The sequence below is a fragment of the Pygocentrus nattereri genome, chromosome 3, assembly GCF_015220715.1.
Source record: "Pygocentrus nattereri isolate fPygNat1 chromosome 3, fPygNat1.pri, whole genome shotgun sequence".
Classification (NCBI taxonomy): Eukaryota; Metazoa; Chordata; class Actinopteri; order Characiformes; family Serrasalmidae; genus Pygocentrus; species Pygocentrus nattereri.
In genome coordinates, this window is record NC_051213.1 from 20803809 (window position 1) to 20857447 (window position 53639).

Sequence of the window (53639 nt, forward strand, 5' to 3'; positions counted from 1 at the left end):
ATCACTACTCCAGAAATTCTCTTGGACCCCATCTGGTCTCTGTAATTGCTATGTCCACTATAGTTGACTTTTCAGCTGCATGAAAATATGCTAGCTGGAGCCACACTCTGAATTTATATTGCCTTTAATCTAATTAGAGACATAGCCACTAAGGCAAATTACATTACAAATTGCAAACGGTTATGCAACATCAACTGGCCATATACTGTCATATGCAAATGTTTGGGCATGCCTGGCTGAAAATAAGTTAACACATTCTCTAACAATTTTAATATAGAATTACTGTTTTTTTTATGTGCTGAATTCAACACACACACACACACACACACACACATTTTCTAAGCCACCTCTCCCTCAGGGTCCGGGGGGGGTTCTGGAGCCTATCCCAGCGGTCATTGGGCAGAAGGCAGGATACACCCTGGACAGGTCAACAGTCCATCACAGGGCATGAATTCAACAAATTAAGGAAAAAAATATAAAAAAAACCTTCAAAACGAGAAAATATAAAAACATTAAATTCTATACAAAATTCATGTTTTTTCCTTCATGGTTAACTGCTAGTGAACTACTTTGATATTACAGTCACACTTCAGTTTCTCATCAGTCAGGCTCACTTGTGAAGGATCCATATATCCTGCAGGCCTACTGAACACAATTTGAGGTGATGACTTTGTGGAAAAGCAAGAGCACCATCTGCTGGATATTTTCAATAACAACACTGCTCTAATGATGACTGATGCAATCATCCATTTTCTAAGCCACTTCTCCCTCAGGGTCAGGGGGGTGCTGGAGCCTATCTCAGCGGTCATCAGGCAGAAGGCAGGACACAGCCTGGACAGGTCGCCAGTCCTTCGCAGGGCACACTCAATTTAGCATGTCTAATTGGCCTGACTGTCTTTGGACTGTGGGAGGAAACCCACAGAGACACAGGGAGAACATGCAAACTCCACTCAGAGAGGACCCCGGTCACCCAGCCAGGGAATCGAACCCAGGCCCTCCTCACTGTGAGGCAACAGTGCTACCCACCACGCCACCATGACACCAACTGATGTAATCAATGCACACTTATTACTTATAGCTTATGGCAAAAGTTAAAGAGACAAGCTACAATATATGAGTCTCTATCACTGAATAAACTACATAAAAAGTACTTTAAAAACAGAATATTTTATGTTTCGTTCTTTTATTTTGTGCTTTGGCACAGCTGACAAAAAATGCCACAGCTACAGCAAACAGGTTATAGTGTCTCAACTGGGAGATATCACAAAGTTACATTAGATTAGTATCAAACTGAATTTCAATGTATCAGATTACCTGATCAGTACACATTAGTGTGTCACAAATGGACCCCAAAGTTAGCTTCACTACCCCACCATGTTACACCACTATTATCAATAGCATCAAGTTAATAAAGTTAAGAGATTATTATGATTTTTTTGTTTGTCCCATGTTCATGTGGGACAGCAGAGCATTATGAGTTTATTTCCCTTCATCTTTGTGATTTCCAGACACTAAATGGGACAGATTTTATACTGAACACTTGTGGCAACAGTACATTAGGGGCACATGGAAATGTGCAATACAAGTTTACATTTAGTTACACAAAAAGAAACAAAATATCTTATTATCAGTTCTGTAGTCTGATGATCCTTTATAGAAGAGTGCTGAGGCTGTACAGTGGCTTCAGGTCTTGTTAGCCGATATTGCTTTGTGGGATCAGCTGCAAATCCTTTGACAAATACATTCTACCTGCCCAGCAACTTAGCCACAAATTAACCTACAACAACATGTATCACAAAAATCACTAGCATATAACAACATTGTGAAAATCAAGGAGCATTTAACATATTATACTAGTTTTGATTGCTATGGTATTATATGAAGGTAGAATGACTGTCTATGAGTGTGCATGGCCATATTTGCATGGATAGAATGTAGATTACAGTTTTATTTATAGGCTCCAGGATACTGAGTAAGAAATTCTACCACATGCCTACTGAGTTTGACACTGTCACTTTGTCCTGTAGATGACCATTATAATGCCTGTGGACAGAAGTCAAAAGGTACGCAAACACCAGCCTGAAAGACAATTCACTTAAAACTTTAAAGCCACATGAAAACAAAGCGTGGGCTCCCTTGTGACAACCATGATGTTAAAAAAAACAGACAGTGGCTTCTACTGGCTGGTCAAAGCAGGGGTCACAGAGAGGACAGGGCACTGCAGAATAGGCTGATTTTGGTTGTGCTGCTGAGCCATGTGTAACAGAGATACAGTTACATGATGGTCACCCTTTCTGGGGACACATGAGCAGCAGGCCTCTCATGGTCAGCATGGCGCTGACTGCTCTCACAGCCACGGCGGATTCTCTTCAGCCTCCAGGCCACGCAGGGCAGCAGCAACACACCTTTCCCCACGATCACTGTCACAGGCAGCACCAGAGCCACCACAAAGCTAGGTGGCAAGTAGAAACGATAGGCCTCCTCTTCAAACGCCCGTTTCCAGCCAAACAACAGGGCATGGAATGTAGCAATAAGCAGGGAAATATAGCCAAGAGTAGACTACAATAGAGAAAAGAGAAATCCTCAGTAAAATCTGATTCAACAACAAATATGCTTACAGTTACATTTCACTTAGCGATATAGGATAAGATGACAAAGAGAAAAATTTAGAACATATTAATCACCGAAGAAAGGTCATACCACCACATAATATACTATGAGTTTGAGCATGGCTGGTTAGAAAATAAAACAGGTCAAAAAAATGAATCGCAGCACATTTAAAATCATTCCAAGACAAGGCTTTGACATCTTTCTAATGGACACTTTCTTGGAATTACATGGACAATGTTGTCTGTTTTGCACTGTTGTGCGCAATCTCATCCATCCATCCAACCATCCATTTTCTAAGCCACTTCTCCGTCAGGGTTGCAGGGGGGGTGCTGGAGCCTATCCCAGCAGTCTTCGGGCAAAAGGCAGGATACACTCTGGACAGGTCGCCAGTCCATCGCAGGGCAGACAGACAGACACAGACAGTCACTCACACACTCACACCTAGGGGCAATTTAGCCTGACTGCATGTCTTTGGACTGTGGGAGGAAACCGGAGAACCCAGAGGAAACCCACACAGACACGGGGAGAACATGCAAACTCCACACAGAGAGGACCCCGGTCACCCGGCAGGGGAATCAAAGCTAGGCCCTCCTTGGCTGTGAGGTGACACCGCTACCCACCATACCACTGTGCCGCCCTAGTGCGCAATCCCACATAACATAAATAATGTAAACAATCTCTGTCAAAGAACTGTGTGGGCAGTGGTAAATTTTGTAACTTTCATAAGATTGTTTCAATATACTTTTTTTGTCAGAGCACCGCACAGTTAACACATGAAATAAATCTGTAATAATGAGCAAAACACATAGACTTTAGAAAATACTGTGGGTCTAGTTCGTTTATGTATATCTAGGTAAGTGTTTATTTTAAAGAATCAAAAACAGTCAGCTCTTCAGAACAGCAAACACTATATATAAATTAATAAAATACATATAACAGGCAGCAGACAGTATGCGTTTGGTAGCACAAGCATGGTGCAAATTCTCTAACCTGGATAAAGCTGAACTCTCGCCAGTTGAGGGCGCTGTTTACTGATGGAATGGACGTGACCGCCAAGAGAGAGAGCAGGCCAAGACTCATAATACCAAAAGACACGTACATCTCCACTCTCCACACCTCCTCCTCGTTCCATGAGTTTTCAATGTTAGCATGGACCTGGACAGAGGGAGCAGATAGAGACATAAGGGGGTTTGGGGGGAGGGGGGGTGACACAGAGAGAGATAGTGTCATAACCAATGCTTTTTGTCTAGTCCTCAGTAGAACCCAAATGATGGCTTATTTGGCAGAGCATGGAGCTTCATCTGAATTAACTCTCAAAAATGCTAAACGTTACTGCAGAAGTCACTATATCTTAAGAAGGCAAAACGGGTCAGATCTTATATCACAATTACAGAAAAACTGAGTGCATGCAGAGATTAATGTGACCATCAGCCATAAGTGAGGTCAGTCTGATCTCATGTTCTGAGGATAGCTGATAGCAAAGACAGAGGGAGGCTGTCACATGAGGCATACTGTTAGATTTCAGTGAAAACAAAGCATGCCTTCTTTAGTGTCGAAGACAGAAAGTCTTATTAAGCATATCTTAACATCTTGAATACAATATATTACATCAATACAATTATGGTCATGTGTAAACTGAATGACAAAATTGTGCTGATGTGCTATGTGGGAATTATTTATGAATTCAAATCAAGTAAAACCACTTCTATTAAAAATGTATCATTTTTGAATGTACATACAGGCACAGATATAACAGTTTATGTACAAGACTAGTCAGATCTATCTAGTAGGCATTTAAATGAACCCATATTAACTACTGTACACCTACCAGTAGTAGTGTGATTCATGCTACATACAGAAAAATATATAAAAATACAGAAAACAGAAATTTTAAATCATCTGAAGAATATTTTTTTCAGGTGTTTTGATACTGTGGCATTAAAGCAATGGCTTTGTGAATTTACATAATTTTCCATTTATCCCAGGTGTAAGCTGGAGACCAATTTTTGTTTCTTTAGTTCAGAACTAGAGGCTAGGATTTCTAATAATCAACAACTTCAGACAATAGGGTTGTTTCTGTTTTATTGTTAACATGATACATTTTGTTTTATGATGTTATGTTTCATTATAGAGAATATAGTTAGTCCTAGTAAATGGATATAAGACAGTAGTAGCACAGCTTATTAAACATGTTTTTGTTTTTTAAATGTGGCAGTACTGGTGCATTGTGTGTGTACATGTCTCAAAATGTAATACACAATATTGTGTATTGCAGAAATGTCTTTAAGTATGGTGACCCCTATGGTCTGTATTCACAAACCACCTCAGGAGTAGTAGTGCTGATCTAGAATCAATGTTTTGCTGCTGTTGGAAAAAAACCTTGTATCTCCATTTTTGTTGTTTTTCAGGTTTTGTCATAATCTGAACATGTCTGTGGTCCTTTATATTGTGTGTAAATTTTATGATTAATGGACCAAAAGAAATGGCCCAAAAATGTGTGTTCTATTGACTTACATTAAAAGTAAAGTATGTTTTTCCTTCTCCTTAAAGTTACCATTTTGGACATACAAGGTTTTGCTCTGGCAGCAGCGATTTGTGACAATTACCAGGAGGAATCTGATCTAAGATTAGGCCCGCTTTGCGTATACTAGCCTTGGTGTTGTCTAAAACGGCTGTCCATAAGCTCACAGTAATGCCCTAAACCATGCTGGCAAGTCTATGCAACCTTAAGGGAGATTTGGATGCTGTTTGAGTGGGTTTATAGAAATCGTGGGGATGTATTTTTACAGAAATGCTAGTGTTTGTTAGCAGTATCAGCTCATTAACTAAAGTACTAAACCAGGGGTGTCAAACTAAAAAAAAATAAAAAAAATAGTTAGGCCAGCTGTGTTTTTATTTAATTTTTACCTAACATTTTCCCATGACCCAAAAGGGCCATTGTTCATTCAAAATGTGACAAAAGTATGACAGTAAAATACATATTAAAAAATAATTCTAATTAAAAATCCATTTTTTATTTTTATTATTATCTTTAAACTGCCTAATTTTTTTTAACTAAACATCAGGCATCTTTTTTTGTGTAACCCTAACCACTGGCCCATAGATTGCTGTTAGTTGTCAGAACACACACTATATTGCAGTGCATGTTGGGGACTGTAGTGCATCTCAGTGTCACGATTGGCTCCTCCCACTCCTCCACATGCTTTTTGTTTACTTTTGATCTTCCATGTGCGTTTGTTTTGGTTCAGTCCAGCACCCTTGTTGTCTGACACCCCTGATTGTTACCACCTGTTTCCCACCTGTCCCTCATCATCCCTGTTGTATTTAAGCTCTGTGTTTGCCCCTTGTCCTTGCTGGTCTTTGTTGTTTGGGATGTTGTTTGATGTATTTTGTTTTACTTCTGGCCCTGTTGTTTGAGTAGCTGTTTATTTATATTCTGTCTGTCCCTCCTGCTCTTTGTATTGGCTTTTGGAACCTGGACCATTTTGACCATGACCCTGGATTTGCAATTAATAAAAGTTATCTCCACATATGCGTCCGCCTCCTTGCTCCGCGTTACACTCAGCATGAAATGGGCTAGTAATAAAAGAGAATTAAAATAATTTCGTAGGCTGAAAAAGGACTGTGTCACATGCCTGACTTGTATTTGACACACAGGTTCTAAAATAAATCAACTAAGCAAAATTTGGACAAATATGCCTACATCAGCTACACCAGCTATATCTGATGTCAATGGAATTTTTTTACTTATGACAATGACACAATCACAGACACACATCCACAGACCTGCTGGTAGGCCATGTTGAGTAGCAGATATCGTTCAGATCTCCTCATGGGTAGGCAGAGACTGTACAGCACATGAACACATGCAAAGAAGAAGCTCAGCAGGCCCAGCTGCTTCCTGCTCTGCAGCCAGCCCTCCAGCCAATGTGGGAAGCGTCTATACTTGGTCCCGTAAAAGAGCTGGTGTGCAGCAGCAAACTGCCCTGCTAAATACACAAGTGCCAGTAGAGTTATAGCCACCACAGGCAGTGTCCTATTGACCATTTCCAGAGGGATCTTATAAAAGAAGCTTTGCCTGCTCTTCATGTAAGGATGGATGATGTCCCGAACGAAAGAGTAGGCGAAGAAGAAAATGGACAGGGCCACAGAGGTCAGAACAGGACCTTTCCAGTCTGAGAACAGGTGTAACGGCATGTTCTCAATCTCCTTGGCTGAGGACAGGGTGCCCATATCCACTGGGATGAAGCCAAGCTGCCGGGCCAACTCAATGACCTGCTGCCGTGCCTCTACTGAGTTACTGCAGATGTAAACCTGCAACAGGACATTAAAATAGAGCTCACAATTATAGGTACAGATTCATTTTAAATACAGCACATTTCATACACAAATACAATTTAAAGTGCTATACATAACAGACACCCACACAAAAACAGATTAAGGAATCAGAAGAAGGAAAGACCTAAATTATAGGTGCAAAACGAATCCTGAATCATCTAAGAGGCCTATTAGGTTTGTATTCTTGGAATAGATCAGAGAGAGATTTTGTTAGTAATTCATTAATAATATGTTAATGCAATAAATTCTTAAGACAAATTATTTTTGTAATGCAGTTAACTCATTTTCCTAGCCTAACCAAACCAACCCTAGTTGCACCCTGAGGCAGAGCTGATAGTGCACTGCACTAACTGAAGAGTACTCACTAGAGACACTAACAAAAGCAACAGCAAAATGGAAACCTACAGTTTCCCTGTACAAGTTGTAATGTTGTGGTATAAGAATGAGAGGATGACAATCATAGAGGAGTTGAAACATGAAGACACTGTTGTTCTCATTAGTCGCTGGCGATGAATCCTGGTTCACATAATTTCTCTTTTCAGCAAACTTGCTGCTACGTTTTAAATAAGATGTAACTATCTAACGGTGCTTTTGGGGTGACCAAACCTTCTGGAGATGAAGGCAAAAATCAACATCTCTAGTTCCTGTTTAAGGATAAAATTTCTAAATTGATACTAAATTTATACTATGGATGAACTAATATGGGAATTATGTGCCAAAGCCAAAATTTCATACAAGTACATATCTGCCAATGCGGATAAATACACATTCATAAAATGCAAAGAAAAACGGGATTACATCTACTTGTATTAGCATTATGGAGAAATAACACTTATTCTCTTTTTTAAATGCAGTAAAACCAAGAAAGTGTAGATATTTTAGCACAGCAGCCCAGCATCCTGTACACATTCTACTCTTTCAGAGTACTTCTCTTCTAAACAACATATTTTTATGATTCCATATTGCATCCCTAATTTAAAAATATTTTTAGGCTGATGAAAAGCTAATTTTGTTAGTGCTTTAACACCGCTGCTTACATATCTGAATCCATTAGTACACCAAAATTTCTGACTTAGCCTTCAGTCTTTAGAGCTCTGGTGCCATATTACAGAAACTTCCTATCTTTTCTCTTAACTTAAGATCTGGCAGGTCAAGATAAGATTTTTCACAATTTCAAATAAAAAAAATCTAATTAGTTGGCCAGACAGGTAGCTACCGTTACTGACGTAAAGAAGTCAGACAAACCTAAAGTGTGATAACCTTGAAGTTAAGAATATTGTGACACCACTTCATGCTGTTCATCAGTGTCTCTGCTCCTCGGTTTCAGTTTCAATATTTTAAACGCTTTAGCCAATCATGCTAACATCATTCCTCCTAAAAAAACAGACACATGCTCAGCTCTCTGTCTCGTCATTATTCACCATGTGACATTAACACATGGAGGCAATATGAGCTGGAGGTGGAGAACATGTCTGCAGTGTCAGGGATTTTTAAAATGCTGTTAAAAAAAGTCAAAGCACCATTTTCAATGTAGATAAATATGACAAGCCATAACACACAAATCACAAATTAACCTACTTTTAAAATTATATGGTGCAGTACAACTAGACCTAAAATATATCTTAGATAACAAAATCACAAATTCAACTCAAACTTTACTGTCCAACTCACCATAAGAAATGCCATGGCCAGTAAGACTACTTGGCACATCAGTTAGATAGCTAAACTGTTCATAACTGTTGAAAGTTTAATCTTCTGGTTGCTGAAATATTGTTGATGTTCCTCCAGTCACTCCCTCACTAATGTGGCCACATTTAATGCTCTGTTTAATGGGTCAGATTCATCCTCTACACGTATTTCCTCTCCTTCTCAGCTGCATTGCATCTTATGCCCTGCACTGATTGCTGCACATATACCAGACTTTTCCTGCCTAATGTGGCTCTCATAAATATGCATGAAATACAAATCTCATAATTGTTTATGTATGCTTTAAACCATTGGAGAGATCTGAAATAGAATTCTTACTAGTAAGAATTAAAATTCTGCATTTAGAAACCAATAATATTATTCTTACTAATCAAAATAAATGTACACATCTAAATACATTAAAGGTATGTTAAATTAGCATTTCTAATAGTCAAAAGTCAATTATGGGTATGTGGACTTGAAATGTAACTGTAGATGTCTGTAACTGTATTTTTTACTGGTAAAAATTTAATTATGGATAAGACAGAATGAAATTACACATAAATCAGTGGTAACATATGACTAGTCAAAATAGCTTTAAAGATATGTATATATGATATTATGACTAGTAAAAAAATTGCATAGTAGACATGTAGAATAATAGTTTTTCTAATAGAAACTGTACTGCAGATATATTGAATTTTGGATTTTTATTGGTAAACATAGTTACAACGTTTTTTTTTATTTAAGGCTAAAACAGCTTGCCATACATAAATATAACACTGCTATGCTAGAAGTATGCTGCCTGTCACTGCATAAAACTATAAAAACAGATGGCTAAAAGAAAAGTTAACATACCTCTGGTTCCTAAGACACCTTAGGAAATTTTGTCTAGTTAGGATGTTTCTGTAATATTGTTTTCTTATTCTGGAGTTAGGATAAGATTACTAACTTAAGAACTGTTGCTCTGTAATAGCTCCTGTCCTAAATTCAGACCTTACTGAAGTTGTGACTAAACAGTTAAGATATCAGACTTAAGTAATTTTGTAATACGGCCCCAGGAGTCGAGATGAGCACTAAGCTTTTTCTCCTCTTTACTTTTGTTTTTCTTTATTTAGCTGGAGGAAATTTTGGCACATTCATCCATTTGTTTGTTTTATGTGCTGACACAAAGTATCTATGGAACCATGGTTACTTTTAGTGAGAGAGTTAAACTGGAAAGTAAATCTGGGTGTCGTAAGCATAATAAAAGCAGATAAATAATAACAGATAAAAGCCATGAACATTTTCTACTTGACAAGTATGAGGAATCTGCTGGGAGATGAAAAGCTCTTGTGGTATTCTCAAACAACAAAATTAAATTAATTAATGCATTACATATTTCAGAAATCAGACCCAGGAAAGAAGAACACTTGGAGACTGTTGCTTGTAATAGCCAAGCCTTTGTAATATAACCTCTGAAAAGTCATCTCATTTCCTTTTTCCTCTTCTTCTGGGGAATTATATCCCCAGAAACATATTATCCCCAGACGTCTCTGCCACTGACATCAGCATGTTGCTAGAGGATCTACTTTGAAACTAACATTCATCTCCTTTTATTTTAGATTATTCAATAGGCTGTCAGTAACATTAAAATAAAACTTTCTAGCATTGCACTTATTACCATAACAGAAAATGATGTTGCATTAAATGATCAAATAAATAAAAAGGTTTAATATGTTAGCATGTGTTTTGATGTTAAAATTTAAACCTATGCTGCTGACCTGTGCTGACTGTACTGCTGAGAGCATGTATGGTGCTGACTCCATTGAAGCAGCTGATTCTGGCATTTCACAGGGTGGCAGGCCAACAGCTTGGCAAGATTCTTATTATGCAATGCCAACAAAACTCTAACCATCATTACCCCCTGAGCTCCCAATTTAATGAGTAACTACTTGACTACAATTAATGGGCCCTTGAGGGAGTAACAATTTGGCCCTTACCAAGTAGTGAAGCCACAACAGTGATTTCAGGGCACTACTGTATCTGATCCAATTAACTGCATATAGTTTTCAATCACTTTAAGACCTGCCTTCATTTGATTCATCTGACTGTCACTCAATCCCATGGTCTTACCTGCCGACTGGCATCTTTGGGGCCTGACTGCATAGCCCAAGCTGAGATAACGTTAAACCCTTTGACCACAGTAGACTCGGGGAAAAGGGAAGCAAGGTACTCTGCATTGGATTCAGGGTATTGGTTCACACGCCTGTTGTTACTGACATCTATCAAGACCTTGCCAGCCAGGAGGTGCTTAATGTCCCAGAGAGAAGGGTAGTGCTCTCTGCGGATTGCCAGGAAAAGCATGGAGGCCTTCCCCACTGCATCTTCATGGTGGGTCACGTCCACCACATGAGGAAAGAACTCAGCTGCCCGCTTAGGTTGACGACTACCCACCACTACATGGATGCCACTGCGGAGCAAGCGAATAGCCAAACACTTGGAGAAGTCCCCAGAGCCAATGATGGCCACTGTGGGCTTGCTGGGCCCCTCCCTGGGCCCATTCTTCAATCCGTTGGGCAAGAAACAGGATTTGGTAGTAGCAGGGCTGCTGCCCATCAGAGAAATGGAGTCCATTTTCAGGCCTGGAGCTCCTGATCTTGCTTCCTATAAACTGAAAGGACACATCAAGTTAAAGCTGTAAACATGTTCTAACTTCTAGTCCATTCTGTTCTATTCTATTCGGTTCTATTCTGTTCCATTCTATTCTATTCTGTTCTATTCTATTCTATTCCATTCTATTCTATTGTATTCTGTTCTATTCTATTCTGTTCCATTCCATTCTATTCTATTCAAAGCAGTTTTTAAACTAATATTACACATTGTCATGATTTACTGCAGAAGAAAAAATGTCACCCACAGTCACGACAATGCAGAACAAGGTCAGTCCTGTTGAGCAAAATTTAGCAAGGAGGCATCATTTTACGAGCCTCAATAATCATCAAAACAGGGTTTAACTGGATTAGACAGAAGACCTGTTAACCCACACGACACAACTGAAACCATACGTTTGAGGTGTTTTGAGAATCCTTCATGCTCTCAGGTCCACATATAGCCCAGAACGGTATTTCTTAAGCATTATTCTGCTCTAGAATACCTTATGTCCTTTCAGAGAACAGCCTACGCCGCGTCCTCTTCGCAATGAAAGAGGTCAGCGATTCTAAAGAGCGGCATGATTTCCCGCACGTCTCAGTGAAAACGCCTTTTGTACGCTTCATCTCACAGACACAGACTGTTGTCTCTGTTCTCCTGAGAGAGCTGTGAGACCTGACAATGTCACTCAGTGAAGCGACACGAATAAACGGGGGTGAAGAAACGTCAAAAAAACGACTTTGTGCAGGAAAACGTACAGCACGACCTCACGTCCCGGTTTAGCATGACGAGGCTCTGCGCCGTTCAACAAAATTTGGTTAGTGATAAAAATGTCTGATGTGTATTTCTGTGTAACTACCTGTCATAGGCTCTCCGGGGCTGCCCGCAGACGGAGCTGCTGTCGTCCATGCGCTGCTCTCTCCGCCCTCCGGCCGCAGGCTGTGCCGCGCTCGCCCTGCTGCTACTGCTGCTGCTGGAACGCGGTGCGGAAGCGACGCTGGTCCACAGAGCGCCATCTGGCGTCCGGGGAGCAACGCAGAGGAGGAACAGCGGATTTGCTTCTGAGGCAGGACAGAGTTCAGGATTATATTCACAAAGAGCCACACTGACTCTTCGTGGACTTATTATATTTTTGTATACTTGCTGCCTTGTTATTTTTGTATTAGCAACTGTTTTTCTTACTAATCATTATTTTCCTTGCAAAAAAGATCAATAATACAATAAGAAATAAAATAATGCAGTGCTATATTATTATAGTTGCGCTTTGCCAACAGATTGTCTGGCCCGATTATGTGATGCGTGCTTGTATACAGCTTTTTGATCGGATGCACAGATTCCGAACTTCTTCTTCTTTTGGCTGCTCCCTTTAGGGGGATCATCTGCCTCCATCTTGCCCTATCTAATGCCTCCTCTACTTTTACACCAACCATCTCCATGTCCACCTTCACTACATCCATAAACCTTCTCTGAGGTCTACCTCTTCTCCTTCTACCCGGCAGCGCCATCATATTCCGAACAGCAGCCGAAAATCTGGGAATTTTTGTCCCATTGAAAATGAACGGGGAGAGTGTTGGCAGCTTCACAGACATGATGTCACAATGGCCCCCTCTCTTACACAACACCTACAAACTCACGCGACGAGCTGTCTCCCTGGCTCCCAGCCTAATATATACCAGCACACATAATGATTTTATTAAGGTGGAACTTCTTTTAAGGTAGCACTGAGTTTACATTGACAATGAATGGGGTGAACAATTGCATGATAATCTCTTGTATTTCTGCTTGCCAACGACACTGTTTCGCATACACTAACCCAGAGAAGGCCCCAAGCACGGAATCACTCTTTTATTCCATCCCTCGTTCCTCGCATAGACTTCCATAGTATCTGCTGCGCAACTATCCTGTGTTTCCTTCAGGAAAGGCACATTTCTAGTTATTATTATCATTGTTGTTATCCGATTTATATTATTCTCCTTCTTTTTATTCTTATTTTTCTGCCGTTTCTTTGCCGCGTAACTAGTCCTGCAGTTCCAACTCCAGATTGTCTGGCCTGATGGTGTGATGCGTGCTTTTATACAGCTTTTTGATCGGGTGCACAGATTCCGTGTAGCAATGGAATTTTGCGGAATTTTTTCCCATAGAGAATGAATGGACAAATTGCATGCCAATCTACGGTACTTCTGCTTACCCAAAACACTTTCTCAGGGCAGCCCCGCCAAGCATGAATTCACTGTCGTTTTGACCCGCAATCATCCATTTGTCGTTTTATTCCATCCTTCGTTCCTCCCATAGAGAATAAATGGACACAGGTGTGCAGCATGCCACACGTGATGTCACAATGGGCCCCTCTCACACACACATACAAACTCACCCTGGAGCTCTATGTCTCGCATGCTCCCAGCCTAATGCTCAGCAGTATCAGCATACAATGATTTTTTAAAGGTGGAACTGATTTTAAGGTGGAATTGAACTTACGTAGCACTGAATTTTAAATTCTTTTAAGGTAGCATTGAGGCAGGCCCCCTGTTACAGGATAGCTGAGTGGAGATTGAAAAACTGGAAAACGGCAAGTTCCGATGCAGGAAGGTTTATTAAGTCCACAGTGAAAAGTGCATGGTGTTCCAAAATCCAAAAATAATTAATTAGAAAAAGAAAAATGAAAATAAAGGGAAAACAAAACAAAATAATCTGATCAACTTGATACAAAGTCGTATCAAAAAATGCCTTCAACCATGGCCTAATAAACACATCTGCACGCCAAGCCAGCTTCCCCCTGACAAAAAAAACATGCCCGAGTTCTCCATGGAGATGGAACACTCCACTTGTAGTACAACCCCAAGACTACATAACCCATGAACCCCCTAGACTTGGATCCTTTGACCTGCAACAGGCTGCTGCCATGCTGGAACAAGCAGGTAAGTCAAACTCATTTCAAAACAAACAGTTATTTCAAATAAATAGGGTCATATATAAATTGGTCATTATCTACACCATCAGTTGGCCACCCTGAACAGTGCAAGATAATCACAATTGTTTTTATTTGTTTTGCAGAGTCTCAAAAAGTTCCGACTGGTGTTTGCCACTGCAGCCATGTGGGTAACAATAAAAGAGTCTTTAAAACTTTGAGGTTGTCTTGTGTTTTTGTCCCTTACACTAGCTCACAGCATGGAACGGACGAGAGCTCTGTTACACCCCCAAGCACAAATTCACTGTTGTTCTGACCCGCACTCATCCGTTTGTTGTTTTATTCCATTGATTGTTTCTCCTAAAGACTCCAATTCATTTTTGCCAACCCACAAAATCTGTTACTTCTTTGCCCAACAGTCATCAAAATGCATGTACTCATTCAGGGCAGGTCCCCAAGGTCTAAGCCACAGCCATACTGACCCACACTCCTCTGTTTCTCATTTTTTCATCCGTCCTTCCGCCCTTAGAGTACCATTAATTTTCACCACCCCACAAAATCTATTACTTCTTTGCCCAACAGTCACCAAAATGCATGTATGCAGATGGCAAACAAACTACATGTACTCACTCAGGGCAGGTCCCAAAGCTCCAATCCAAAGGTATTCTGTCCTGCACTCCTCTTTCTGTCGTTTTATCATCCCTCGTTCCTCTCACTGAGTCTCATTCATTTTCGCCACCACTCAAACTTTATTACGTCAAGTAAAGAGGCTTTTTACGTCTTTGCCCAAAAGTCACCAAAATGTATGTACTCATTCAGGGCAGGTCCCCACGCTCTAATCCACAGCCATCCTGACCTGCACTCCTTTGTCATTTTTTCATCCCTCGTTCCTCCCATATAGTCACATGTATTTTCACCACTCAACCTCTACTACTTTTTTGCCTGACAGTAACCAAATTACATGTAATCATTCAGGGCAGGTCCACAGCCACACTGACCCGCACTCCTCTATATGCTGTTTTTTTCATCCCTCGTTCCGCCCTTAGAGTCTCATTCATTTTTACCATCATTCAAACTCTATTGCTTCTTTACCCAATGGCAAACAAACTTACATATACTCACTCAGGGCAGGTCCCAAAGCTCCAATCCAAAGTCAATCTGACCTGCACTCCTCTTTCTGTCATTTTATCATCCCTCGTTCATCCTACTGAGTCTCATTCATTTTCGCCACCACTCTATTAACTCTATTAAGTCTTTGCCCTACAGTCACCAAAATGTATGTACTCATTCAGGGCAGGTCCCCAAGCTCTAATCCACAGCCATTCTGACCTGCACTCCTTTATTTGTCATTTATTCATCCCTCGTTCCTCCCATATAGTCACATTTATTTTCGCCACCACACAACCTCTATTACTTTTTTGCCTTACAGTAACCAAATTGCATGTAGTCATTCAGGGCAGGTCCCCAACCTCTAATCCACAGCTACAGTGAACTGCTCTCCTCTATATGCTGTTTTTTTCATCCCTCATTCCTCCCATAGAGTCCCATTTATTTTCTAACCTAACAAAGCCTCAATCTGTCTTTTTCCTAACAGCCACCAAAGTACATGTACTCATTCAGGGCAGATCCCCAAGATCTAATCCACCACCTTACCGACCCACACTCCTCTATGTGTAGTTTTTTTCATCCCTCTTTCCTTATATAGACTTCCATAAAATACGCTGCGCAACTATTCAGTGTGCCCTTCAGGAAAGGCGCTTTTCTAGTTATTATTATTATTTAGTGTTATTAAGTCAGTTCTGACTCCTGGAGTATATATGGATAGCATCTCCCCAGAATCTATTCTGTCTTCCGTTTGGGTTTTCAATCTTATTTGCTTATTCATTATTCATTATATTAATTGTATCTATATATATTTTTGTTGGTCTTGTTGCTCCTTTTCCTATTTTATCTTCAATTGTTCCAATCAGAATTGTCTTTTCCAAAGAATTGTTTCTTCTCAGTGCTATTTATAACAATTCTATAATAATATATAACCTCTATAATATCTTTGTAGTAGTGTCTATAGTAATACTGTCCTTCAGTACTATAAAAGTATCCTGAAGTAAACTATAGTAATTGTCTGAATGTACTATATAAGAATCTTATAGGAGTCCCGTAGAAATTCTTGTAGTAGATTAACTTTTTTCCATAAAGGTTTTTGGCAATATTGCATAATTTTTACTTAGTGAGTTGTTATTTCAGCAGAATGTCTTGTATTTTGACTTAGTGCCTCATTATTTTGATTTTTGATATTTTTTGCAGTGCTAATAAGCAGCTTATGCTTTTAGGGCTATAACTAAATATAGGCTTGCCTTTTCTGCCAAAATCTCCTGAGGTGTCATCATCATGGCAGAGCCCATCGTGGTCAGAGGACAACCATAAAAGAGACAAGTCTCTTTTTTTCAGAAATGTATTTAAGATGGATGAATTTTAGTGGTGAATTACAATGAACATGCAAATCATAAACCTTAGTTTTTATGGTTTGTAAATTGTTGTAAAACAACAAGAGAGGTCAATAATATTGACATCTAACCACATCAGCCTTTAAATATATCATATATATTTCATAAATATATCATATATGACACAATTTACTAGAAAACATTAAATATGAAAAAATGCACTTTTGCAAAACAGAAGTCACAGATTTTAAATCATACTCAATACAATTCGTAGAAAACAGACTCAGAATTCAACATATATTTTGGACTATATATTTGTCACTAATGTGACATATAAAAAGTCAGAGTGAGTCTTTGTCTGAACGTCCCTTTCGGCTTGGTCTTTCCCAGCCATGTCGAATGCGATCCAGTCTCTTGTCCAAACAGGGCATGACTAGCACAGCCTTGACCAGTAAGACCATAGCTGGGAGGAAACAGGCCAGAATGAATGATGGAGGAGTGTACCACACATACTGCTTCAGCTCCACCCACTTCTTCCAGCCATACACCAGAGCATGAGCTGTGCACAGGAGCAGGGCTGTGTATCCCAGAGTCCTCTGCAATACAGAAATACATAGAGAGGCTTTGTGAAGTAACACTGGGCAGGGTGTCTTCTACTTTGTCCACCATGGCTGTGAAATCAAATCCAAGTGTTCATAATCACTTTTCTGAGAGCAGACTGTCTGAAACATTTCTCAGGACCTAAAAGCTATACCACGACATTACACATATCATACCCGGTTCTTATGTTCTGTTTCTCTTACCTACCTGGACACATTGAAACTCTCTCCAGTTTAGCGTGTCGCTAACAGAGGGGAGGGAGGAGATGGCCAGCAAAGCCAGTATGCCCAATCCTAGAATTCCTAGAGAGATGTAAATCTCCATCCTCCAGACATCATCCTCGACCCATGCACTCTCCTTCTTGTGTTGCACCTATATAGATCACACTGGTGTTACAGTTGTTGTTATTATGTTGAATAAAGGAATAAAATGCAGTTAACAAAATAAAATGCAGCAAACAAAATTTGTAACAAAAGTATAACCCAGTTCAATCATGAATTCAGTTCGTTAATATGGGAGTAGATTTCAAAGATAAGTGCAAATTTCAAAAGAATAACACAACTGGACAAACACCATGTGTTGGTATAAGAGCTCCATGATGTAGTTAAACCTAGCAATCATTGCCCACTTACATGCACACATTGGCATGACTATATCAACAAAAACACGCCATTCATTTCAACCCTATGCCAACAAACATAATCACTCCTTTACATCTTATTATTAGGTCTTGAAATCCAATGAACTACTTCACCTTTAGGAAACAATAACCAACGCTGGAAAAGGACAAAGGACCATTTACTCATATCATAACTGTAAAGCCAGTCAAGCCAGTCAAGCCAGTCAATCAAATTAGTCTAGGCATATTTCAGGAAGAAAAAAAAACTTAAAGAAACCCTGTTGCATGTAGGGCTGTTATGTAAACCACAAGAGAGTAATACATTGTATCAAAGACACACTTATATTAACGTCAAGTGGCTTGTGGCATTTTGGTAGAAAAATGATTTCAATAGTCTATAAGAACATACCCTTCAACTAAGCCTAGAAACATCACAGCATGATATTTTCATTGACCACCACTAGTCTACTCCGCCTGACCCTCTACTTACTTGCTGATAGGCCCAGTTGAGAAGCTTGTACCTATAAGAGCGTCTCATTGGGTAGCTCAAACTGTAAATGGCATGCAGACAGGCCAAAAGGAAGGCCAGTAGTCCTAACTGTTTCCTTACACTCATCCAGTTTTCCAACCAGACAGGGAAACGACTGTATTTAGTGCCTGAAAGAGAAGGGGCACAGCTTGGCTTATTTCATTTCACCTTTAGCGAATACAAATTATGCAGAATTGAATATTATTGGTAGTACTTTTTCAGAACATGAAAAGAAATAATATTCTTACTAACTCTTGAGTATTACTCTGTAGTAGCTTTATCTAGGACGTTATTAAAGAAGCTATTCTGTGGGAGTGGTTGTGCACAGGCAGTTTAAGTGAGAATATCCAGTAAACTTTGCACCACACTGCCATATTTGGCCTGTCTAATTCAGCATGATGCTGGGGGGTGGGTTAGTGAGGGTGCAGCCTTTTCACTCAGATTAGAACACAGCAAAAACACAGGCACAAATTTCATACTGTGAAGTCTTGGTGTGGTCCACTTAGATACTTAGTGTATTTCAGTGAGAGCAGAGCTTATAAAAGGGGCAAGCAAAGCCACAATTTACACCTGAGTCATTCTGGTATGAGATGGGGAGGGGAGGTGAAGGGCCTGTGGAAATGCTTGATTTATATGTTTGTGTCGAAACTCATGACTAAGTATCTTAGGATTTCTCTGTAAGCCTGTATAATAGTAGGGTGCCTAAGAGAAAAACAGACTGAAGAGTCTAAACAAATTTTCCAAACATAGTAATCATCCTTTCTGTCCCCCTGTGCTTTCAATAAATGGCACTGGCACTGGTGTTAAACAGCCCATATCCTGAGTGGGTTTATGTACAAATAACATTTATACAGGATCATTTTTCATTCTTTATGACAATTTAACAGGCTTTTGTTGCTATGCCTTTAAAGGTGAACTCAACCAATGTTTAAAAATTTCAAAACAAAATTATTAGAGCAGTTTCATGTGAATGGTGAAATGTAGAGAAACTAGCTAACTCAGATTTTCCTTACAGTGGTCGTAATAGGAACCAGAGGTCTAATGTCTACAAACTGTAGACATCACTACACTTGGTTCTTATCAACAACACAAAAAAACACTTATCTAAAATGACCAGTTAAACTCTCCTATATGTATTCTACTTTTTTATATGTATTGTTGATGATGGGTCTCAACAGTTGAATTATGTTAAAATTGGTGTTTTTAAAATTCCCCTTTAAGCCCATTCTGATTGGCAGCCCATTTATTCAAAAAGCAGTTGAGACAAAAAAAAAACACATTCAAAATGGGTTGTTTAGCAGTATAGCTTACATATGTAGACTGTATGGACCAGAAAGTTAATGTCACATTTTTAAACTATGTTTAGATACCACATCAAACTCCTTTACTTTAAAAAGTAAGTAAAATGTGGTTTTCCAGGATATGGTCCCTTTAATGTGTTTTTAAAAAGTTTTGTGTTAGTATAAAGGCTCCATGCTGTAGTTAAACCTAGAAATCATTGCCAGCACACATTGGCAATGCCAACAAATGTGCCATGAAACACAACCACTCTCTAATGCATGAATAATGAATAACATCATGGATAACTGAGATTACTTCATGCCACTTGCTTTGCTCACCTCTGTGGAGTTGGAGCAGGGCAGCCAGTATACCAGGCAGATATACGAGGGCCAGCAGAGTGATAGAGGTCCAGGGCAGCACTTTATTCAGCACCAGGATGGGGATCTTGTAGAAGTCGTTTTTACCATTAGATACATATGGCTGTAGCACATCCCGCAGAAAAGTATAGACAAAAGCCACAGCCATGAGAACAGCCATGAGTTTAAGAGGGAGATGCCACTTAGGGAAGAGGGGCATCTTTTGCAGATGAATGCTGGCAGGGAACTCAAACTCTTCCATTGCGACTGCAGACAGCAGGCGCCGCTGACTTAAGCCTGACAATACCTCTCCCTCCTCCGGCTCCTGAGAAAGAGGAAAGGAAAGAGCTGTTTTCTTAAATCTAATTACAATCATGGAGGTGTCTGATCCAAAAATTACAATTGCCTTTACAATAAACAACACGTAGTGGCAGTTTTCAACAGAAGATGTAATTGTACAATGACAACACACACACATGAGAACACATTTTCTATGCAAGATTCAGATTTGTAACTTGTTGCCTTCTACTTTGCAGGTCTTTTCACCATAATACTCCCATCTTAAAGATTACCAACAACTAATGCTAAAGTAATTAAAAACTGAGTGAGAGCAGGAATGCATAATCCTCTTTTTATAAATGATAGATATTAGGCTTCTTCTGATTTTTATAGCAGTTGTTTCATTTGGATGACCATTTTTTCTTCATTTTAAAACACTGCTATATTTAAGGTAATATGTGTTTAGTTCATGGACTTAAATTTCCTTCCATTTACACCTCATTAATTATCACAGTATTACAGCAAGGGGTGCAAATTTCACGTATGTATGTGTGGGTGTGTGGAAGTGGGGGTGTATAGTCTACATACAATGCTAGCAATTGCAGATTTCATATATAAAACTAGGTAAAAAAGGATGCTGACTTACCATATTCTCATTAAATCTATTTCTTCATGTGGCAATATTAAAACACAAAAACAAACACTACTATTGCCAGGACTTATATTTGTGGATGTTTGGTAGTGTATTCATCAGGCAATACAAATAGGTACAATGACCATGCAGTATGATTAGAGTAATAATAATAATATAATCTATGCACCTTTCGCCTACTATTCTGTTACCCCACAAAAAATATATTATACTCCAATCCCCCTCTAAATTTGCATCAATGCCTATAGTGTACAGTGCCTTTTGGGTCAGCTGCAGCTGAGCCAGTTCCACTTCACACAGCTGAAATCTTTCTTCATGATGGTCATCTCCCAAATCCTGAGGATCTCTCTCCATTCTGGGGCATACAGCGACAAACAATCCTGCAAACACAAATCAACATGTTAAGCCTGGCCTACACAGGCCAAAGGAATGTACAACTGACTTAAAGAGAGAACTGTATAGCACATTCCCATGCCACGGATGAACTTTTCAGGCATGGGGTAACAAGAACAAAGCATGGAATTCACGTGACTGGCCTGAAGTACCCAAGACAGTAATCCTATGAGCAGGAGAGACTTTCACAGCTAGTGAGGTTAAGAACTTTTATACTCATCACAGTCATTTGTGTATCGTACAAGGAGTTGAAAGCAGTACACTTATTATACACTACAATTATTACGGCACATCTAGAAATCTATAGGTATAGGCAGTTATTACTGGTAATGCTACATACAGACCTGCACATTAATCTGTTTCCCTGCTATATTTTAACTATACTTTATCTCCATCTGCCCCTGGCCACCAAAGAAGGAAATAAATCTGTTAATAAATTAAAAGTCAGTGATTACTGAAATAGTAAATCTTCTCAGAATTATGCCCACAGGCTCTGCTTAGTCTCAGCAATGTGTAAAGTCCACTCAACGGTCTAACGACGTCTGCTTGGTGTGAAACGTTAACGCAGACGGATGACACTAGAGGAAGTTAAGTCATGCCAAAGGCGACATGATGTTATAAACGTAGCCACACAGACTTACCCACATTTGGGTCATACAGTCAAAACGAGAGCCATACATCGGCAGACACACTGCACACTTCGCAAAAAGTCGACAGCACAAACCCAAACACCGAGCTCCTACAGTCAGGACACGTTGACCTCGCAGGAGCGTGTCACCACGCACGCGGGACCTCAGACAGACGTGGTGAACGTAAGCTACTTTTTGGAAGAGACGGAGAGTGAGACACATTAGCCCCGCCCCGTCTAGATCTCCACCTATCACTGCTAGCCATAGTCCCGGACCACGCCCACTTTACAGCCGCGCTCAGATTCTGACTGAAACTAACGTCAAACTTTGATTAAACGAGTGGAAACAGGACCGTTTGACCACTCGAGGGCTCTAAGCGCCCCATCATATAGCGACCCCAATGTTCGTTAGTGTGCAAGAATAGAACAAGAATCAGTACTTCATTAATTTTGATAAAGAAACAAAGAATGTAAGAAAATCTTTCGACTCACTGCACTTTATGAGAAATAATACTACTAATAATAAAATGCTAGACACGGTCCTGAATGCAAATCTATGTCCCACACTGTAAATATGCTTGGGAAGTACATTGTACCATAAAGACCTCTTCAAAATGTCTGTAAAAACATTCCAGCTCTTCACCTGTTTAAGAAACCTCAGCTGATAGTAAAGCTGTTCAGCTACAGCATACATGCACCTAATTACTACACCCTATACTGATTTGCAAAAAACATGAATAGATTTTTGTTTCAGTAACGTTTCCTGCTTCTCCCACAGATAATATAATCAATTGAGAGTTTTTATTTTACTCAATGTGCTATTTTTTTATAGTAAACATAATTTACTATACATGATGAGTAAACATCATTTTGAGTCTACTGACTGCAGTGTGTGTAATATTTGGTTCTTCTTTGCCTTGGGCCTCTAACCAGAACTGAAGGCTTCTTCTAATTAAATTTTGACCAATTTCCTTTGGAGTTGTTCACATGACCATCCTGTGATTCTGCCTGTCTTTCCAGAGGCCACATCAGAACCATTCCCTGTAGCATATTTTGCAGAACGGTTGTAGAGAAAGACACAGATTTAAATCAACATGCGTTTCACCTCCTGGCTCCTGGCTGGTATGCTGACAATACAGGCATCCACACTGTGCTCTGCAGGCCCTTTCCATGCACAGTGCAAAGTGGAATGGTAAATATACTTTTTCTTTCTTTCTTTCTTTCTTTCTTTCTTTCTTTCTTTCTTTCTTTCTTTCTTTCTTTCTTTCTTTCTTTCTAAATTTGTTTCTAAGTGTCTCAGTGTCTTTACTGACTTCTGATAAAATCTCAAGGGGCAAATAAAATGGATGAAAATCACAGAAACTGCTTTGCAATTATCACTTCAAGACTCTTTGTCTAATTGTAATGGATATTGAAATCATCACTTCACCAATGTGACTACACACTGTAGAAAGCTGGTTTAGCACTAATGGTGTTGTAAATGCTTGCGATATGGCAATATTATATTTCAGGATCTTATGTTTGACAGCACCTTGTTGTCTTGTTCACCCAGTCTATACGGAAGTTATTTGCTGTTTCAGTCTTGTGAAGGATGAATGTTCTCATGGGCAGTTCAGACAAAACAAAAGCATGTCTGTTACATTTCAGAAACTTGAGGCACACAGTCATTTGATCTCTGTTGGATGCCAACATGTTTGTTATCCTTGCCAAGGCCTGCTAGCAAAAAGTGGCCTTTATTTGTACTTCATGCCCCATCAAGAGTCAAATGTAAGGAATCTGTGTGATAATGACTGAGAGGAAACTGGCACATGCATTAATTTATTTATGAATCACATTCAGAAATCTCAGATTTAAAAAAATGTTTCATGCTAAGATTGCAGATGTGGAAAATATATATAAAAATATGTTTGTCTGTATGGTCACTTGTTTTCAGGACAACAAATTAATTTAGCAATGACCTCTTTACACCACTAGATGTCAGCATCTGAATATAGATATTTCAACATGATGCAGTAGTTTTCAACACACTGAGCGTTTTTGGCATTTCCCTAGTCTAACATGTCTGACTCAGCTCTCTAAGGGCTCGGAAATTATCTTATGAGCTGACTCAGGTGTTACAGTGCAAGAAAACACAATAATGTAAGGATCTTGATCTTGACCTCAGGATTGTACATGGAAGCTGCTGAGAGGAGCATGAACTGACTTTAAAGCTGCATCCTCTGCATATCTTGGTTTCAGGTACTTTGGACTTCCCTGCAGAAATGTGTATGAGGCCTTGGTCACTCAGATTAAGAATTGGAGGACAATGTCAGGTTGCATCATGGGGGGAGAAAGGTGTCTATACAAGGTAAGTCTGCTGGTACTGATTTAGAGAGAAAAACAGTAAAGATGTATTTATTTTGAACATTTAAAGACAAGTTTTGGCCAAATGGTGCTCAATAGAACTTAGTAATCATAGTAATGCTGTACTAAATAGCAAATTCTCTTTTTATATTTATAGCTCCAATCAGCCTCCCTGCACTTCATTTCAGCAAAGCACACCACACCAGTAAAGAAATATGTGGATGATATCACCTTCCGATTGGTCTCTTATGGATTTTTCACTCATTGCCATGTATCAGTAAGAATCAGACAAAAAAATCTCTTGAATGCCTGTTTTGCATTTTCCTTTAGGGCTCGAGCTTATTATTGTATGTCAACAGCTCTCACTCTCTCCATAGGCAATGTCAGTCTCAGAAACATGGTATGCTGTTAGAGACCATGGCACCAATTACTGTAACCTCTACAACTTAATGGAAGGTAATGTATTACATGCTTCAGCTGCTTGAAGTTCTTCACTGGGATGCAACCATCAAGAATCTTTTAATAAGCTTCATAGGGCTCACAGGCTAATAGGCAAAGGTTAAATAGGGAAGATTTGTGGTTTCTGACTCTGTTCTGTTCCTCTGTGCAGGGAGTGGACTGACTGAGGCTCCAGAATATAAGGAAATCACCAGTGACTTTATGTGCACCCAGCGGTCCTCTGCCAACTGTACTGTGTACTGAGACAGATGTCAGCTTCATGTTATCCTCACAGCTATACTACAGACATTACCATCATGATCAATCTTTTTTGATTATAATAGGTAAAATTAGTTCATTTGGGTTTTTTTACTTCAGTATTACTTGCAGGAGATGATATTTACTGAATTTTATCCACTTAATATCTTCACCCTTTAAACATACTAGTTGAAACTGAAGGCAATTTGATCTACAATAGCACATGAAAACCTCCAGCCTGAGCAAGCTAGTATGACTGGCCTGGAATATAGATCAGAAACACATTTTCCTTTTAGGATGCAAAAATTAATATATGGAAGATTATTTAACAAAACTGTAGCTAACTGTTACATTGTCACATGTAGCATGTGCTATATACACATGTATGTTGCTATTGTTGGAAGAAAACCGAAACGATAACTTTACAGGAGAAGTATGTCAATGCAACCACATGTTTTTCCAAGTCATTTTGGGCCATTTTTTTGGTACATTCATCATGAAATTTACATACAATATAAAACACAACAGGCATTTTTAAATTATGGCAAAAAGTGAAAAATGAAAACGGAGATGCACGACAGCAGCGATATATGTTTTCTGTTTTTAAAGAAAATTCTCCAGTGGTCTGTAATACATTTTGCAGTGAAGCACTTTATGTGTTTAGAAGAAAATGGAAACAGAAATATTTCTATAGAGGTTCTATACTGTATATTTCAAGCATTTTCAAATCTACCTTTTTATCTTTTCCTCCATCATTTCTATTCTTTTTTGGTGAGTCCAAAATTTAATACAAGGGCAAACATTATATTGTATCTGCTGTTCTTAGCACAAAGAAAACTTCTGTAGGGCAAAAATAGCTCTTAGTGCTGGTGAGGTGGGGCGTTGTCTTCAGAGAGACATTGTTCTTTTTTGACACATGGAGCAGTTTTTCTCTTAAAGACAGTGGTGTTGTGCAGATCTACTCCCAGCCATGTGGATTGGAGGGCAGCTTTTATTAGGACAGCAATATGCTCAGCCTGGCTTGGCCATCCATCACAGAGAATCCAACGCTCATCACGGTGACACTGCTGGCCAGGGGCGTCACTGTCTATTCTGAGCATTCTCCCTGTAATGCCTCACACTCAACTGTAGAGGGCAATGTCTGCAAGCACCTCCTGCACCAATTTAACAGTAATCAGTTTGTATAACTGCTTTTTTCCCATTTAGTCTAAAGTTATCTCCATCTTATTACCAGCTTGCAGTAATTCTGTTTTTTTTCCATTATAAAAGTTCTTTTGAATGTGATTTCTGCATTGAACTATTTTACTTTCTTTTCTTTCAGCCCCTTTCAGTAGTAGGAAGTGTTTGACTAATTTCTTAGTAACAATACAAATATGTTGATATGTTGGTCATATTGATTAAAGATATATTATATATCCAGCAAAATGTCTTTTATGTATAGTAGTGTTATGTATTTTGTGTATATTTTTTCATTGAGTGTACAGGACTAAGCTATTATGTCATTAGTGACAATGTGGATAAGACAGCAAAACATGGTGAGGTTTTCCATCAGCATACTGCTCAAGTCTTCTCATTTTTACACCATGCTTAATATCTGAACTCCTGGTCTAAGTGATCTCTGAGTTGAAGAGTTAAAATTAAACTACTTGTGGGGTAAATACTTAAAGAGTGAATCTGGAGCAATTATCAATATCAAATGTTAGGAGGGAGATATACACATATGCACATATACACTGTTAAAAATCAAAGTGGCAAAATGATACCAAAGAAGAATGATTTTCAGTACTCCATATGTTTTTTAATAAACATTTTTGTAAATGAAATGCAAAAGTGAGAACCTACAAATAATGAAGCATTAAGTATGATTTTCCTAAAACTGTTTGACCAATACAGGAACCAGTTAGGAAGCTTTTTTTTATTTTTAAGATTAACATGAATGCAATTTATGTATCTCTAATTTAATCTTAATTCAATAAAAATGCAACAATTATTAGCAAAAACTCCCAGCTGCTCCCCATGCACCACACATTCCCTCACCACTTTCTCTCATCACTGAGGCTGCTCTTGATGGGTGGCTCTGTGGTCGGGGGGGGGGGAGTGTAGAATTTGTGACACCTCTTTTTCCTGCTGGCCGACCCAGCTCTCAAAGTGATGAAATTTGTCATTGATGAAAGGGTGCAAAATCCTCTCAAAACCAATTAAAGAGGCCCTGGCCCTCAGGGGCAGCAACCAGCAGCCTGACAAGGGCCCACAGTGGGAGTGCAGAGAGGTAATCAGCGCCTGGCTATTGAACAATATTGAAAAGCACAACAATAACGCACAATAAATCATTGTGCAAGCTACAGTGGATATGTGCTCTCAAGGACAAACAGGTTGTCCTCTTAGGCACGGAACTCACCTTGCAACATGCTTTCACTCTTTCTTCTCTCATGCTGTTATTCAACTCTCAAAAGTCTTTTCATGCTCCAGAGTTTGCAGACTACAGGTGGCATAGATATGAAATTAGCATGTGTTGTGGACTGGACAATTAGGCACATATTAATTATTTTTTTTACTATCTAGGGGCAAACATTAGCAACTAAATACTGTCACATCAAAACATCAACTGTTATATTTTTATACCATTTGAAGATGGCAGCTGCGAAGATACAAAATTACATAGACTACAATCTCTTCACCTTAACATGCATTGATAGTTCTGTTTCTTTCTTCTATTTCATGACAGTAGTGATATATACCACAACAAAACCTTTTATCTCCAAAATGGTAAATTTATAGGAGAAGTAAAAAATAGTTCTCAACTTAAAATGGAAGTTAATGGAACAATATTGTTTTTCAAGTAATTTTAGAACAATTGTATTTCTTAATTCATCATGAAATTATAACACATTGCAAAGGGCAGTTAGCATTTCAAATTTTGTAAAAATAATAATGATAATTAAAAATAAATGAATAAATAAAAATGACAAAAATGGAGACATTACTTCCATTTTCAAAGTCTTTATTTGCATGTGCATTTCAGGCCGGCAGAGCACAGACATAGCATGTGTATGAAGAAAATGTAAAACATAAATGCATTTGAATGACGCACTTGAGATTAGTGAATTCTGATGATAGGGAAGATAGGGAAGTTGCGATTTGCCTTCAGTCAGACCCTATCAGTCAGTCTTGTGATGCAGCTCTCATTTGGCATGACATGGCATCAGATCAAGGGATGAAAGGAATATAACTGGAGGGCTTTCTCCATGTGCCCTAGTCAATAACACTGAGCATCACCCCTATACCAATCAGAACCCCACCAGCCAAGCACCTGTGAGACTGGGAGCGCAGCTTGGCCCTCGACTGAGTCACACACACTCGCATACTATGTAATATTATCATCCAATGTCACTTCATCGCGAATAAATTTCCAGATGCTGTTACACTTTCAGTGTAGATTAAATCTCACCAGCGTCTGGCCATAGCCTGCGTCTCCCCAGGGCAGAGGCAGAGTGTGCACTACCTGACAGCATTACGCTTGTCGCCAACATACGCCCGGCTTTTCTTCCCCCTCACTGGGTCTGTCACTATCGCTCACGTCCTGTCCTCACATAAAGAAATCGGAGAGAATACCCCGTCTCTATCTCTCTCTGAAATGTGTGAATCTTCATTGCACTCTATTACAACAACAACCCTAAGATAAGGAAACTTGGAAGGATGCATTAAGCAAACTGATGCATGTGGAAAAAATGCACTTGAGACCTTGTTCTACTGCATGTGATCTCCCCCTGAGGGCATGGCCCTTTTTAAAGAAATGTGTTATTCTATTCTGTTTCATTACCGCCAGTTCACTCTGCTTCAAATGAAATCCTTGGGGAAGTCTATATTAAGAGCCCTTTGAAAACATTTGTAAGGATCTGCTTGCCGTCATTGATTCATTTATCATTAAATGAGAGATGAGAAATAAGAAAACGTTCTCTTCTTTCCTGTCTGCTGTTTTATGACTTCCTGTGATGAGCATATCACCCTCAATTAGAATGCAGAGCAGAATACCCATTTAAGGTGTCCAGTTGCTCATTTACTGAGGGGTTGCTGTGATTTTTTTTCTTTTAGACTCTCTATGTATTAATGAAATCCCCCACTCACATGATTTCATTTGGCCTACACATTAATGGTGGGCGAAGTAATAATTACATTGAAATATTAATTCAGCTCTTGAGACAGAGCCATGAATCACTATCGTGACCATGTCGAACATAAGCTCTCGTCCTTTTTTTTTCCTCTGTCTGACTAGACAAATTAAAATGACAAATAATTGCAATTCACCCTCTGAGGCCTGAATCTGTATTGTGTTTAGAAAAAAAGTGCTGGGGGGAGTGGTTGAGGGAGGAGGGAGAGTGATGAGGTCCATTTGTTATGCTGTGTTCTGGACACTCAGGGCTTAATGACAGAGGGAGCAAGAGATCAAGGGCAATGCTCTGACTGGTCGCGTGTGAAAGAGTGCTATACGTGTGATAATAGTGTTGGCTGTGTAAGCTGATGTATTTAAAATTCTGTTGTATATTACAGATTAGAGCTGTCTTCAATTACCTTGTATTTCTGAAGAAGTGCTCAAATACTCATTCTCTAAATCACCCATAAGAAAAATTCATTATCACATAATTTATTGTATTTTCGTCACTGGAGTTTAAAATATGTCCAGCAATAATGTATAAAGTCAGACTAAAGACCAGCTGCTCTAGCTCCATATATCACTATGGAAGCCGCTGTTATAACCCTCTCGTTCAAATGCAGCTTTTATAAGTCATATATATGGTAAAGGTATAGTGAATTAGAAGTCCACTCCTTAACATAAGTACTGTTTTATGTAAGATAATCAAATATGTGTAATTCATTTGTTCATGGTGATTTCAGAACCTCTCTTTATCTTTTTGAATTAAACAGGCTGTTTTAGTTTCTTTAGGACATGTTTAGTTTCTTTGACACATGATAACTGATAAATGACCTCTATTCTGATTGGCCACCCCGTAGATTAAAATGTGCAGTAAAAACACTTTTTATCACTTCAGCATGAATGCACAAGTTAAACTCATATAGGTCAAATGGGTGCTCATATTTAAATGTGACATCACAACCATAATTAGTTCAAAATTTAATAAATGCAAGTTTTTGCAGCCTAGTGATAAGGGCCCTTTAATCCTTGTTGCTTGAATAGGCAAAATATGGAGGCATCAACATTTTTACATCTTATATGCATAGGCATATCTTTTCACACCTTTTTTGATTTGCGCATTTGAAAGTGCATGTTAGAAACAGCTTGAGGTTTGCTTTAAGCTCTGCTGCCACTCTGGGTTTTGTGAAGAGCGATAGCCCTTACTTGTGTTTAGATGCGTGCTCACCCTCTGCTGCTCCTCCTGAGTCTGCAGGCCATCCCTCAGCCTCTCCTCCTCGCTCTACTGCTATCAGTCACCAGAGCTCTTGGAGCTGAACGGCCTGACGCAGCCTGGGCGATGGGATTAGCGGTAGGGAGCTGGAGGGTGATTGCATTTCCGTGCTGTCTCTGTGGTGGAGGGGGTGGTGACAGGGCCAAGGTGGGTACAGGTGAAGGCTAGTGCTGCAAGCTCAAGGAGGGAAAGCTTGGGCGGGCCAGACAAAGAAATGGATGTACGGCCGATGTCATTCGGATGTGTTCATGTTGTTCATCATTCAGTGCTTCAAAGAAAGAGAGGCCATCTCTTGGGCCTCAATTTTAGTTCTGTGGGTTTGAGGAGAAAATTCTCAGTGCCATCCTTGTTCTAGGCAAGACATAGAATGGGCTGATGAGATGAGCTCAACAAAACTGTGATTCTGCAGACTCTGGGCCTTATGTGCTAAGCCTTTTGCACCAGGTTCAGGTGCAAATTGGAAGCATTATGCCTATGTGTTATGTACAAAACTCCTGCATAAGCCTAAGTTTGCCTGATTACAATCTGGTGAAGCAGTGTAAAGAAGCAAAGGTGTGGAAGCTAAAAGAATTAACGTATAAGTACTTATTCAGTCAGTTAGTGCTGGTGAGAAAATAAACATGGTGACTTCCTGACAGAGACTGACACGTTAACACAGGCATGTAACTTGAACTAACAGACAACAACATAAAACAACACAACATGTTCCTTTTGTCAGTAACAGGATACTACAATATTGCCTGCATAATTCCTAGTCTTTTAACTTCCAAAGCCTTATTATTATTATAATAATTACATGGGCTACAATGCAAACTAGTTGAATCATAAATCTACAGAAGTATGTAACAAATGCTTGGACAGATCCTGCGCATTTTAAGTGGTTTTTCATTATTTTGCACTTGAAGCTCACTGAAATAAATTTATGTCAAAAGTGTAGATTCTGAACTGAAACTGAACTGAAATTGGCCCCTCCCAGTCCTGTCCATGTGTTCGTGCTGTGTTTTGGTTTAGTTCTTTGTTTTAGTTTTGTAGTCCAGCCCCCTTGTTTAGTGACTCCGCCCCTGTGTTCCCTCCTGTGTTCCCACCTGTCTTGTGATCCTTTGTTGGCCCTGTTGTATTTAAGCCCCATGTTTGCCATTTGTCTTGACTGTTCTTTATCTGGACTGTCTGAATTGTTGGAAGTATTGTATTCTTGTAGTGTTTGGTGTTTGATTCAGTGTTCGTTTAGTCATGTCTGTCCCTCCTGCTCTGTGTGTTGGAAGTTTTACCCTATCGTCTTTGCCCTTAATAAACATCGCTTACCTCAGCACATGCATCCGCCTCCTCGCTTGCAACTGTTACAAAGTGAAGAAGATTAATTTTTATGATTTGAACTGGTTAAAAAGGTACTCTGTCTTGTATTTTTTCTCCTTTTTTGGCCTTGAAAAAGGCTAAGAGTTTGAGGTGCAACCTGTCAGTGTGAAATGTAAATCAAATGTAAATGTGTATCCTTGCATAATTTAATTACTTACAAAATTAGGCATGAATGTAAAAGGACAGTAATAACTCCATACTTCTAAAGATTAAAGCTATAGTTTTAAGTGAAGTAAGCAGACACAGTCATTGAAACCTGACCTTGCCACTCATTTGTGCCATTGTGACTAATATCAGTTGGTGGCTAATTGCTGTAATTTGGGACAGTGTGAAATATTGAGCTAATCTCTCACAGGTGTGCTGCCTGGTCTATAAATCCTAGCTGAGCAGCAGGTAACATCTGAGACAGGAATCATTCAACATGCATCTGACAAGCATCAGTTTGATAGAAATCACTGAGCACCTAAATAGACCACAGACATGGGGTCAAAGGTTAAAATAGCATAAGACTTGCCCATCTGTTGTGACCTGTAAGTGACTGGCAAACTTAACCGTTGAACCTTTGATTAGGAGACACATCCACATAAGCAGATCATCTTAGAACGCTTTGTAAATGCACCCATATGAATGACTGCAGGTTGAGGTGATGCAGAGTCTAATAAGTGGATGGAGCCTAGATCATGAAGAGACCACCTTGCCATGCCCCACAAATGACCTTATAACCCACCTAAAATGCTCTCTCTCTCTCTCTCTCTCTCTCTCTCTGTCTCTCTCTCTCTCTTTCTCTCGTTCAATCTGAGATGAGTTATGAAGTCCTTCGCACTGCAAATATTATATCCTCTCCAGTCCCTTTAAGCCCTATAGACAAAAGGCAGCTTAGACGTGACATCACAGCTTTAAATGCAGGTCATAAAGAAAGACAGGATGAAGGGAGGGGAAGGGGAGGAGAGCCATATCAAATAAAAAATAAAAATGAATACAGTGCCAGTACCAATTGTTGGGCTCCGCTCAGACCTGGGTGAAGTAGGGCCGCTTAGATTTATGGGACCCCTGTTAAGTCAGGAATGGAGATGGGAGCGGGAGAAAGAGAGAGAGAGATGAGTGCTTGACATTTATTGGAGCTTGGGGAGATGGTCTAGCTGTCAGCGATTGGGTGGTGCCACAGCCTGGTTTGAAGGTTATGTGAAGTCCCAGTCATTAAGAAGACAGACCCACTGTCAAGAAGCATATCCTCCTTGGGTTTCCCCTCCTCTCTGAGAGGAAAAAAGCGATATCTATCAGGCTTCTGTGGAGAGAAAGCCGTTTATTAAGAAATAAAGGAGAGAACTTCTTAGTCTTGCCTTCAGCTATTCACTGTTCTGGTCTAGCCAGCTAAATCTTGCATGCAGCAAAGACATTTGGTCCCACAAAACACATTCATGTACTGCAATGATGGCGCTTCAGCACTTCAATGATTCTATCAATGCCTAGTTACCATTTGCCACATTGTTTACACAGTAATGGACATAATTGCAAGATTAAACGCTGTCATCAAAGTTGAAACGGCATGACCGTAGGATATAGCTGGAACACGAGCCAACTTTCCAAAAAAAGCAAATGCTGATGCAATCACAGAGTACTCAAACCTCACCTTTCCCTTTCACCACGACAGGTCCGTGTGAATTTACAGCACATCAGGGACATTAGCACATTAATTATTCAATCTCAATAAGCCAATATCCCAGCAGACGTGACCTTTCGATGGTGGACCGTCACAGCTTGTGTGTGTGTACCCTTTTCATAATGTTCCTCATCCTTTACTCCCACACACCCACTTGCTGTGTTTATAAAAAGACAATCTGTAAATGATCAAATACCACCTGGAAATGCCCATCAGATTAAATATCACCGCAAAAAATGTAAATGCAGAGGTCAGTGCCAAAGCAGTATACTTTGTTATGTATTTGAAGGAGCAGCAATATATGGGCAGAGCACAGAGCCAACAGTGATTTCCAAACCTGTAAATGTACAGAAAAAGTTCAAGGTTTGACACAACACACTGGAGGATATAGCATATCTCTGTACCATTTAGAATCCACTCTGACAGTATAGCATTTTTATATTGATTTTAAAGAGAGGGGTGAGTATGTGCAGAGAGAGAGAGAGAGAGAGAGAGAGAGAGTCATGTGACATGAAGGGTACATGATGGAAAAACAACACAGAATTGCTCTCAGTGCATCCAGTTGTAGAGTGATTTAAAAATCTGTGACCTTCAGCAAAAAGTCTGCAAGCAAAAAAAAGTGCTGTGGTTGGAGCTGAAATGGGGTTCATGATGTTTAAATTAAATGCATGAAAACTTCAAAATAAACTCTATGTCAGTCCTGCTAGCAATGTCAGAACAATGAGGGAATAAGTCATTTCGTTTCATATAATACAATTTCACATTCCTAGATTTCTAAACTGTACTGAAATAAAATAACAAAAGCCAGAAATTAAATTTAAATGCACCTTTTCATGTTTATTTAAAAAATATATTCATTTAAAACAAAATATGCAGTATATCCCTATTAAACTGTATATCAGACCTTAACCAGCACCTTCCAGCAAACCTAGGCTTTAAGTCCTGAATAACTGAAAGCGTTTGCATAGATTTACAGGTAATTACTGAATAATAAAGGATGCAATAATTCTGGGAATTTAAAGTGTTAAAATTTTCAAGAATCCAAACATTGCAAAACCTGCATCCCCCTTACAGATCTGGGTGGCGTTGTCCCTATTAAACTGCTCTAGAGAGCTGCAGAAAACGAGAGAGAGCTAGAGTGAGGGAGAGAAAGAGAGAAAGAGAACAATGGAGCATCGATTTAGGGGAGGCCAGCCCAGTGCTCCTCTATTCCAATGCTGTGTTACTGTGGCGATTTGTCACCTTAAAGGTCATTAATCACAAAGTGCTGGGAGTTTGGGCAGTTAAGTTGAGGTTCAGCCACCCAGAGGAACGCATAGCACATGGGAAGGTAGTGAGGAGTCCGCAAGTGTTTGTTGGTCCTCTAGAACAAGCTAAAATCCAGTTTTATGAGTGGGCTCTCTAATCCAGAGGGCATTCGAAGTTACTAGCCTATTGTTTCACTATGAAAAGTTTTATGGTCCAGTGGCAGGATGTTACAGTCTATAACACCACAACATTAAAACGCAGGATGTTACAGTCTATAACACCACAACATTAAAACGCAGGATGTTACAGTCTATAACACCACAACATTAAAACGTTACAACCCACACCCTTACTATGGGAACACACAGCATGTCTGATATACAGGTATAGAACCGACATTAGATTGATTTTAACCTTTTGAATAGAATTTCTTGGAAGTGTACTAACTTGCTCTTTGTCTCTACAGTACCAGATGTTGTCCAACACCTCTATCATTCTTTACAACAGTTGAGAAACAGGGCAACATAGTTTACTGCTCCCGCTGGTGTGCTCCGTAAGATAGAGCACTTCAGCCTGGCTTTATTGGGCTAATATTGAATGTCTCAGAAGGAATATGGATGGTGGACCTTCTAACAAAACCCTCTTTCTAACTCACTTTTGATACCTGAAACAAGCCATTAATGTTTCAAACTTAAGCAAAAATATCAGTGAGACTAAATAACTGTTGAGTTTGTAGATGATGACTTCAAAATATCTATTCCTATAGATACAAACTTCCCACAGATTTTAAATTTAGTCATACAGATAGATCAACATATCAAGAAAAATCTATTAATTTGATACAGACACATTATATTTCTTTAAAGAAGTTTTAGCAAGATAGCTCTTTATCAGCATGCAAGCACATTCGTATGCTTATTATATGTAGAGAGCATCTAACATAATATTTACTTTGCCTATTTTGCCTATTTATTATGTGCTGTAAATTCTACGTGGATTCCATTGTCTATGTAGAGTCATGTGCACAATCTTAGCCACCTAAGCAAACTTAGTGTTTGTGCTTGTAAAAAATATTAGAATAAATACAAACAAATGTTAATGTAATGTAAAAAGTCACAAGAATTACTTTCTGAGCTAGTCAGAAGAACAGAGTTTTGGTTCCTGATTCCTCCTTGGCTGCAGTGCAGTGTTTCATATGTATATATATATATATATACTTTCAGCCTCAAACTTTTCATTAATTTGTTCCATCATAGATGATTCATTGTATGCTTTATCTTTTTATATGCACTCTATAGCTCTATAGCCAGACAGGCCTATTCAGATCACATAGCACAGGATACTCACAGTAAGATCACTTAACAATTTCTCTGATGTTAGGGACAGCTTTCTGTGAAATGACGTATACAAAAGCACTCCAGTCTGTTCTGTGTAGCTCTTTGTGTGGAATAGCTGAACCTGAAAGGGTATGAGAATAAGAATAGCATGAAAAAATTCACCTATCTCTGAATCTGGCCTCTCTACTGAGGCTCTGCTCCAGCTAAAGGCCACATGAAGAGAAGGTACAACGGTATCACAAGGTCATATCTGTGCTTCTTTAGAAGCTCTGGTGTCACTCAGCTTTAAGAGAGATATCAGCCCATTCTGAGACCGCATGCATGGCAGGGTGAGGCAGAAAGGGAATAACCTTAGGCCACAAAGAGGCTGTGGGTTATCATGAAGTCTGATCTGTGGCTGCTTTGATTTGGCTCTATGAGGGGAGCGCAGTACGGGCCCAGATGCCCCGGGTGTCTGACAGGTCTCTGTGGCTGATGAAAAGAGTGAGGCCATGAACAGAAGCAAAGGAGACCTGCCTCATAGATGAATGGCGAGGCATGGAAAGGTTTGTGTTGGTGGCTTTATGAAAGCACAACATTCCTCTGAGAGGAATAACAGGGACACTAAGCTATACATCACAAAGATATATATTTATTCCCTCTCTCTCTATCTCTCTTACCACTTCTTTGAGCATTTGAAACCAATATTAAGAAACGTTTCTATGTTATGCAAGAGTATCTACATTGGAGGTACATTCCAAAACAACCTGTGTACCGTTCCTCATGAAGAAATATGCTCAACACATCTACTCTTGTTTTATAAATGTCCACTTGCCCTGAGGATAGGCTGAGTGTCCTCCATGTATTTCCTGCCTCTCACATAACTTCTCATTTTGGCTCTCTGATAACCTAAAGGTAAAACCCCGTCCCATCAGTACAAAAAGAAGCAGTGGCTAAAACACTCAATCCATCTCTTGCTGAAGATTTATCACTTCATAAACCATTTCCTTTGTAAGATTGACTCTCCTCACCTTTGTGGCAACTGCTGTCCTTTTTTACGGAAACAATTCAGGCTAAAGCAATGTGTATTGTCGCTCTTCCTCCCTGTCAGCAAAGTTTATAGGGCCTGTAAAAAGGACACACCGTGACACAAATGGGATGTGCTCCCTCTGTCACAACAAACCCTCTAGCTTTTCATAGCTCACAGAAGCTCATGACACCCCAAGTCTCAAAAAACAATGTCATGGATGTCATTTGCTTAGCTACCTGCCTGTTGGTTTGAAAAAGTGTGCATTATCCCTAGATTCTATAGTGGTCCTCAGCTCTGAAATCCATATACACTGCTCAAAAAAATAAAGGGAACACTTAAACAACACAATATAACTCCAAGTAAATCAAACTTCTGTGAAATCAAACTGTCCACTTGGGAAGCAACACTGATTGACAATCAATTTAACAGCTGTTGTGCAAATGTAATAGACAACAGGTGGAAATTATTGGCAATTAGCAAGACACACTCAGTAAAGGAGTGGTTCTGCAGGTGGGGACCACAGACCACTTCTCAGTACCTTTCTGCTTTCTGGCTGATGTTTTGGTCACTTTTGAATGTTGGTGGTGCTTTCACACTCGTGGTAGCATGAGACGGACTCTACAACCCACACAAGTGGCTCAGGTAGTGCAGCTCATCCAGGATGGCACATCAATGCGAGCTGTGGCAAGAAGGTTTGCTGTGTCTGTCAGCGTAGAGGCTGGAGGCGCTACCAGGAGACAGGCTAGTACACCAGGAGACATGGAGGAGGCCGTAGGAGAGCAACAACCCAGCAGCAGGATCGCTACCTCTGCCTTTGTGCAAGGAGAAACAGGAGGAGCACTGCCAGAGCCCTGCAAATTGACCTCCAGCAGGCCACAAATGTGCATGTGTCTGCACAAACGGTTAGAAACCGACTCCATGAGGATGGTATGAGGGCCCGACGTCCACAGATGGGGGTTGTGCTCACAGCCCAACACCGTGCAGGACGCTTGGCATTTGCCAGAGAACACCAGGATTGGCAAATTCGCCACTGGTGCCCTGTGCTCTTCACAGATGAAAGCAGGTTCACACTGAGCACATGTGACAGACGTGACAGAGTCTGGAGACGCTGTGGAGAGCGATCAGCTGCCTGCAACATCCTTCAGCATGACCGGTTTGGCATTGGGTCAGTAATGGTGTGCGGTGGCATTTCTTTGGAGGGCCGCACAGCCCTCCATGTGCTCGCCAGAGGTAGCCTGACTGCCATTAGGTACCGAGATGAGATCCTCAGACCCCTTGTGAGACCATATGCTGGTGTGGTTGGCCCTGGGTTCCTCCTAATGCAGGACAATGCTAGACCTCATGTGGCTGGAGTGTGTCAGCAGTTCCTGCAAGATGAAGGCAGTGAGGCTATGGACCGGCCTCCCCAGACCTGAATCTGATTAAGCACATCTGGGACATCATGTCTCGCTCCATCCACCAATGCCACGTTGCACCACAGACTGTCCAGGAGTTGGCGGATGCTTTAGTCCAGGTCTGGGAGGAGATCCCTCAGGAGACCATCCGCCACCTCATCAGGAGCATGACCAGGCATTGTAGGAAGGTCATACAGGCACGTGGAGGCCACACACAATACTGAGCCTCATTTTGATTTGTTTTAAGGACATTACATCAAAGTTGGATCAGCCTGTAGTGTGTTTTTTCACTTTAATTTTGTGTGTGACTCCAAATCCAGGCCTCCATTGGTTAATAAATTTGATTTCCATTGATGATTTTTGTGTGATTTTGTTGTCAGCACATTCAACTTTGTACAGAACAAAGTATTCAATGAGAATATTTCATTCATTCAGATCTAGGATGTGTTATTTGAATGTTCCCTTTATTTTTTTGAGCAGTGTACCTCATAGTTAAAACCATCAAAAATGGTTGCTTGGCAAGTGAAATCACTTTATATCTAGTGAATATATCTATTATTCTAAGTATATTTGACTTGTTTCTAGGCTTTTTAAACTTGTTATAAGTAATTTTATAAAGTGAAATTATCTCCTTATATTGGCAGATAATATTGCTTGCTTCTTAATATAAGCAAAATTGGTTGCTAATATAGTGAAATATTTTCACTTGAGAAGAATACTTAAAAATAAGTGATGTATAGAAATAAGTTAATTAATCTCATGATAAACTTACAATAATCTTAATATGAGAAATATTAGATATATCAACCAAAGTTCATTTTACTTGGCAAGATGCCATTATTTTGCAGGCTACATTTTTTCTTTTCCTCACTATAACATACCCAGATCATAGGACATGGATCTAGCTAATGAGATCACTCCATGAATCCTAGGGCTTTGGTACACACATTTCTGATCTTATAGCAAGTACTACATTAGCAAACTATCAAGTTGAAGATTACTCTAATTACTCAACAGTTTATCCAGTGGGGAATATTCAGGGGCTTTTCTGCCTTTATAAAAGAACAAATGGGAATGTATTAAAATGTATCTCATGTATTAAATGTATTATTATTTTTGTATTTAAACACTATAATTGTAGTAATACTTAATTCAGAATTTATCATTTGATCAGAATTTGTTGGAAACAGAAGAGTTAAAATCTTGAACAGCCCTATGGAAAATTCTACAGTTTTGCTTTATGGTATCCCATTTGTTAGGCCTTCAGAAGCTGGAGTTAGATTATCTACCAACGTATTTAAGAAGTGACAGAGGAATCAACCAAGACGTTTTAATTTCCAATAAGTGAGCCCAAGAAAAAAGATCACTCTACTGATACAAATATGTGCTGTAGCCTAACCAAGTTTCAGTCTGATGTTAAAAATGTAAAAACAGTGGTGACAACTCTACAAAATGTCACTGTAAAACTGCTACATACAAAGTTAAATGTGTTTTTTTTTCCTGATACAATCTTCAGACAAAACACAGAATGTCTTACAAGTTTTAAATGTCTGTGTTTAATCTAAAATGAATACTGTTAGATTACATAGTATTAGAATGCATCCATAGGGGAATTGAATAGTCATAGAAAAACGTGTTTCTTTCTCTTTTTCAAACTGAAGGCCTCACTCTAATAGTCATGGTTCACCACTGAGTGCTGAGTCTCATGCTGATCTAGAACAATGCGCTTTCCTGACAAACAGGTGGAATTTTGATGATGTGTATTACAAACCTCCACAACTACTGGATGTGGGCCAACAAAAATGACACATCACTCAGATGTGTGCACTCATTATTGATATTATTAGCCATGCTCTTTAATCAGATGTCCTAGCTGCATGTTGACACTGGTATTCTTGTTTAATATGTTTCTGCTCATGTTGGTAAGAAAAGTGAATATAGTATAATGTTTAACCAATTCCGTTTTATAAATCTGCAGTGTGAGTATAACATAAAATCACTCAGTTACACATCAGAATAAATAAGATGAGGTGAGTGTGGTGGCAAGGGCTTACAAAGAAAGAGAGAAGGTGACTCTTTGGGCTCAACCATACACTGAGTGGAGACCCAGCAGTCGCATCCATCTTCAGCGTCTGCAACTCCGTGCTTTTAATTAACAGCTTCAGAATCTGCTTTGTCTTCTAAAGAGGATAAAGTCTAATTGTGCTCCAAATTAAAGAGCCTAATGAAAACAAGCCTCTAGCCCATTCATCACAGCTAACTAGGGAGCTGAAGACTGCTTAGTCTGCCTATGGGAGAGGAGACACAGAGTAAAACAGGGAAGAATGAGAACAAGTTCTGCTGGAAATGCAAGCTTTGTTTTGTCCCAATAAAGGAGCTGTAGGCTACTTCCTATGAGACAGTCATTAGTAAAGGATGATTTCAGCTCATAGCCAATGTTTACATTGATGTGAGCTGCTGTGACAAAGCGTATGGATTGTCTGTCATTATTAAACAGTTAAAATGCAGTTAAGTGGGGCTAAAAAAGCCAGAGTCAAACACAGAGAGACAGCAGCACCATCAATTAGTGAGTTACAATACACCAGCAAGTCCTGTGTGGGATCCCAACAAAGTATGGAAGAACATTCTTTTTATATGTGGACAATGGTGACACATTCAGATGACTGGCTGGTTTTCTCCTCTGGGTCTTCAGTAGAAGAGGGAGTTAAAGGCATGGAGGGTAGTAGAAGATGAGGAAGAAGAGGTGATGTAGCAAAGCTAGATTTGATAGCTGTCACGACGGCGGTGGAGGCTGACAGTTGGGACAGATGACTCCTGGTGGAGCGTCCAGGAGAAAGTGGTTTAAGAACGCCCGTGGAGATGACAGAGGCCTCTTTAATGGGGCCCGCCAATCCGATTAGACTTTATTGTCTGTATGAAGCCCAGCCCATAATTCAGTTTGAAGAGAACAGAAGGGCCTCCGTCATCCTGGGAAAGTTCACACTCTGCAATCTGCCGGACGGATAGCAGACAGACAGAAATATATATAAACCAGTGGTGTTTACTTCACAGAGGAGGCTTCTGATGTTGCTTTCTTTCTGACTAGAAAAGAATGGATCTGTGGTAAATCCATATTGAGAAAATGAATGTCAATTGAGAACATTTAATGTTAACACTTTTACGCATTACTGGGTGTTGTTAATTTATACTCTCCATCCTGCTTGATGAATCAAATATCATGTCCTTAGAGTCTGAAATGTGAGAGGCAAAAACACGGGTTTTGTCTACACTACTTATGTCAAAGCATAAATCCATTTTGGATTTTGAATAATTAGTAGAAGAGATGAAAAGCTATACACTGCAGTCAGACTTTAATTTTGAAAATCAATACATTGAAGAAATTGGATTCATAATTGCTGTAGAGAATTTTGAGTAACAGACAAGTACATGTGAAATAAACATAGAGCATTATTTTATGATCATACATATTTTACATGGGTAGGTTTTTCTGTCTCATGCTATACATGAGATGTGTAAATAGTTGATTGAGATGAAAATATATTAATATATTACATATACAACCCCAATTCCAATGAAGTTGGAAACTTCATTGTTTTTGCAAATATTCAGTCATTTTGAATATGATGCCTACAAGACGTTCCAAAGAGGCCACAAAAGACTGGGAAAATTGAGCAATGCTCAAAAAACACCTGTTTGGAACATTCCACAGGTGAACAGGTTAATTGGAAACAAGTGAGTGTCAAGATTGGGTATAAAGGGAGCATCCCTGAAAGGCTCAGTCGTTCACAAGCAAGGATGGGGCGAGCTTCACCACTTAGTGGTCTTATTGTTCTTATTAGTCTGAGAACAATGTTTGTCAAAGTGCAATTGCAAGGAATTTAGGGATTTCATCATCTACAGTCCATAATATCATCAAAAGATTCAGAGAATCTGGAGAAATCTGTGCAAGTAAGCGGCAAGGCAGAAAACCTGTGAATGCCTGTGACCTTTGATCCCTCAGGCGGCACTGCATTAAAAACCGACATCATTCTGTAACGGATATTACCACATGGGCTCAGGAACACTTCAGAAAACCACTGTCAGTGAACACAGTTCGTCACTCCATCTAAAAGTGCAAGTTAAAACTCTGCCATGCAAAGTGAAAGTGATATATCAACAACACCCAGAAATGCCGCCAGCTTCTGTGGGCCTGAGCTCATCTAAAATGGACTTAGATGGACTTTCCTGTGGTCTGACGAGTCCATATTTCAAATTGTTTTTGGAAATCATGGACGTTGTGTCCTCCGGGCCAAAGAAGAAAAGGACTGTCTGGATTGTTATCAGCGCAAAGTCCAACAGCCAGCATCTCTGATGGTATGGGGGTGTGTTAGTGCCCATGGCATGGGTAACTTGCACATCTGTGAAGGCACCATTAATGCTGAAAGGTACATACAGGTTTTGGAGCAACATATGCTGCCATCCAAGCAACGTCTTTTTCAGGGACGTCCATGCTTATTTCAGCAAGACAATGCCAAGCCACATTCTGCATGTGTTACAACAGTGTGGCTTTGTAGTAAAAGAGTGCAGGTACTAGACTGGCCTGCCTGTAGTCCAGACCTGTCTCCCATTGAAAATGTGTGGCACATTATGAAGCGTAAAATACGACAATGGAGACCCCGGACTGTTGAGCAACTAAATTTGTACATCAGGCAAGAATGGGAAAGAATTCCACCTACAAAGCTTCAACAATTAGTGTCCTCAGTTCCCAAACACTTATTAAGTGTTGTTAAAAGGAAAGGTGATGTAACATAGTGGTAAACATGCCCCTGTCCCAACTTCTTTGTAACGTGTTGCAGGCATCAAATTCAAAATGAGTGAATATTTGCAAAAAACAATAAAGTTGATCCATTTGAACATTAAATATCTTGTCTTTGTAATGTATTCAACTGAATATAGATTGAAAAGGAGCTTTAGCAGTACTTTGAAGATAATGTTAGAGATCAGTGAGATACCACAGAGAGTGGTTAGGCAGGAAGGGAGATACACACATGTATGTAGGTAAGTGTACCTTTTTTCTCCCTCTCCTGACATTGCTACTGTTTAGAAAAGAAAGAGTTATTATCATCTAACCAGCTGAAAGATGTAGAAGATTTCTTTCCTTGGACTGGTCTGATACCTAAAGACCAACATACCTCAGATCAGCATAGTCAGTGAATTAAGATGCAAAATGAGAAAGCCCTTCATAATGCATGAACTCCTTTGTCATGCAACCACAGATATATTTTAAATGATTATTTGAGAAGAAACATTTTAGAGTGAGACAGAAGTTAGATTCAAGAAACAAAAGTAAAACACACACACACACACACATATATATATATACATATAGTAACACTCTGTCCAATCTAGTAAAGACATGAGATCTTCTCATCATGCATTGTGTAATCTCTCCATAGCAAAAACAACAGACACGCCTTAGTGCTTTTTAATGCTTACTGTATGTGGGCATGTTTGATGCTTATTCATAAAGACAAAAATGTAATTTCTTGCTGTGAAACTTGACATCCTTGAATCTCAAATGACCAAATCCCAGTATCCCAGAGTATGTCAGTCCATCCCTAAGCTTCTCTTCTCATTTGATGCCTTTAGATTTCAGGATCTTCAAGACAGTTTTCAGATAGTTTGGGTCTGGATAACCACAGCTAACAAAGAGAATGTTGTGTAAGAAGGTCCGCTGTCCATAGCTCTTATTTAGGCCTATTTCAGTTTATGCTTAACTTGAGCTGGATTAGTTTTACCACATTATGTTCAATAATGTAAACAGTAAGGGATTTGACTGGCTGATTCATATGGTATATATTAGCTATATATATTAACTATCTGTGTAATTCCACCAAGAATGCAGAATAAAATGTCATGTGTAATTGTCAACATTGGCACAGGTGACACACCCAATGACAGTAACAACATGGTGCATATCAAGTTATATTATTATATTACATTAGGTTGATTAGAACAGGACTGCAATTACTGGAGTTCTGAGCTCAGTGAATTATAGAAGGACATTGCAATTTTGCTCTGGACTACAATCACAGTAATCACTGTAATTACAAGTATCTTGGTAAAACTAATCCAGCTCGAATAGAGCTTTGTATGACATAGACAATGCATTTACAAAAGTCAGAAAAGCATCCTTACAATGTTGCTACTTGGTTGTTAAGTGTACTGAATGATCACAATCACTCAAAGCAATTTCACAGAGTTCTCACCTCTCAGGTCCTCCGCGCTCCCTGATTTTTAGGGGAATATCTGTATAGGTGATACATTCTTCTCCACTGCTAGTGGTTGCCACAGTGAACAGCAGCTTGTGTTGGAAAGCTGCTTCCAGCAGCTTGAAAACCTTCGTCCCCTCATTGTTCATAGGCAGAAAGGCTGCTGTGCTTAACCCTTCATACTTATGTCCTGGCTTAGGATGCTTTTCCTACAGAGGTAAAGAGGGAACATTATCAGGAGGAATGCATGCCTTCTTTCTAAATTAGTGGCACAGTAAAGAATAAGAGAAACATTTTGTTTTTATTGCATGGTATTTTATTTTGCTTGATTGAGTGAGGAAAACGTTTTACTAGTTGCACATTGAACTCTGCGCACAATCAACATCCCCCAAATTGAAACACGCTTGCGTCTAAGTGCTCCTCCGCCAACTGCTGTGTTTATCTGTTTATATACGTGTGCAGTTGTTATTGTAGCATTGGCCAGCCTGCACTGTTGCCCTGTGGCAGTGCATGAGGAACAGGCTGAGCCAGATTCCACAGAGCTGAGCGAGAGAATGGAGGAATGTTGCTGCAGCTGCTTCTAGCTAAACACAGCAGAGTGAAACTATTCCAAGCACGCAGGGTGCTGTGAGTGTCTAAATATGATAATGAGATGAAAGCCGTTGGATTAAAATGGGGACAAAACATTTCAACTAACCATCTGTATTCCATCCTCAAACACAAAGTTGATCTGTAAGGTGTCACAGTCGGGGTACCCTTCAACACTCCTCCTTTGTACAATCACTGTCATTTGGCCTCCATCTGGTTGATTTCCCTCCACTACTTCAGAGCTTCGTTTAAAAGTGCTTGTTCCATTGATGCTTTTTTCAACTGAAAAAAAATGTAGGGTGCTATGAATATGGTACTATACTTGTGCAGTACTGTTTATAATGAAAACAGAATACAGCAACATACCTTGCTCAGACAGTGCCGGAGGTCCACCCCCGTTCATGTACCTAGTGCAGTACATCTTTTCTTTGCTTTCTGCAGAACCCATAATGTGTCTTAGATGGCTGAAACCTAGATTACTGGCATGTATTTTGAATGGGGTGATATGCCTTAGAACTAAAACATAGACGAAAAAATCCTTTACAACATGCAATAGCAGAGGTGTAGGAAGTAATTTCTTAAGGAGGAAAATGTGAATTCATGTCAAATTTTATACACAATATATCAAGCACTTACCATGCTGCTGTTAACAGGGCATCCTGATTAGTGCTGCTCCTCCACCAACTGCTGTGCTTATATCCCTACTCAGGTCCTAACATGCTAGCATATTAAACATAGCCAACAAAATGGGGCAAGAGAGTGTGAGGGCTCAGTATAGTTTATCCTCTTTCTGTTGTGACTGAAACGTCTTCACACACACTGGAGGCCTGATTTGAATGTGTGACAAGAAGTGGGCATGACCTGTTTCCTTATTCCAGTCAGCCTGTTGGGTGTGGTGTTACATGAAGAAAGACAGAGTGAACGAGGTGATACTACACCAAAAAAATAATGTTTAGATAAGACAGAAACATCCAGTTTTGTATCTTATTTTACTTACTTTTGGTACTAATTGTACCAAACAATTTTTTACTTCCTTTTTTTTTGCTTTTTTTTGCATTTTTAATCATTTATTTGATTAAGTTTAAAACCTGAATGCTGTTTTAAATTGTGTAGAAATGAAGTGAAGCCATGTTAAAGGTATCAAATTCATGGTGGGTTATTTTCACAACAAAAAAAAATTGCTAGGGGCTTAAGGACCCCAGCCCCTAGCAATTTTTTTGTTGTGAAAATAACCCACCATGAATTTGATACCTTTAACATGGCTTCACTTCATTATGTATATGTATGTATGTATGTATGTATATATTTTTTTAATTATATATTCCTGTGCACAGTTATGTCAGTATGTATAAGAGGCCAGTGAACTAACATGCTCTTTCACCCCCAATCCCACCTGCCATCAGTTATGTCACTGATTCAAAAGTATTCATAAAGAATAAGCATTCATTGCTGTTGTGCTCATCTCATCCTTAGTGTTTGTATTTACAATGTTTAGGTCATCACTAACTCACACTGCTACTTCACAAGACCTTATTGGTCATGTTATTTTAGGCACACAGTGATTCAGAAATTGTCACTTGCCGCCAGAATAAGATGTTGTGCACCTAAATGTAACTGCTGCACCATTTAAGGTGGAACAGAAGAACTCAAACAAGAAGGTGCTGGGAAAAAAGTTGACTTCAGCTTCAATGAGAGTTGAAAGGGATAAGGAGGCTGATCTGTGTTTGACAGGTGGATAACTATAACTTATTTTTGCTGATTCACAGAAACAATAGGTCAGTTCATAGCAGTAATTGCAGTGACAGTTTGCTAATCCACAACCAAGCCAACATTAATTGCATTACTTGCTCTATCGTTGTTCGCTCTAACGTTTTATCATGGTATTTGTCTGTACAACATTTTTGTGAAGGATTTTACCGCCAAGAACATGTAAAAAACACAAGTTTGCTAGTCTAGTGTCATTCGCCTTGGCAATATGCATCCATGAATTTTTGGGGGTGGAGCTTCTGAAGTGAAACTCAGGGGCAGGGAGGGCTTATTTATTTTGCTGTTTAGTTCAAATATCAACAATGGTTCTCCAGAATCGTATACTGCACCTTTGAATAACCACTTGCCTAAACTTGCCATATGCTTCTATTTACGCTATTAGCAAAACTGATCAGCATAATATTTTCCTTGCATTTTACAATGTTTGTGAATGTTGTAAATAATGAAAGCTAAATATCTGAATGACAGTTTACAGTATGGATAGCCTTTCCCATTTGATGTTGTGCCTCTTCTAACAGGTAACATGTTTTGATGAATAGTTTACAAGTGTTTTAAAAGCCACTATAAAAATAACAGCTGAAGTTACTGTGACAGATTTATGTATAAACATGTATATTTGTGTTACATGTACATTGTCACCATAGAAAATGACTCATGTACTTATGTCTCCCATGGTTAACTCAGTTGAAGCTTAAAAAAGACCTGTTTTAATCCTGCCGAAGCAGCCGATCCCCTGCTACCCCATAGCCCCATGCTGCTGTTCCATCTCCACACCTCCTGCCTGAAAGATCTCATTAACCTTGAGGAGTATCATTGTCCTTCACTCACTTCTACCAGCCTTTCATTCACATTAAACAGAAAAACAGCATTCATCTGTGCCTGTCTGTGTGTTTGTCAAACTAAAATCTTCTTTGCAAGAATATCTGCAAACCAGAGAAAAAAACAATTAAGTTAAAAACCATTAACTATTCTTCTTTTTCTTCTTCTTCTTCTCATTATTATTATTATTATTATTATTATTATTATTATTATTATTATTATTATTAAAGACTTTAAAGACTTTATTCAAAGCATGCTGACCCATTTTTCAATGTCACTGCTGAAACACAATGTTTTATTTTATATGGCATGTTGGGTCCAGCCAGGCACATCAATGGCATTGCCATTTTAGGGTGGTCAACATTGTTGCTGGCCTGCATTTAGTACAGTTATAGAGCATAGATAGATTCAATTAGCATCTCCTTACATGAAATTGAAGCTAGATTCTTATTTGCTAGTTTTTTTTCTTGTTTAATTTACCCATTACACCTTAAATGGTGCGTCAGTCAACATCTTGCTAGATTTTTCAGTTCCACTTTAAATAGTGTATCAGCCTAAGCATCTTGTTCGAATTTTCCCATTCCACCTTAAATTATGCAGCTTCAGACACCAGAAAGTGACTGCTGCACCATTTAATGTGGAATAGGAAAACTCAAGCAAGAGGCTGGCAAATAGGAGGTCAACTTTAGCTTTGTCCTCTTGCTGTGTTCTGGAGGTGATTGTTTTATTTTTAAGCATTTTAAGATTATGGATGGATTTGCTAGTGTGTGTGTGTGTGTGTGTGTGTGTGTGTGTGTGTGTGTGTGTGTGTGTGTGTGTGTGTGTGTGTGTGTGATGTTTCTCATGCTAAACTTATTTTTTAACGTCAGGTGCAGACTAAATACTGCCCTACTGGTCCGAATGGCTAATAAGCACTAATAATTTATTAAAGAAAGCCTAGATTAACTGTGTGTGAGGTAACAAAATTAATTTGGTGAAAATTGGTTGAGTAATAGGAAGTTGTGACTGATTTAATCCTTAGAACTCATCATCTCTCAATACAAGTGAATTGGTTCACGCTCCGACATGGCGGACGCGTAGACATATCGCCTCAGATAGAGCATAACAGATGACGTGGCATCTAGGTACAGTATGTCCCAGCCCCTCATGGTCACATGATGAGCCGTCAGACCTCGTCTTGAATTAAATGTGTCCCAAAGTCTGAAAATCAGCATAAAATCTTATGAGTTGTCACTACTGAAACTGAAAAGTTTATTTTTTGTGTTTTAATGATATTATGATATTTTGTGAATACAACTGTCCAAAGCTGTGTTTGCCGGTCATGTACTGGCTAGCGTTTAGCTCAAAATGAACTAAAATTATAGCTACAAAAACAGTCACTACCAAAACCTTTGGTACTGAAGTTTTGGTAATTAAGTGATTGCCTTGTTAATGACAAAATGGAATGTTTGATTTTAATGAACTAAACATTATTAATCTATAGGGTCATTCAAAGCTGAAGGATTTTAGTCTAAAGTCCAAGTCAGTTAAAACTTCCAAATATGTTTTCAATTCTGATTTTTAAGCAGTTTGGTAGAATGATCCATATACATTAAATATTAGGACATATGTGTGATCTGGTGTCCTGTTATTGTATAAAACAAGCACGTGTGTGTATGTCTGCATGCCTGTTTGTGTGTACGTATATAGGAAGACTCATTCAAGATCTAATTGCTCATAATGTTAGGAAGGCTATGGCCCACTAATGATAAAGCATGCCAGGTAAGCAATTCATAAATAGCAATTTAAGTGGAAGTGCTCTCCCCTGGGGCTCTGCTGTATTTCTGAGTGGGACAGACAGGGATAGTGGATGTTTGCCTGCGAGAAAGTGTCAGGCAGCAGGGAGGCTCTGAGCATGGCTGTGTTTTGTGGTGAAACAGAAAGATCACTGCTCTGTGCTCCTGCAGCCCTCTCCGAAAGGCTCTGAAGCATGCCAGAACATTTCTCACTGGCCAATTCCTCTTAAATCCCTGTGAGCACACCGTTTCCATGGCGACTGAAAGTTATGTGAGCCATCTTTATTCATCAAACGGGCGTATGGTTTGGGGAAACAGCAGTAGCGGTGACAAATGGGAGTGACAGCACGAGGAGCCATTAATAAAGACGGAGAGGTGGAGAGGTGGAGAGAAAGAGGAGGAGTGAGGGGAGGAGAGGTGGAGAAAGGTGTGGAGTGTGGTATATAGAGAGTAGTAAAGAAATCGTGAGCACAAGAGGCCTCAGGAGATCCTCAGTCTGATACTCCAGCTTATTAAACTGCTGCTTTCTCACTACTTTATGCCAGGATTAGTGATGTCTGCAATGCTTCACATTTCACTTTTCATACAGAGGGCATGAAATCCATATTTTAGACAAGCCTATCAGCTCTGACAATTACTATTACAGACCTGTGTGTGCATGTGTGCTTGTTTTTCTATATTTTCAGGTCAAAGTGTCCTGATGAGACCAAGATAAACTTGGTAAGAGACTTTGGCTCAGATGGTGTCCAGCATGTGATGTGGCACTCTGGTGAGGAGTACCAATGAATTCCATGCCCAAAAGGGTTAAGGCAGTGTTATATAATAATGGTGGTCACACAAAATATTAACACTTTGAACACAATTTGGACATGTTCTCCGTGAGGTGTACTCAGTTGTGCTGCCAGCATTGCTGCAGAGGTTGAAGAAGTGGGAGGTCAGCCTGTTAGTGCTCACAGCATACGCCACACAATGCATCAACTCGGTCTGCATGGCCATCATCCCAGAAGGAAGCCTCTTTTGAAGCTGACGCACAAGAAAACCCGGAAACAGTTTGTTGAAGGCAAGCAGTCCAAGAATATTGATTACTGGAACCATTTCCTGTGTTCTGACGAGACCAAGATAAACTTGTTTGGCTCAGATGGTATCCAGCATGTGTTGTGGCACCCTGGTGAGGAGTACTAATGAATTTCATGCCCAAGAGGGTTAATGCAGTGCTAGATAATAATGGTGGTCACACAAAATATTGACACTTTGAGCACAATTTGGACATGTTCTCTGTGAAGTGTACTCACTTGTGTTGCCAGCTATTTACACATTAATGGCTGTGTGTTGAGTTATTTTCAGAGGACAGTAAATCTATACTGATGTACAAGCTGTACACTCACTACTTTAAGTTATATCCAAGTTTCATTTTTATAGTGTTGTCCCATGAAAAGATAGAATAAAATATTTGCAGAAATGTGAGGAATGTACTCACTTTTGTGAGATACTGTATATATATATATATATATATATATATATATATATATGCATAAGCAAAATTTTAAGCCTTAAGTTATAAGGCATGTTTCAGTCCAGATGGCTTTTTGAATAAGGCAAAAAGGCAAAATATAGGGCATCTAATCATAACAGAGGTGATTTACAGCCATGTGAAAAAGTTTTTTTTTTTTTGCTCCCACCTGATTTCTTCCATTTTTGCTAATTTGTCTTTTTCAAGTGTTTCTGGTCCTCCAACTAGTTTTAATATAAGATTAAAACGACATAAGTAAATACAAAACACAGCTTGTAAAAGACCATTCTATTTATTGGATATGAAGATTGGCTGAAAACCCATATCACCCATGCAACTGCACAACTGCAATCAAACATCTGCAATTACTTGCAGTGAGTGTTTTACATTGTTGTGGAGGAATTGTGGCCCACTCTTCTTTGCAGAATTGTTTTAATTCGGCTACACTGAAGGGTTTTCGAGCATAAACTGCTTGTTGGTCTTGTCACAGTATCTGGGATTCAAGTCAGTAACTTTGACCTGGCCACTCCAAAACCTTAATTTAGTTTCTTTTGAGCCATTCAGAGGTGGACTTGTGGGTTTCAGATCATTGTGCTGCTGCATAATTCAACTATGCTTGAGCTTTAGGTCATGAATGGACAGGCAAACATTCTCCTTTAGGATTTTCCCATAGAGATTCCATCAATTTTGATAAGTCGTCCAGGTCCTGCAGAAGCAAAGCAACCACAGACCATCATACTACCACCACCATGTTTGACTGGTGGCATGACGTTCTTATGGTGGAATACAGTGTTAGTTTTGTGCTAAACGTAACAGGACCAATTTTTTCCCAAATGTTCCACCTTTGACTGATCAGCCCACAGAATTTTAACCCAAGAGTGTTGGAGGTAATCTAGATGTTTTTTTGACAAATGTGATACAAGTCTTTGTGTTCTTTTTGGTCAGTAGTGGTTTGTACCTTGCAACTCTCACACAGATGCCATTTTTGCCCAGTGTCTTTCTTATTGTGGAATCATTTACACTGACTTTAACTGAGGCAAGTGAGCCCTGCAGTTCTTTAAATGTTCATCTAGGTTCTTTTGTGACTTCCTAGATGAGTCAACCACATGCTCTTGGTGAAATTGTGGTAGGCCAGCCACTCATGGTTCCCCACTGCTCCAAGTTTTCGCAATTTGTAGATAATGGCTCTCACTGTGGTTTACTGGAGCCTTAGCAGTGGCTTTGTAATCCTTTCCAGATTTCAATTACTTTATTTTATCGTTTTAGAACATGACATCATGTGGCTTTTTGAGAACCTCTAACCTGGTTCACATTGCCAGACAGGTTATATTTAAGTGATGTTTAGATTCAATAGGTCTGGTAGTGATAATGCCTGGGTGTGGCTAGTGATACTGAACCTAATAGTCAATTGAATTTGCTTAACTGGTTGTTTCAGTAGCTGTGGGGGTAATTACTTTTTCACATAGGGCCAGGTAGGGCTGAATTGCATTTTTCCTTCATTAAATGAAATCAGAATTTAAAACGAGCATTTTGTGTGTACCTGCTTATTTTTGTTTATTAAAAGTATTTTGATGATCTGAAACATTCAAATATGACATGCAAATGCAAAAATAGGGGAGGGGGCAAATACTTTTTCACTGCATTGTACATATATCAGCCTGTGAGCAAAACTGCCTGACTAATTAAAACCTTTAAAACAAATTATGACAGATTTTAGTTCATTAAATCGCTTTAATCTCTCAATCTCTTCCTATTTTCCAGTATTAAGATTCACTACATCTTAAATCCATTCAAATGAACACCATGTGATCTCTATGATTTCAGCAGTTACCAGATCATTTAGGTGATCACGTGAACAGCAAACTACAACGCCAATTTGCCTCTTGATTAATTAAAGCATTTCATGAAGTTATACTTCTTGTTCACTCTAAAAAATGCTTCATGTGGTAACCAGTAACCTAACTGGTTTTATTTAACTCAGGTAAAAGCTTTGAATAAAACAATGCAATGCAAAATTTGATCTTAGATGACGAAAAGAAAAATTACATGAATTCAGTCTTCAAAAACAGTTGAAATCAACTTCTGCCCTGCTCCACTTTTCACAGCGCAGATGAAGTACCTGGACTGTAGCCCAGCCATTAAGTTTTTGGTGCATCTGGATCATTAGTCTGCTATTGTTAGCTTTTCTAGCAACTGTGCTCACACAAAGGCCCAGTCCCATTTCACCCCTTGCCCCTACCACTTAGTCCTTACCTCCTACTTCCATTTTGCACATTCATGCCTAGAGGTAGGGTGTCCAGATTTTTTTTGAGATAAAGAGGTAGGGCGAAGTGTTAAGGCTACATGGCCCTCCAAATGGAGATTTTTCAGGGGCACACTCCAGAGTGTTCAGAGAAAAAAAAAAACGGGCAAGATGGTTGTGCAAATGACCAAAGAAATCTACAAATGTGATTATTTCAATGTATTATGATCTTTCTCTTTATAACAAGCAAAAAAAAAAAAATCGTACGCTAAT

The 53639-nt window shown here is 39.4% G+C and overlaps 4 protein-coding genes across 7 annotated transcripts; 1 reads left to right on the forward strand and 3 right to left on the reverse strand.

Annotated features, from left to right (window-relative positions):
* Positions 1-1166: 1166 nt before the first annotated feature.
* LOC108428958 (metalloreductase STEAP2) lies at positions 1167-12257 on the reverse strand. Its single transcript, XM_017700359.2, has 5 exons — positions 12125-12257; positions 10750-11287; positions 6397-6924; positions 3601-3765; positions 1167-2559 (listed from the first exon to the last, which is right to left on the reverse strand). The coding sequence occupies exons 2-5, from the start codon at positions 11248-11250 to the stop codon at positions 2275-2277; spliced, it is 1479 nt and encodes a 492-aa protein (XP_017555848.1). The 5' UTR covers positions 11251-11287; positions 12125-12257; the 3' UTR covers positions 1167-2274.
* A 4586-nt stretch (positions 12258-16843) lies between these two features.
* Positions 16844-22136, reverse strand: LOC108428921 (metalloreductase STEAP1-like). 2 transcript variants are annotated; one of them, XM_017700303.2, is made up of 6 exons: positions 21965-22136; positions 21189-21310; positions 19982-20324; positions 18324-18490; positions 17422-17586; positions 16844-17210 (listed from the first exon to the last, which is right to left on the reverse strand). In XM_017700303.2, exons 2-6 carry the CDS (start codon positions 21282-21284, stop codon positions 16956-16958), a joined length of 1026 nt encoding a protein of 341 aa, XP_017555792.1. In that variant the 5' UTR covers positions 21285-21310; positions 21965-22136; the 3' UTR covers positions 16844-16955. The 2 variants fall into 2 exon arrangements, with proteins under 2 accessions (XP_017555792.1, XP_037392713.1); XM_037536816.1 differs by having other exon boundaries at positions 19982-21310; positions 21965-21977.
* Positions 22137-23008: 872 nt separating this feature from the next.
* LOC119262942 lies at positions 23009-25420 on the forward strand. 2 transcript variants are annotated; one of them, XM_037536504.1, is made up of 5 exons: positions 23009-23143; positions 24190-24298; positions 24452-24571; positions 24672-24750; positions 24905-25420. In XM_037536504.1, the coding sequence occupies exons 1-5, from the start codon at positions 23046-23048 to the stop codon at positions 24994-24996; spliced, it is 498 nt and encodes a 165-aa protein (XP_037392401.1). In that variant the 5' UTR covers positions 23009-23045; the 3' UTR covers positions 24997-25420. The 2 variants fall into 2 exon arrangements, with proteins under 2 accessions (XP_037392401.1, XP_037392403.1); XM_037536506.1 differs by having other exon boundaries at positions 24452-24565.
* An 18212-nt stretch (positions 25421-43632) lies between these two features.
* On the reverse strand, positions 43633-46070 carry dtx3l1 (deltex E3 ubiquitin ligase 3L1). 2 transcript variants are annotated; one of them, XM_017700301.2, is made up of 5 exons: positions 45890-46070; positions 45620-45688; positions 45363-45535; positions 44663-44874; positions 43633-44095 (listed from the first exon to the last, which is right to left on the reverse strand). In XM_017700301.2, exons 2-5 carry the CDS (start codon positions 45672-45674, stop codon positions 44026-44028), a joined length of 510 nt encoding a protein of 169 aa, XP_017555790.1. In that variant the 5' UTR covers positions 45675-45688; positions 45890-46070; the 3' UTR covers positions 43633-44025. The 2 variants fall into 2 exon arrangements, with proteins under 2 accessions (XP_017555790.1, XP_017555789.1); XM_017700300.2 differs by having other exon boundaries at positions 45620-45769.
* Between the last annotated feature and the right edge of the window lie 7569 nt (positions 46071-53639).

What these genes read in the sequence shown, in the direction of transcription:
- LOC108428958 (XM_017700359.2), bottom strand. Translation starts at nt 11,250, where the DNA reads ATGGACTCCATTTCTCTGATGGGCAGCAGCCCTGCTACTACCAAATCC. An exon ending in CCAAAGATGCCAGTCGGCAG is followed by an intron (nt 6,925 to 10,749) that starts GTAAGACCATGG and finishes GTCCTGTTGCAG; the next exon opens with GTTTACATCTGCAGTAACTC. An exon ending in GAGAGTTCAGCTTTATCCAG is followed by an intron (nt 2,560 to 3,600) that starts GTTAGAGAATTT and finishes TCTCTATTGTAG; the next exon opens with TCTACTCTTGGCTATATTTC.
- LOC108428921 (XM_037536816.1), bottom strand. Translation starts at nt 20,477, where the DNA reads ATGTGTGTGTGTTGTCATTGTACAATTACATCTTCTGTTGAAAACTGC. An exon ending in TCAACTGGGCCTATCAGCAA is followed by an intron (nt 17,587 to 18,323) that starts GTAAGTAGAGGG and finishes TGATCTATATAG; the next exon opens with GTGCAACACAAGAAGGAGAG. An exon ending in GAGAGTTTCAATGTGTCCAG is followed by an intron (nt 17,211 to 17,421) that starts GTAGGTAAGAGA and finishes TCTGTATTGCAG; the next exon opens with AGGACTCTGGGATACACAGC.
- LOC119262942 (XM_037536504.1), top strand. Translation starts at nt 23,046, where the DNA reads ATGCGTTTCACCTCCTGGCTCCTGGCTGGTATGCTGACAATACAGGCA. An exon ending in TCACTCATTGCCATGTATCA is followed by an intron (nt 24,572 to 24,671) that starts GTAAGAATCAGA and finishes CTCTCTCCATAG; the next exon opens with GCAATGTCAGTCTCAGAAAC. An exon ending in CCTCTACAACTTAATGGAAG is followed by an intron (nt 24,751 to 24,904) that starts GTAATGTATTAC and finishes TCCTCTGTGCAG; the next exon opens with GGAGTGGACTGACTGAGGCT.
- dtx3l1 (XM_017700300.2), bottom strand. Translation starts at nt 45,701, where the DNA reads ATGGGTTCTGCAGAAAGCAAAGAAAAGATGTACTGCACTAGGTACATG. An exon ending in TCCGGCACTGTCTGAGCAAG is followed by an intron (nt 45,536 to 45,619) that starts GTATGTTGCTGT and finishes ATTTTTTTTCAG; the next exon opens with TTGAAAAAAGCATCAATGGA. An exon ending in TTGAGGATGGAATACAGATG is followed by an intron (nt 44,875 to 45,362) that starts GTTAGTTGAAAT and finishes TTACCTCTGTAG; the next exon opens with GAAAAGCATCCTAAGCCAGG.